The 71651-nt window shown below is 47.6% G+C and overlaps 3 protein-coding genes and 1 pseudogene across 4 annotated transcripts; 2 read left to right on the top strand and 2 right to left on the bottom strand.

Moving 5' to 3' along the window:
* Positions 1-22487: 22487 nt before the first annotated feature.
* On the top strand, positions 22488-34953 carry LOC136515469 (uncharacterized; annotated as a pseudogene).
* Positions 34954-37097: 2144 nt separating this feature from the next.
* Positions 37098-39013, bottom strand: LOC136518868 (uncharacterized). The gene has a single exon (XM_066512554.1). It carries the CDS (start codon positions 38892-38894, stop codon positions 37254-37256), a length of 1641 nt encoding a protein of 546 aa, XP_066368651.1. The 5' UTR covers positions 38895-39013; the 3' UTR covers positions 37098-37253.
* A 5814-nt stretch (positions 39014-44827) lies between these two features.
* On the bottom strand, positions 44828-48729 carry LOC136515468 (uncharacterized). The gene is made up of 5 exons (XM_066509048.1): positions 48385-48729; positions 46749-47402; positions 46373-46481; positions 45475-46106; positions 44828-45277 (listed from the first exon to the last, which is right to left on the bottom strand). Exons 1-5 carry the CDS (start codon positions 48727-48729, stop codon positions 44828-44830), a joined length of 2190 nt encoding a protein of 729 aa, XP_066365145.1.
* A 2371-nt stretch (positions 48730-51100) lies between these two features.
* Positions 51101-58225, top strand: LOC136517421 (uncharacterized). 2 transcript variants are annotated; one of them, XM_066510976.1, is made up of 11 exons: positions 51101-51268; positions 53316-53475; positions 53676-53857; positions 54143-55006; positions 55122-55178; positions 55768-56113; positions 56211-56410; positions 56743-56819; positions 56912-57013; positions 57145-57331; positions 57422-58225. In XM_066510976.1, the coding sequence occupies exons 1-11, from the start codon at positions 51134-51136 to the stop codon at positions 57509-57511; spliced, it is 2400 nt and encodes a 799-aa protein (XP_066367073.1). In that variant the 5' UTR covers positions 51101-51133; the 3' UTR covers positions 57512-58225. The 2 variants fall into 2 exon arrangements, with proteins under 2 accessions (XP_066367073.1, XP_066367074.1); XM_066510977.1 differs by having other exon boundaries at positions 51151-51268; positions 53311-53475; positions 57422-58224.
* The last annotated feature ends 13426 nt before the right edge of the window (positions 58226-71651 follow it).

The following is a 71651-nucleotide window of genomic DNA, read 5'->3' as shown; positions in this document are numbered from 1 at the left end:
CCCTACATCGTCGCGGAAATACTTCACCCAGGCGCCTACCGGTTGAAAACCTTCAAAGGCGAGGTCTTCACCAACGCCTGGAACATTGAGCAGCTACGTCGTTTCTATCCTTAAAATAAGCTTACACTTTTCTTTATCAGTTTCTGTCTTAACAGAACCCCGATCCTTGGTGACTTCCGGCCCCTGCAAATCGCGAAGGGTCAGACCTCACTCGGGGGCTGGCATGTGATCGTAGCATATGTCATACAAGTATTACGCTTGTAAAAAATCCCTGTGTTATACTTGCAAACATTCTCTAAGTTTTCCATTCGCCTCGTAAACGAGTCTCGAGAGCTAAGATCTTGGGAACCAATTCTGAACACAACTGGTAGGACTGCGAGACACCCACGCCCCAGCGGCTGCAACCTCTTTGCTCACTAGTTCAATTAGAATTAGTTCGCCCACGCTCCTAGTTTTCTATGACTTAGACCATGAGAAGAGTTGGAAAGCGTTAAAATGACTTGCCATAAGCAGAGGATGTAATTTTGTTCATTTTTTGCACAAATTCACCACTTACAAAGCGATGTCATTACAAAAAGGAACAATATACTCTGAGGACTGTTTACTCGGGGGCTTCCCCACAACGTTATTTCATTACAGTCTCGGCTCAGCTCTACCACAAGTGCTGCTGTGGTCGCCGCACCACGCTCTCCATCGGTGACGTCCAGGGCGTGTACACGGGCCAGTTGGTCTACTACGGTCACCGTCCCACGCTCTCCATCGGTGACATCTTCGCTGGATCCTCGAAGGCGCCACCATCTACGACGCCTCCGCCGGAGCGTCCGGGGACTACGCCATCGTCGTCAGCCGCAACCCCGGTAGCAACGCCACCGTCATGGCGTCTGGGGACTACGCCATCATCCCCAGCCATAACCCTGACAACGGCGTATGGGCAGGAAACGCCTCCCGCCAAGGGAGGAGCGCAGCGAACGACGGCGCGGTCAACGACATACAACGCCCACCGACGCCTTTTTTCCTTCAGCAGCAGCGACTCCTCACCAAGGGCCACGCGCACCATCTCATCTACGTTGGATAACCTCCGGCTCGACATCACGCACCAGACTCACGAGCAAGGTTGTAAGTTCTCTATCTCCCTCTGGCATTACTCTTCCTCACTTAGGAACCGCCGCGACGCACGGACACGATCGGCGGAAAGGAAGAAGAAGGAGAGATAGCGGCTCGGAGGCAGAAGGGGAGGTGGGATGAGAATTCCTCTCCCCCTCCCTATTTAAAGAGGAGGCGCTGTGACTAAGGAAAGGTGAAAGGTCGAACGAAAAACCCTCTCCCTTCCCCTTTTTTTAATACGCAATCAATGCTGATTGATATCTGAGGAGACGCGCCAGAAGTGACGGGATGAACCCTGGTCTACGAGGCGTCCCTCTTTGGTCAAACTGAACACTGCCTGGGTATGGCCCGCCACTGACCCGCTCCGGACGCGGCGATTAAGGCACCCACATAGGCAGACAACTTTTCGCCTCCCCATGCAGGACCACGGACGACCCGACGACGGGACCTTTCAGACCTCCTGGGTCGGTCGTTCGGCCTAGAAGACACGACGAACAAACGACCAAAGAAAGACGTCAGGGCCCGAACCCATCTGGTAGGAGCTTTTCCGCCACTCATACCACCAAGGTAACGTCACTGCCTTTATTTTCAATTAAATCTTGCATTCATATGCCACCAGAGGGCTCTGCCGACCCCATCAGCAAATGATGGACCCGGATTCCGCACGAACGTACCCGTTAGCGAGCTCGTTGAGCGCGGTACTCAAGCCGTCGAGGCAAGTGTCGTTCACTCAGCCCCTCCGATTGCGAAAACCGAGGACGGGGTAACACGCAATTAACGGCCAACCCCTATTAGACCCTAACAGGGCTCGGGGGCTCGGGCCAAACAATGCAGGGACACAGGTTCAAGGGCCCCACCTTGCCGAGCCCATAGAGTCCCCAGTTGGGATTTTCTGTTGGAAGACAAGGCGGGGATTATTGCGATGACATCCATTGTCACCAAAACCATGATTCCGGTCTCCAGTAACACCCGACCCCACCAGGTGCGGGGGTCGGACCTTACTCGGGGGCTGTTAAGGTACGGCTACCTCATCAATCTCCTCGCATTATAAATCAGCGGCATAATTCAGGGGAACATATTGGTAAGACCGTAAAAAATCAAATCGCAAAAAATCAAACAAAACGAAATTAAGACGCAAAAGCACGAAAGGCGTCCAGACTCGAAAAGTACCGACACTTGTCCACATATTACATATAAGCTGTTCTCAAAATTATTCGATTGATTACCCCCGCGGAGGGAGAACCATTTCTTTCAGACTGTCTGCCAGGTTCTTCGCAAGGGGAGCGACCATCTTCTCCATTTCCTCCAGCTCTTCATCCTCATAGGTGGACGGAAAGCCTTCGCTCATCACCTTCAGGTTTATTTCCTTCTCATAATGGGCATGGACGACGGTGAAGGCCTGGGTAATCCCGGCGTGAAAGGCACTCTCCTCAAGTTGGCCCACCCGAGCCGTGATACCTCCGACACGAGCTGCGAGCGGGCCGGTCTCCACCGGCTCTGTCACATTCAGGGCGTTAAGGACCACCCCGACCGTAGCTTGTAGAAGATCGTGCTCATCGCTCTCAGCCTGAAGGGCCCTTCGCGTATAGGCAGCCTCTTTCTCTAGCTTGGTGGCGACGTTCTCAGCACTCAACCTTCCTTCCACCGCGTCACCAAGCTCCGCCCGGAGAGAGCGGACCACCTCGACGTCCTCGTCCACCTTCTGCTGGAGGGCTGTGGCCCTACTCTCGGCCTTCCGCCGGAGGTCCCGCTCCATCTCCAGCTCCTTCAGGACTTCGCTGGCCTTCTCATTGGCCACGGCATTCCTCTGCAACAGCTTGTCTCGCTCTTTTTGGAGCCTGGCAATCTCCTCTCCATCCAGCTTAGACCTCGCCGATAGGTCCTCGAACATCCCATGCGCCTCCTCCGCATCCTGACGCGCCTGGGCCTCTCGCTCCTGGACGATAGCAAGCTAGGTGGCCATGTTTGCTCGTAGCCGGGCCTCCTCGGAGAGGCGATCCCGCTCCGCCTTCTGCTCACGGAGGAATTGGGATTTTTTTCCGGCTACGAGCAACAAGAATCTGAAGAAGAAGAAGACTGATATCAGAAATGCGAGAACACACAAACACATGAAGAAAGAAGAAAGAAAGTCCAGAAAATACCTGAGAGGTAGGGATAACGATCTCACGGAGGGCTCCTCTGGCCTGGTCCAGGGCGTTCAGCATGGTCGAGATCCCGATGTCAAGACCTTCTTGCTCCATACTCTCGGAATGATCATCGAGCGAGAAAAGAGCCGACGTCGGGTCCTGAGCAGCCATCCACTGGAGCGGCGGCTCCCCCCATGCAGGGGAGCGGCTTCCTCCCGACAAAGGGGCCGGTGGCGGCTCCCTCCTGACCCTATGCGGCACCACCGCCGCACTCAAGGACCCTCCGGCTGGACCCTCCTCCGTCTAGACCGCTTCGGGCGCCACGGGCGGATCCACATGGGCACCTGGCGGCGCGGATTGCACCACGCCCTCGGGTGCCACCACGACCGCGCCCCGCTGATCCTGGCTCGGCGCAGTCACGATCACCTTCACCGGCGGTATGCGGTCCTCGGCCGGCTCTTCCACGCCCGCCACGGAAGAAGCCGCTCGCTCAGTAGCCTCCACGGGCGTGGGAGCCACCATGGACGTCGTCGGTTCGGCCAACGCGGCCCCAACGTCGGCACCACCCCTGCCCGAAACAGGGGTGACTCCAGGCGACGCCGTCTGTCCCGCTTGAAGGGCGAGACTCTTCTTGGGCGCCAGCCCTAGGGGGTGACCCATCCGCAAGAACCTACACAAAGGTAATAACCGTTAAGTCAAAATAAAAATGGAAAAAAGATGAAAACAGAGGAGTCAAGAGCTTACGTTGACGTCCTCGGCCGGCGGAAGCGTTTTGGGGACGGATCCCCAGATCCCTGCCCTAACTCGTCCGGACGGGACCGTTTCATGCCTGCCCCCTACTCCGGGGCAGGGGGGTTCGTCTCACGGGGCGCAGCACCGCAGCTGCTCCCCTCCATCACCTCACAAGGCGTGGCACCAAAGCCGGGCGCGGCTCCAGTACCACCCCCCTCCACGATTGCCTTAGGGTCGGCGGCAGCAAGCCCGGCGTCCCCCATCCACTGATCCTTGGCCGGCACGCCGTGCGAAGCGGCGGACTCGCCGGCCTCCACTGACCTCATTGATTCACTTCCCTCTGCGTGAAAAGCGAAGGGCCCCTACACGGGTGGGTGGCCACTTGTCAGCGTTTCCTCATCCTCCAGGACGCCCCAATCCACGTCGACGGCTACCTCGTCGTCGTCGTCGTCATCATCATCATCATCATCGTCATCCTCACTGCTCACGTCCTCTCCCCGATCCCGTGCCTCCTGCTTCAGTCGTTTCGCCTTCTTCATCTCCTCCTTTGCTTTCTTGTCCCGCTCGGCCGCGAGTCGATTCGCCGCCGCCACAGCCTTGTCCTTCGGCAGTGGAGCCGGACTATCCTTGAAGACTAGCCCCCTCGGCTAGCCCCAACATCACAAAAGCAAGTATTAAAAAAGGGAGATTCAGGAGAAAGAAAAGAGTGCAGGAGAAGAGGGCTTACGAATTCAAAGAACCCAGGCTTCGGCCGCATTGGAGGATGCCCGAGCACCGGATACACGATGTCGAGGACCATGCTGGCAGAATCCTTCATCGGCTCCATCGCCTCCTTGACACGCTGCGCCACTTCCGAATAAGGGAGCGCCTCGTCAACGAGCACCGTCCCCTTGAACGATATCCCTGGCATCATCCGATGCAGGGGAAGCACATGCGCCATCAGTGGCGCCACCCTCCTCGCGTGGTAGGCACCAATAATCCCCGACCCCTTTACACCCCGACCCTTCAGGGCATGGAGGGCGGAGAGAAGGTCGAAGATGTGCTTCTTGTCTTTAGTCTGGACGCCCCAGCCCCACGACGCCGGAGCATCCACAATAAGACGTCTGGTGTACTTCGGTAGGGTGGCACTCACATCATCCCTAACATAAAACCACTGCGAATGGCATCCCTTGTTGGATGTAGCCAGACGCATGTACGGGTAACCCTTCGACCGGGTATGGCGCAGATGAATGCTGGCACACCCCATCGGCGCATTCACTTCTGTCCCCCCAATCTTCCTCTTCGATAGACTAACGCTAAAGAAATACCGCCACAGATCAAAATGGGGATCGATCCCCAGGAAACCCTCGCACAGGGCAACAAATGCTGCCATATGCTGTATCCCATTGGGAGTTAGATGCTACAGCTCTACCTCATAGTAATCTAATAGCCCCCGAAGGAATCTATGCACGGGTACCCCAAATCCCCGCTCATGGAAGAGGGCAAAAGAGACGACATACCCTTCAGGCGGCACCGGCTCACCCTCGTCGCCAGGAAGCAACCACTCCTGGATGGCGGACAGTGGGCGAAGAAGGCCACGGCGGACGAGGCCCTCCAGACGCTGGGAGGTGATGCTTGATCTGCCCCACAACTCCATTGAAGCAGTAGGGGGGAAGGGCAGGCGCGAGCTTAACGGCGGCTGGAGCACGAACGCAGGCCGGTCGATGGTAGCGATGCGGGCGTGAGAGGCTGGAAAGATTGGTGGCGGGTGTTTCAGAACGCAAAGGAAGGGGAGCGAAATACGGGATCCTGGGGGCGAATCCCGTGGTTTTATAGGGGGCGACGGACGCGAGAAGGGCAACCGTCCGCCTCGATCTCCGGGCCTGCCATGCGCGCCACCATGTCACATCGCGGGACACGCGCCCGCAGTCCCTATCCTCTCACCCCAAAAATCTCAGCGGACGGTTCACCTTCCCCAAGTGAATCCGGACTCTCTACCCACCGGGGAAGCGCCAGCCACAAAGGCCTGTTCTTTTCTCTTTGGACCACCTAGGGCCCAGACACTCGCCGACCGGCCCAACTAAAAAGGAATCCACGAACGATCCGCCATCAAGGGCAGAAGCACCAGTTATGATAGCTCCGAATCAATCCCCAGCGAACGGGACGACACGACCCACTCGGAAAAACACCCGGTTGATGAAAAACTAAGTCCTTCAGCCTTACCCACGAAGGGGCCGATACAACCCCCCAGGCGACTCTACTCGAGTCACCCGGGGGCTCGAGGGCTACACCCATCGGGTGCGCTCGCGCGCACCCTCTGGCAAATTAGCTTCGGCAAAATCAAAAACACCCTCCAGGCGGTTCTACCTGAATCACCTAGAGTCTCAGGGGCTACTGTCGGGGACCTAATACCGGGGTACCCCAGAAGGTGGAACCGATAACCACCGAACGTGAAAAACTTCTGGACACATAAGGGCGCCATGTCATCCCTTGTTTGAGTGACAAGAGTTCGGCCTGATCGATATCTATCCCTCATAATGATGGGTATAGGACGAGACAAGACGTTCGGGTCAACCATGGCTCCAACGACCATACCCTGCGCCCTGGCAGGAAAAGGACTGCCAGGGAGCAACAGGACTGATGCTTTAGACCCTTCCGGGCGCCGCTGAGCCCAAAAGGTATTACAGGTGCGTGCATCTCACTCTGTAGAGTTGTAGGCGCCGCCTTCAGCTCTGGGACACGGAACCCAACGAAGATATATGACAACCGCTACGCTCCAAGAACGGATTTGCTATCTCCACGAACGATGGATACTCCGTCACCGCGCTGTGGACCCGAGGGAGCGGGGCCCTCTTCCCGACCCCTCAGGTCCTCCCAGTCAAAGGGCCTTGGCCACGGCGCTACACCGGACCCCGACCCCGAATTCTCCCAACAAGAATCATGGGAACCAGAAGGCGTGTGGAGCAAGGCTGGGGGGAGGCTCCTAAGTCAAAACCACTGTACTACAGCCCATACCCTAGGGGCAGCATGCTGTGACTAATCTGACATCCTACAGAGATATCAACAACATCGTAAGCACTTATCTTCCTTCACACTCATCAGAATGGGGGACCTGACCAGGTAGACATGAGCCACAAGGCTAAGTAGAGTACGCATCCTGGAGCCCTCACCCTTGTAAAGCCAGCCCCTTCATCTATAAAAGGGGATGCTGAAGGGTCAAGATGGCGACTAGAGGGGGGGTGAATAGTCTTTTCTAAAACTTAATTGCGTTGGCTAACCAATACAAATGCGGAATTAAGACTATCGGTCTAGCCAAGACTATACCCCACTATATATGTTCACTAGCACCTTGCAAAGATAACAATTAAGCAATAAAGGTGCCGGGCTAGCTAGAGCTCTCCTAAACAATTCTAGGAGCAAGGTTACATAAACATATGCCACTAGTACTTTAAGTGACAAGGGAGCTCCTACACATGCTAGTAAGCAAAAGCACAAAGCTAACTAAGCTCACTAGCAATGCTCAATAACAAGGCAACCAATGCCTAATTAGAGAGCGCAAATACTTAGCTACACAAACTAAGCAATGTGACTAACAAGGTTACTAAAACCAAATTAGCCACGCAAGGGAGCTACTTCTATGCTACACAAGCAAGAAGGTAATTAGCAAGCTACACAAGCTATCTAATTACAAGAGCAACTACACAAGCTTAATATGTATAAAAGTAATTGCAAGCTTGTGTAATGGGGATGCAAACCAACGGGAAGAACAAGGTTGACACGATGATTTTTCTCCCGAGGTTCACGTGTTTGCCAACACGCTAATCCCCGTTGTGTCGACCGCTCACTTGGTGGTTCGGCGGCTAATTAGCATCACCCGCTAAGCCCGCACGTCGGGCACCGCAAGAACCTACCCCTTGAGTGAGGGTAGCTCAATGACACGCTTTACTAGAGTTGCTCTTCGCGACTCCCGCGGGGCGAGCACAATGCCCCTCACAAGCACTTCTCCGGAGCGCTGCACAAGCTTCTTGCGCGCTTCGACGGAGACCACCACCAAGCCATCTAGGAGGTGGCAACCTCCAAGAGTAACAAGCACCACCGGCTTGCAACTCGATCACCTAGTGCCACTCGATGCAACCTCATGATGCAATCGCACTAGAATCGCTCACTCACACAATCGAATGATCACTATCAAGTATATGTGTGATGGAGGGCTCCTAAGCACTCTCAAGCATGGACACAAAGTCCTCCAAGGTGCTTCGCACCAGCCATGGCCGAAGGCCACTTCTATTTATAGCCCCAAGGGCTAAACTAGCCGTTACCCCTTCACTGGGCAACGGTTGGGCCGACCGGACGCTCCGGTCGTGTTGACCGGACGCTGGACCTCAGCGTCCGGTCGCTCGCAGACGACCACGTGTCCCGGTTCCAACGGTCACTTGACTTGACCGGACGCAGTAGCACTCAACTGACCGGACGTTGGACCCTCAGCGTCCGGTCGTTTCCAGTAAGCTCCCGAGCATGACCGGACACGTCCGGTCGAACGCGATCGGACGCAGCCAGCGTCCGGTCACTCTCCAGCTACTGCGTCATCGTACGTCAGCGCGACCGGACGCAGCCAGCCAGCGTCCAGTGCATTCAGATCCAGCGTCCGGTCAGTTGACCGACGCCGGCATCTTCGCGACCAACTCGTTTTCACTTCTAACTTCTTCACCCTTACACCAATGTGCTAACCACCAAGAATTTGCATCCGGCGCAATAGAAAATAGACATTTCATTTTCCCAAAAGCGCCGAATCCCGCCTCGCAAGCTCGGCGGGAGGGAGAGAGGGACCCAAACCTATCTCACCCCTGCAAATACCACCTCCTTTGTAAATGTGCCAACACCATCAAGTGTACACCACCATGTGTATGTGTGTTAGCATTTTCACAATCATTTTCCAAAGGATGTTAGCCACTCAACTTGCCACGCCACTCGATCCTAGCGACAATGCAAAGTTAGATCACTCGAGTGGCACTAGATGACCGATATGCAAACAAGTTTGCCCCTCTTGATAGTACGGCCATCTATCCTAAACCCGGTCATAAACTTCTCTACACACCTATGACCGGTGAAATGAAATGCCCTAGGTTATACCTTTGCCTTGCGCATTCCATTCCATCTCCTCCAATGTCGATGCAACACATGCACCAACACGATCAATAATGATATGATCCACTTCATATCATCACATGATCATATTGGTTCATCGATCTTGACTCTACTTGCTCTTCACCGTTGCCATCGTCCATCGGCGCCAAGTCTTGCTCAAGCTTCACCGCCACGTGGTCCATCACTCCAAAGCCTTCGACTTGCCCTTCACGCTTGCAACCGGTCCATCAAGCCAAGTCTTGTCTTGATCTTCTCCACCTTGATCACATGACTCAATGTCATGTCTCATGTGCAATAAGCTCCTTCATCATCACATGTGTGAGCTTTGCAACATCTCCAAGCCATTTTCACCTTCATGGCATATGTTGCTCACACACATGTACCTGTGGACTAATCACCTGTGTATCTCTCATAAACACAATTAGTCCACCTAAGTTGTCACTCAATTACCAAAACCAAACAAGGACCTTTCAGATGCGCATCCTCCATCAAAGGGACGGAAAAAATAGGACCGAACAATAGAACGCACTCATACACACGAGCAGCTACGAAGCTCTCGACCACCTTTCAATCCTTCGATCAGAGACTTGGGACCAGTCCCTCTCTCGGCAGTTTGTATCCCTTACTACAGACCGTTCACGGTGCTAATAACACAAGCAGCAACAAACTGGACGTAGGGACGTTCCGCCCGAACCAGTATAAATCATGTGTCCTTTAGCGCACCATCCGAGCCTAACGCGCATTACTATAAATTTACTTGCCGGTGCTTGTACGAAACACCGACAAAAATAATAGATTAAATCTAGCCTCGAATTTTAAAAGTTGAAAACCTACTTAACAATAGTATGAACACGTAGATTATGAAATTACAAACCAAACACAAGTTGAACGGATCAAATCAGAGTTAAAACGGAGATTTTATGGCTAAAACAATATTAGTGGCAAAACTGTAAATAAGTGAAAACGTATTTTGGATCTAAACCGAAGAAACTACGCTTTCCAAAGAAGAAAACATAATCTGTGATTGCACTTTGGACCACGGGTTAAGACTCAAATAATTGTAAGGGGATTTTTGCAAAAGAGCCAACGAAGGGGTGCGTTCTAATCTGGACTCTTGATTTCGAATCAGACGACTGTGATTGGTTGGGGGAGATGACGTCGCTGGCGGTGACACAGACGGCGGCGGCGCCATGGCTGGCATGGAGAAACTCGGTGGTGAAACTTGAAAACGGCCTTAGGGGCCACGGTTTTCGATGGAGAAGACACAAGAGGAGAGAGGAGGTTCAGGCGAGCTCACCTAGCTGCTTCCCGCGGAGGAGTGCGGGTCCGTGGCAGCGTGGAGAGGACGGAGGCAGCGTGCGGCTAGGCGGGGCGATGGCGGACGGCGGCGCAGAGCTAGCTCTAGGCGAGGTGGTGCGAGATGGGGCGCGGGGTAGGCGGCACGGCGGGTTGCGGCTCATCTTATATGGGGCCGGGCAGCGTAGCACGCACGGTAGGGAAGGAGTCAGGAGCGGCGCGGACACAGATTCCCGGCCGGTGATGTCCGGCCCGAACACGACGAGGGGAAGGAGATGCCCCTGACGAGCGGGCCCGGTGTGTCAGTGGGGTAGGAGGCACGACGCAACGTAGCGTGCGGGGTTGGGCCGGCGCGTGGAGGAACAGAGGTAGGCCGAGGAAGAGGAAACGGCCCACGCGGCGCTAGGCTACGGAAACGGAAGCACTTGGGCTGGCTTGGCCGAGAGTGAAGACGGGAGGAAAGGCAAGCGGGTCTGGGCCGCGCGAAGGAAAAGAAGCAGGCCGCAGGGAGAGGGAAGCAGGCGTGGGCCGAATGGAAGGGAAAAGGGGAGGATAATGAAAAACACTTTTTCAAATGTTCTTTACTATATTATTATTTTTCATTTTCAAACCGAATTCAAATACGAATCAGATCAAATCTGAACAGGCTTTCAAAAACACTTTTCATCTTAATTAAAAATGAGAAATTTTGGTAAGTTCTCAAAAATAAATTTTACCCCTTTTTAAATTCTTTTATTTTCTAATTCTCTTTTCTTTCTTTTCTTTTACTTCAAAGCCATTTTTTATTTCATTTGCAAAAGCAATTTAAACCATTTGAAATTTTCAATCAAAACCACTCAACCAAATAAATCAAATGCAAGGGCATGTATGCTCAAACATGTTGCTAGCTTATGATGAATTTTAATTTAATGAAATTTTTTATTTTCCTATATTTCATGTGCACAAAAATTCACAAATAAACCATTTTAAACCTATTTTCAAAAGAGGCAAATTTTAGGGTGTTACAAAAGCTCAAAGGTTAGCTAAGGATTTTGAATTTTCTTCTCTCAAAATTTGGTTTTCGCTATTTTCTTGAGAGTGGAGAATCAAAGGTGCTCGTGGGAATTCAACTCAAGGCAGAGCATAGACATGTTCCCAGGACCTCATGGCACCCAATAAGCAATAGAAATCAACACAGAAACCTCTGCTCAACTATTCTCAAGAATTTCACAAAAAATGAGGATGAGAAGAGGGTTTTGGGGTCCCAAACATCATCCACTTCAGATAAGATACTAACCTAAGAGGTAATCAATCCTCTCTAGCCTAATCTCTCTAAAACATGAAGCCCTTGGCTAATACTAAGTAAAATACCAAGGATGAAAAAATGGTTGTCTTGGACAGCTACTACTCTTACTTATAGAGCTATTACACAATTCCAAGAGTGCCCCTAGATTTAGACTTTAACCACTTAGCTATCAGGGTCGAAATGGTCCAATTAGTTTTCCATGCATCGGACAACCACGAACCCTTCATGAAGTAGCTTTGCCTCGACACAAGCTCTCTTATGACGCTATGTGCCCAAACCTGGAAACCACTTCGCCTACGGTTTTGAGGCCAAAACTGCCAAACCCTCTAGGCAGCATAGTCACTACGCAAAGCCTCCGATGTCGATGCGTGTCCTCCATGTCCTTAGCCTAGTGGTCCACCAAGAGCTCGCAACGCCTTTCCTTGCCTTGGTCCATCTTCGGCTTAGACTCTGCTCATGTTGTCTTTATCACTGCTCGATGACATGTCCAATCATCCACAGTCCATCCTCCACCTCCGTGTCCACCCTTCACCACTCCCAGTCCATTGTGAATAGGCTCCCGCTTGATTTTCTCCATTGTCATCGACCGTCTTGATCACGCTCAACACCTGCATATACACAAGCCAAGAGACACGTTGCACACATAACTCATACCATGGTTAGTCACACACACTTAAGCAAAGCTCTAATCACCTCCTTGACATTCACTCATCACTCACACGTACCAACCATGTATTCGCAATTGTGTGCTGAGGTGCTACTAGCTCTTAAAAATGTAAGAAAGTTACATGCGCGCTGACCTATTTTTATTTCTTTTCCTCATGTAACCAATGCCTCCTTCTAAACATAAGCCATGCACGTCTGGCTCTTTCACTACAACTCCTTTCGGAAATCCCAAAAGCACATATTTGATACGACTTATGCACTATGGACGCACCAAAACCCAAGTATAATGGTGATTCAAGAAGGGTTCTATCAGAAAAAATTATAGGGCTAAATGAGCTGTTGGGTCGTCCTAAACTTGATTGTTTTGTAAGTCGGCCTCTACATGGAGTGTTATTAATTTGACAGATGATTTAGCTAGGCGAATGCATGTGTGGCTAGCAGGATGTGATGTGTGACCCTCGCCATTCTCCTAGCAAGAACTCATCTGGAATAATTGTTCCTGAAATTGCAGACATACCGTTACTACCTGTCTTACTATTGGATGAACAACAATGCGACTAGTGATGCTCTTGGGATCAAGGAGGTACGTATTTGCTTTCGGTTTGCACACAATTAAATATTTGGTTCTTGTCAGAAAACTGCTTCTGCTAAGCACAAATCTACAGTCAAGTATTATATATAGAGTAAATTGCACCGCATGTCCTTAAACTATTGATCGATTCACAGATAGGTCCTCTAACTAAAAAAGATACCGCCTGGGTCCTGGATCTATATTTCGCAATCACTAACAGTCCAAAACGTGCCACCCGAGCCCTAGCAGCTGATGTGGACAAGCCACCCTAGATGAAGGGCTTGGCTATTTTGCGGAAACCGCCCCCGCCGAACCAGCACGCTCTACTCATCTCCTTCCCATCGTCTCTCTCCCCTATTTCTCTCTGCTCAAGGGCTGAGCTGCCGCCCGCCTCCCCAAAGCTCGCCGCCACCCGCCTCCCCAAGTTCGCCTTCACCTCAGAGGTGCACCGAGTCCCACCTCCGCCAGCGGCCATGTGAGCGTCTACCGGCCTGCTTGGCGAGGGGAGCTCGGTTACCAGTGCCTGCCTCTAAAATGCGGGCAGCGCACTGGGCTGCCGCTTGTGCCGTGCCCCAAATGTGGCGAGAAGATCTTGGAGCTCGTCTCTGCGCCCGAATCTAAGGTCCCTGGGGCCATCTTCTTCAAATGCCGCCTTCATGAAAGAGATGTGAGTTCATAGTTCACTTGCTTGATTTAGGGTTTGCTGTAGTTGTCATGTAATTTGGTGACCAAATCCCAATTGCAGGTGCCAGGAAATTGCCCGTGGTACTTGTTTGCCGACAAGTATAGGAGACTGCTCATTCGAAGGGGACTGAAACTGTGATTTCTGATGAACTTGGAGGCTTGCAGGGAGCAGAACATGATGTGGAGGCACTGGAGACTAGGATTGCTGGCTTGGATGCAAAGTTGAAGAAGCCGGTAGACCTAGGGAAAATTGGAGTTGTTTGTTCTATTGTTGTTACAGTGTTTTTTGTTGTTGGTGTCATTAGCATGTTGCTGAAGTAGGATTAGGAATTGTAATGTAAAACAGTTTCAGTTAATGCAGTACTTATTTCATGATGATGGGTTTCAGTGAATTGCAATGTGTTTCATTGATGCAAATCAGTCACCTTCATCTATGATGCAATTTTTGATTCATTCAATATAATTGACAAATATGTGACACAATTGACAGGATTTTTGTACAACAATTGACAACAATGTGGTTGAGTCACTACAACCACATTCCCTATCTGTTGCCATGTTATGTTTGCCAGATGGTGCATTTCTCTTCTTCCCTTTGCTGAGTACCATGCCCTTGGCTGCACCCTCATCAACCACCCCATCATCAACATTGTCATAAAATAGGTCATCGTCATCATCATCAACTTCATAGTCACTGTCTACAAATTCCCCATCTATACTGCCATCCTTGTCACTGCCTTCACTGCCTACATCATCATCTCTTTCAGGTACCACCTTCCTGGGACTTAACACTTTGGGTAGTGTACCAACTGGATTCAACACAATGTCTTCCTAGGCATTGTCATCAAGTGAATTGTACTGATCAAAGTACAGCACAAAGTTTTTAACCTTATATGCAACTTGCTTCATGATGAGTGTTTCTCTATCTGAGTCTACAATTCACAAACCAGTAGCCAAATCCATCCCAGGAAACAACCAGTGAACGTTGACATTCTCAAGTCCATAATCTAGCATCAACTTGACCTCATCAATTCTAGAAAAACGCCAGTACTGCACTTTGATATGGTCAAACCAAACCACCTTGCCATCTAGATAAACCCGATTTTTACCAGCCCCACAGAAAAATTCCCCATGATGTATCATCAGGTCCTAAACATTCAACAAAAACATAAAGTTCAGTGCTTTGCCCTAACAACCGTATCTGTACATCAAATCCATGTACTACAACACCAGAATCAACTATCACAAACTACATTGAACATAGGATAGGGCTTCGCGGCACTTACCATAATCAAGTGCTGGTTCCCCCTACAGTCGCCGCCGACTGGCCATGGTGCCGCGCTACGCCACACTGCACCAGATGTGGCGGGGCAAAACCCCCGGCGGACCTCACCCCCCCCCCCCCTCAATGCGGCGGCGCGGGGACATGGCGGATCTCTGAGGTGGCAGCGAGCTTTGGGGAGGCGGGCGGCGGCTCAGTGCTTGAGTAGAGAGATGAAATGAATCGTGGACGCCTAAGAAGGGGGGTGAATTAGGCGACTTATAAAATCTAACTCCAAAACTATGGCCTCTTTTTCTTCCTCTAGCAAAACCTATGCAAAAGATAATCTATCTAGATGTGCAACTATAGTTTTGCTAGTGTGTTGCTATCTCTACTGCAAATGATAATAATAAGATCAATGTAACTGCAGAAGCTTAAAGAGCAAGGTAGAGATATGCAAACTCCCATCGATGACTCTGGTATTTTTACCGAGGTATCGAGAAGCGCGCAAGCTTCCCCCTAGTCCTCGTTGAAGCCCCTCGCAAGGAATCCCTCGCAAGGGCCAAGCTCCCGGTCAGGTAACTCCATGGATAGCCTCGGGCCTTCCCCACGCGCAAGTGGGTCTCTGATGTGCCTTCCGGCAAGCCTCTCCCGGATGCTCCCCGCCGTCTTCACTATCAAGCTTTTGGCCGAAACGCCACGGGCCTTGTTCCCTTCGGTACACGGTGGCGGCCGCACCACAAACGCGGTTGGTGCGATCTCGCAAGACTTCAAGCCCCTCCGATGTACAACTCTTGTGCTCGCAAGCACGGGGTGGCAAGAGGTATGCAAACCTCACTAAACACTAGGCATACACCTAGAGCAAGCACATAAGCGGTGGTCTAATCAACCTAAGCACTTCGCAAAGCACTTATGCTAATCACCTAATAAAACACTAAGCACTATGCAAGTGGAGATCACTAAAATGGTGTATCAACACCCTTGGTATGTTTCTTCAGCTCCACTATTCTCAAATGGCCGGTTGGGGGTTGTATTTATAAGCCCCACTAAGAAAGTAGCCGTTGGGGTCGAATTTCCGCAAATCTGCTACTGACCGAACGCTGAATTGTCCTGACCAGACGCGTCCGGTCGTCCCGACCGTTGCAGCCGCGAACTGCCGATCGGACGCTGCCAGCGTCCGGTCGTAGTTTCGCGCGCCTGGAACCTCTCTGTACTCGATCGGACGCTGCGTTTCTGCGTCCAATTGGTTGCCGCCAGCGTCCGGTCCTCGTGTCCGGTCGCCTGTCCACCGAGCCACCAGTCCAGCATCCGGTCACGCTTCCAGCGTCCGGTCCAACGTCTGGTCGCCTCTATGAGCTCGTTTCTTTGCGATCTTACGTACGGCTTGGTTCCTATCTTCATGCTTGGACTTTGCTTGATATCTTGGGTCTTCACTTGTGCTTCTAAAGTCTTGCTTGAGGTGTTGATCATCGGATCATCACGTCACCTTCGTCCAAGTCACGTCTTGCACCCTATTGGACTACAAAACAAACACTTGCAAATTCATTAGTCCAATTTGGTTGTGTTGGTCATCAAACACCAAAATCCAAAGTAAATGGGCCAAGGGTCCATTTTCCTTACAATCTCCCCCTTTTTGGTGATTGATGACAACACGACCAAAGCAAGCAAATAATAAAAATTTTGAATTTAAAAACTATCTACTTGCTAGGATGCAATGCAAGGGGCAAGGTTATATGATTCTAAGAGATACTACTTGAAAGACTATGATACCAATTGAAGACCTAACTTGCCCTTGCAAATGTCCCCATGTGGCATTATGGATTAAAGTCTTGCTTCCTATAAATTCTTCTCATTACTTAGACTAATCCATAATCCACTATCCTCCCTTTCTCAGACCATTACCATTTGTAGACATTAACTTAATGCTTGCCTTTGGTCCTCTAAATTCTCCCCCTTTGGCATTAAACACCGAAAAGGAAGACATTAGTAGCACAAGGGAGGGTCAAATTCCATGATCCTTTGTGTATAGAGTGAAATGGATCATAAAATTTGACTCTCACATTATATAGACTAAGCTCCCCCTAAAAGTATGCATACATATGGTAGAAAGCAAAGCATATGCATAATTAGCAATTTATTGCACAAGAGAGTTTAATCTATATAATGCATGGAGAAAGCATATAAAAAGAAATGTAATCAACATGATGATGCCAATTGAAGAATGATGCTTAACTCTGGGGACACCAATTTCCTTACAATGAGACTACTACACAAGTGATAGGTTTGAAAAATTGATACCATTTGAAAAAGTGTTAGTCTCAAAGCATCCAAGTTGTAGAAATACTCCCCCTAAATATGTGCACATAAATGTAGAATACTTTGTAGAAATCATGCACATTGATTTTAGAATAAAAAATACCACTTAAAAGATGACATCTCATGAATGTGAGAATCATTTTCAAAGAGATATCCAGGAGAGATTATCTACAATTTGGACTTTGGCACATATTAGATGAACAAAAGTAAGACAAGCTATGTGTCGTGCTTCTAAGCAATTTTAAACCATGTAGGTTTGCTCTAAGGGTTGATAATGTAACCAAGCAAGCCTACCATATGATGTACCTATTGAATGCATGACAAAAGATTTAAGCAAGTAAATGCAAACATAGGTATTAAAGATAACTAGATGCTTTAAGAGTATATCAATTGAAGGACAAAATCAATTGAAATGAATACTAATTGAAAGTAATGACGTCTAGTTACCTAACATGGGAAAGGGAATTTGGGTCCATAGTATTCACTAACCTACTTGGCAATGACTTTGTCCATCCAGATGCACCCCATGAAATGCACCCATACTTTGCCAAGTCTCCAAATTCCCAAAAAGTCTGATGGACTTCTCACTTCCCTTTCGGGATCCAAACCTTCTTGGTGCTCTTCATGTTTGAAATGATTTCCTTTGGCACCCAAAAGCGTTTGACCCCATTGTTGCCTTGCTTGTTCACCTTGATGGCCACCACCTTGTCATTTTTCTTCTTCTTCAAGAGATAAGGTGTGGAGGCCTTCTTGTCCACCTTGTTGGTGTAGGTGTTGGAGAGCTTGCTTGTTTGCTTTTTCTCCTTCTTCTTTGCTCCTCCCCCATTCTTCACCTTGCACTCATAGGACTTGTGACCTTCCTTGTGGCACACGTAACAAACCACAGTTTGTCCTTCATCAAGCTTCTTCACTCCCTTGATGGTGTTATCTTGATGAAGTTGGGTTTGCTTCGCTTTGCCTTTCACTTGAGTCAAGTCCTTGGTGAGGCGAACTACTTCTTGCTTGAGTTGCTCATTCTCCTTTGCAACCTCTTGTGTGCATGTGTCTACAACAACTTTGTCAACACAAACTTGGTTGCACAAAGGTGAGTGTAAACATAAATCATTGCAAGAAGTAGAGGCATCCTTTTTAATTATGTCATTTCTTTTAGATGCCTTGGTGGGGGTATTTTTGATGGCCTCAAGATTAGCAACTTTATTTATTAGCTCATCACAATGTTTGCCCATGATTTCCATTTTAGCAAGCAAACTTTGATAATCATTTTGTGAGCTAGCTAACTTTTCTTTTAATTTTTCATTTTTCTTTTCAAGTTGCTTATCTTTGATTGTGCATGCATTTATTGTTGCACTAGCCTCAAGTTGCTCAATTTTAGTAGATAGTTCAACATTGAGATTTGCAAAGTTTTTATATTATTCAAGCAAATTTTTGTATGCTTCTTGTGAACTGCCTAGCTCTTCTTTTAAATTTGTGAGCTTCTTTTGTTGACTAGTGCGAACTTTAGCGTATTTAAGATTTTGTTGCACAATTGTATTATAAGAAGGCAAATCATCATCACCATCGCTCTCACTAGAGGATGAGCTTTCATTACCTCGTGCCATAAGGCACACACGAGAAGAGCTTGATGATGAGTGCTTACGCCCTCGCCTCTTGTGATGATCTTCTTCACTTGAAGAATCATCACATGACCTTATTGATGTGAGGGCTTTGTTCTTGCACGCCTTCTTCTTTGCCTTGGGTGTGGGCTTGTTTGGACAAACTTCCACAAAGTGCCCCAACTCGCCGCATCCATAGCATCCCCTCTTTCTTTGCTCGTTTCTTTGATTAGTGAAAATGAGGTCTTGAATTTGGATGGGCACACCCTTGACATTGAGCCTTACGATCATCTTCTCCACCTTTTTGATAAGTTTGATTGATTCTTCATCAAGGTCGGAGGTGGAGGAGGAAGATTGATCATCATCACTTGATTCTTGTTCATCATCATCATCCTCATCTTCTTCTTCTTCACTTGAGGAGCTTGAGCTTGAGCTTGACTCAACTTTCTTGCCCTTCATCTTTTTCTTCTCGCTACAAGCGAGAGCTTTGCCTTTGCTTGATGAAGATGCTTCTCCTTGACCCATCTTACGTGACATTTCAAATGCCACTAGCTTGCCAATGACAATGCCCGAGGTCATGTTGCTCAAGTTCTCCATGTTGTGAAGAATGGTGATGATACTTGCATATTTCTTTTGTGGTAGAACGGAGATGATCTTCCTCACGATGTCCGCATCATCTAGCTTTAATAATCCTATTGAATGGAGCTCATTGATAATTAGATTCAATCGAGAATACATATCACGAACAAGCTCATCATCATTCATAGCAAAGGAATCATAATTTTGCTTAGCTAGACAATGTTTTTGCTCACAGACATTACTTGTGCCGTCATGGAGCTCTTGGAGTTTTAACCAAATTTCATGAGCGGTATTTAAAGTAAACACTTGGTTAAAAACATCCATGCTAAAAGATTCAAACAAGCAATTCTTAGCTCTAGCATTAAAATGCATTTCTTTTTCGTCACTCTTTGTGGGCTTTTTGGGATTCTTAATGGGTTTCATCCCGTCATGAGTGACTCTCCATACACCTAAATCAACCGCCTCAAGGTGGCAAGCCATTCTAGCTTTATAGTATGGGAAGTTAGTGCCATCAAAGTGCAGAGGCCTAGCGGTATCCATCCCAACCACTCTAAAATAGCGTCAGCTCAATGGCGGTTAAGCCAAAGGTCCAAAATGAGTCAACCGGCTCTGATACCAATTGAAATGAATCGTGGACGCCTAAGAGGGGGGTGAATTAGGCGACTTATAAAATCTAACTCCAAAACTATGGCCTCTTTTTCTTTCTCTAGCAAAACCTATGCAAAAGATAATCTATCTAGATGTGCATCTACAGTTTTACTAGTGTGTTGCTATCTCTACTGCAAATGATAATAATAAGATCAATGTAACTGCGGAAGCTTAAAGAGAAAGGTAGAGATATGCAAACTCCCATCGACGACTCCGGTATTTTTACTGAGGTATCGAGAAGCGCGCAAGCTTCCCCCTAGTCCTCGTTGGAGCCCCTCGCAAGGAATCCCTCGCAAGGGCCAAGCTCCCGGTCAGATAACTCCGTGGATAGCCTCGGGCCTTCCCCACACGCAAGTGGGTCTCCGATGTGTCTTCCGGCAAGCCTCTCCCGGATGTTCCCCGCCATCTTCACTATCAAGCTCCGGCCGAAACGCCGTGGGCCTTGTTCCCTTCGGTACACGATGGCGGCCGCACCACAAACACGGTTGGTGCGATCTCGTAAGACTTCAAGCCCCTCCGATGTACAACTCTTGTGCTCGCAAGCACGGGGTGGCAAGAGGTATGCAAACCTCACTAAACACTAGGCATACACCTAGAGCAAGTGCATAAGCGGTGGTCTAATCAACCTAAGCACTTCGCAAAGCACTGTTGATGCAAAAGTGGATCTGCAAACACAAAGGGCTAATACCCAAATCGGTATCCAAGGCGTGCCAGTCGATTTGACCTGTTAATCGACAAGGATGAAGATACGAGCACTTTGGTCCTAACAACAGCGATACGCCCGGAAGTCACGGCCAAGAGGTACTCATGCGGAACTCGAGGATCGCCGAAGGTCGCACTGAAGCGATGCAGCTCGCTGAATCAATGAGAACTCATAAAAAGAAAATAATGCAAAATTGACGAGGTCGCCGAAAAGTAAGTAGATGCAAATAGGAGTAAAAATTGGTTTTGATATTGATTGATATATATTTTTACATTGCCCCTCACTCCATATTTATACCCTGATCTAAAGAGACTCAACCAAACACAACTAGGACACCAAGCCCATATCTAAGGAAACACGTGACTCTTACATGAATCATACTCTAACAAATATAGAAAAGGAAATCAACTCCTATCTATTTCCCTGTCCGCCTTAATTACGATGGAAATCTCACTGTCCTTCTTCCCATCGGCATACCCCCTGTTTCATCGGCAATAGTCTTCAAGTCTTCCCTCATCAGCATACTCCTTGTTTCATCGGCAGCAGTCCTCAAATCCTCCCTTCATCGGCATCACCAACTATCGGCAACCATCTTTACAAGCTGGCTTTCATCGGCTATCAAAGTATACAGTAACTTTCCCCTTGCCGATTAGTCCACTCCGAACATTTTAACACGTGTAAAAAACGGTGTCAACACATGCCCCCCAATTTCAGAGTATAAAACCATTAATGCTCCGAAATTTACTCCAGATTACCGTAACTTATTCTCCAAGCCAAAACCTGATCTGTTATCAAATCCAATCAAATCTAATCCTGATTCACGCACTTCAGTAAATATCGCACAATCGCCAACCACTCTTGCCTTGATTATGGTTAAGATACTGAAACAATAACCCATCGGCAAGATCTTAACATGATAATGCTGTCATTTTCAGAATTAAAATATCATGTACCGATATCTCTTCCAAGTCATGATTACTTGCCATCAACCCATCTGTACAATCCCCTGATCATCGTGCAAACAGTTACCATATCCATCTGAACCACTTCGACCTACATGCGCGCGGCATAGAGATAAGTCCAAAATACCCCTACTCCAAGCGGCTTATAAATAGATTCCTCCGGAACACTTGTCTTCTACCCTCAGACTCCATTCTTTGACATTTTCTCTCTCCGGCGGCGACTCCGACGAACCACTGCACGACCTCAACCAACAAGAACCCTTCTCCAGCGTTACCTCAAGTCTCCAGCTCGTGCCCTCATCTTCCTCAAGATAATGGCAATTAACTTCGACGTCCCTGCGGTTCGCTTCACTTCCATTACCTTTTACTTTGATTCCCCTAGTTTTTGCAAGTCTATACAGTTGGTGATTTTTCCTTTCTTTTGTTCTCCGGATCCTTTAAACTTTAGGAACTGCGCAACAAACTAGTTATTCCAACCGATCAGCCGTATGTCCAATGCCTAGGACCAATGGGCAACCCAGATCCAACCGATCTGATTAATGCAGAAGTTAACAGAATCCCCTTTAGAGCCCAAAATTTCTCTCTGAATTTATGGAAAGACACATTCCGATCTTGGCCCAAAACCACCAAAGGGTGGAAAGATTGGTACTTGAGGGTTAATAGATTGATGCAAGTATACTGGGCAGAACGGAAATTAGACCAATGCATTAGGCTATCTATTGCCGATATGCAGAAGAATGAATCGATGATGATTGCAGCTGCTTACTTCTGGTCAGACACAACAAACACTTTTATGTTTGGACATGGCCCAGCTACTCCTACACTTGCCGATGTCCACATGCTCACTGGCTTGGATATTTCAACTGCCGATGAAGGCTCCATTTATGGTAGAAAATCTGAATATAGGGTGAATACCCGCAACATCGGTGGTTGGACGGGATACATTCAAGAATACCAGAAGACCGGGATACTTAACCAGAGGGAATATGCCACATTCTTGAATATGTGGTTAGAAAAATTTATTTTCTGTGGTCGATCAGTAGGACCAACCAACGCCTTCCTCCCCGCAGCTGAACTTTTGGCTAATGGCGTAAGGTTTCCTCTTGGCCGATACCTTCTGAGCTCCGCTTATCATCTTCTTCATCAAGTGTCTCAGAAACTTCTGCTTGGCGAACCCATCGGCAACCTAGGAGGCCTGTGGTGGTTTATCAACATGTGGCTGAATGCCCATATGCACAAACGCTTGCAATAGGACTTTTTTGCCCAACAATTCCCACGAGAAATTGCTGAAGACCATGTGCTTGGGGATGATGAATCGACAACACGCTCACCCCTTAATTTTGGTAAAGCCATAATTGTCCTTCCTGGAACAGAGGCCAATGAAGACCAGATCGGCAGATTCTTCCAAAACTTCTACAATGGTCTTTCTCGTGATCATAGGGCCTGGGTACCTTATATTGACGAGGACAACAGATTTCCCCTTCTTTTCAACTTTGCCGATGACACCCTGAATCAGGATAAGGAACTCATGATAGCCATCATTACTCCCAGGGCAATTCTAGTGAATATATTTGGTAGCAGAAAAAACACCAACGTTTCATAAGAATTTTACAACCCATCGGCAGTATCCCGTCAATTGGCTTTTGGGCAACTGCCAATCAAACTTTGCTTTGCCGATGTGATCAAACCCAGGGAAACAATCACCTATGGAACAGATTGGAACAAGGTGGTACAACTCTCCCCCGATGCCGATATCACAGATGTTGATATATCCACCTGGACGCCAGTATCCTTCATCACCGAGTCATACAAGCAATGGTGGCGAGAGTGGAAGGAACAACTGTTTGCAACTTCTGCTCACACATATCGGCACATGATCGACCCTAAATATGCCATCCCTGACGATGCAGTAAGTTTCTTTTAACTCCTTTTTGCTTTTTCCCTACATATATCAGTAACTGACTCTCTCATGACAGGTTAACAACCCAGCACCATCGGTGAGCAAAAGTGGGAAACCCTTCGATCTTCAGCCTATTTCCCTGATATCACCGATCGGCTACAATGCCCCCACCTTAACTGCTTTGACCCACCAGAAGATCCATACCAAGACCATCACCCCTAAGTCCAGATTGGCTACAGCTAGGGCCACTCCATCGGCTGCTGCCACAACCTTGGTCAAGGCATTCAAGGTAACAACCTTGTTTATTTCTACTTATACCGATTACAAACTGTATTAACATTAATCACCAGGGGGTAAGAGCTGCCACTGGATCATCATCGGCAATTCCTCCGATATCAAGCACCACTTCTTTTGACAAACCTTCAGAGGTATTCTCTTGACTTCTCATTTCATCCGTTAAATATCATACCTTACACTTGTTTTGCAGCAACAATCGGGTACATCGGCAAGCGTACCAGACGTCCAAGCTTCACAACCAACAAGTGCCGATGCCCCCCAGCCAATTGTTGCCGATGTCCAAGCAAAGCGCAAAGCTTTAACAGATGCCGAGGCACAGCCAAAACGACAAAGGTCTATGCCGATCCCTACATCTGCCCTAATGTCATCGGTCATCATACCTCAAGAGCCAACCACTGATGAAGTCACAGAGGACATCCCATCGGCAAGCTCAGCCGATCCCTCACACGATACACTCTAGGTTGTTTCTTCTAGCCAAGCACAGGAAATTGCCTTGAAACAGGTAAACCGATTAACCTAGCTGATTTACAATATTCATACTTATCCTTAACCGACCCCCTTTTCTTTTTCTCAGGAACAAGACTCCCCAAACAGCCTATTCTCCTTCGCTATTGACATCTCTGACGATGATGGAGAGGAAACAAGTTCTTCCCTTGTACTGGGAACAATATCGGCAGAAACTAAGTCCAGGTTGGAAGCTCTCCTGAACTTGCTGCAGCAGGATACCGCCCAACTTGTAGATGATTCGGACCCCGCAAAGGCAATTTTCAAAACAATCCGTGGCTAGGTCCCTGCCGATGTTGAAGAAGTACTCTTCCCAGTAGCCCATTTAGAGAGTCACCAACTACAATATCAACGGGCTGCCCAACGTATTGCCGATAGAGCAGCTCAGGCTCAACTATAGGAAGAGATGCTACAACTGAAACAAATTGCCGATGAGAAGCACAAGGGCATCGGCAACTTGCAGACTTTGGGTGCTGAACTCAAGCAGAAAATATTGGATTTATCAGCAAGGAAGATGGCTCTATTGGCTGAATTGAAAGAAATCGAGGCAGCTTTAACTCATGCTCAACAAGAAGAAAGCCAGCTACCTAATGCCATCAAAACCCTTCAACAAGAAAGAGATATCCAGGCTCGCAAAGCTTTGGCCATGAAGAAAAAACTCAAGCCCGTGGAGGGTACTGCCGATGACGATATCAAAGAAATGGAGGAAGCCGAGCAGATTCGCCTGTGTGCGATATTAGCTATCCAATCCTTGTTGAACTTGTAATCTTGTTTATTGTATCGGTACTTTATGAGACATTGACATCCTTGCATAATTCTAGCCGATAGGACTGTTATCGGCACTTTATGAGACATTGACATCCTTGCATAATTCTAGCCGATAGGACTGTTATCGGCACTTATACTTTTATGCATCCATCCAGATACTAGGGTAATATTTCTTTAAATATTTTCCATTTAATGCTCTAGGAAACACAACCCCTTCGAGGGTTTCTAGAATATATGCGTTACCAGGAACAAACTGATTTATCCGATATGGACCTTCCCAATTAGGAGACCATTTTCCAAACTTTGAACTTTTAGTCCCAATCGGTAAAACCAGTTTCCAGACCAGATCTCCATCGGCAAACTCCTTTATCTTCACCTTCTTGTCATACCATCAGCTACTCTTTTCTTATTTTCTTCGATGCTAACTAAAGCCCTTAACCGATGACCCGCCACATCTTCCAACTCATCCTTCATAAGAGTATTATAATCATCGGCTGTCAGCTGATCTTGAGAATGTATTCGCCTAGAGCCAACTTTAATTTCCCAAGGCAATACTGCATCATGTCCATATACTAACTGATAAGGTGTTACTTTGGTTGCACCATGACATGCCATCCGATATGACCACAAGGCTTCATTTAATACTGTATGCCACATCCTAGGATTTTCTTCAATTTTGCGCTTAATGAGTTTGATGATCCCTTTGTTAGAAGTCTCAGCTTGACCATTAGCTTGAGCATAATATGGAGAAGAATTTAAAACTTTAATTCCCATACCTACAGCAAACTCATCAAATTCTCCTGACGTAAACATAGTGCCCTGATCGGTAGTGATAGTCTGAGGAATACCAAATCGGTAAACAATATGCTCTTTCACAAAATCAATCATATTAACCGATGTCACCTTTTTCAAAGGAATTGCCTCAACCCATTTTGTGCAATAATCAATAGCAACCAGAATAAATTTATGTCCCTTACTCGATAGCGGATAAATCTGACCAATGAGATCAATAGCCCATCCCCAGAACGGCCACGGTTTGATTATAGGGTTCATAGCCGATGCAGGCGCTCTTTGAATATTACCAAACTTTTGACATCCCTGACATCCTTTAAAATATTTAAAACAATCTTCAAGAATAGTCAGCCAATAGTATCCATTCCTTCTGATCATCCACTTCATCTTGAAAGCCGATTGATGCGCACCACACACTCCTTCATGAATTTCACCCATCAAAGTTTTCGATTCATCACTACCAACACATCTGAGTAAAACTCCATCTATAGTTCGATAATATAATTCATCATCGAGGAGCACATACTTGGTAGCTTGGAACCTTATACGTCTTTCAACCTTTTTATATGGATCCTTTAAATAATCGACAATCTCCTTTCTCCAATCATCAGTATTAACTGCCGATGTTAGCACTTCCTGAATAAGTTGATACCCTGAAGCATGCTGAGCTAGTCGATTAGCTTCCCCATTATGCAATCGAGGGATATGTTCAAGACGAAAATCCCTAAATCCTTTCAACAATTGCACACATTTTTCATAATATGAAATCAAAGCTTCACTTCGGCATTCATAAAGTCCAGCCAATTGATTTATAACTAGCATAGAATCACCAAAGATTTCAACAGCATCGGCACGTATCTCCTTCAGTAATTCTAACCCTTTTACCAAGGCTTGGTATTCAGCCTGATTATTCATCGATGTAGCAACAATCGGCAATGAAAACTCATACTTCCTTCCTTGAGGTGAAATCAACACAATGCCGATACCTGCTCCTTCACCACATGTGGACCCATCGAAGAAAAGTGTCCAGGGAGAAACTTCCAAAGAGTCCACTGAATCATAATGCTGAGTGACCAAATCAGCCATCACTTGCCCTTTAACTGCCTTAGTTGATTCGTAACGTAGTTCAAATTCTGATAATGCTAAAATCCACTTGCCGATTCTACCACTTAATATCGGCATCGACAGCATATACTTGACTACATCGTCTTTGCATACGACCGTACATTCGGCAGATAACAAATAATGCCTTAATTTGACACACGAAAAGTATAAACATAGACATAATTTTTCGATGGCCAAATACCTCGTCTCAGCATCCACTAGTCTTCTGCTCAAATAATAAATAACACGTTCTTTCCCTTCAAATTCTTGAATAAGAGCTGAACCGATAACTGTATCATCAGTTGATAAATATAACCTGAAAGGCTTCCCGTGTTGAGGTGGAACTAGCACTGGAGGATTTGTTAAATATTTCTTAATTTCATCGAGGGCTAACTGCTGCTCAGCTCCCCATACAAATTCCTGATCGGCTTTCAATTTAAGTAATGGACTGAAAGCCTTGATCTTACCCGACCGATTAGATATGAATCTTCTAATGAAATTAATCTTACCGATCAACGATTGTAATTCAGTCTTATTGGCAGGAGCAACCACCTTGTTAATTGCATCAATAGACTTCCTACTGATTTTGATGCCCCGCTGATGCACCATAAAACCCAAGAACTGACCTGCCGATACGCCAAATGCACATTTATTAGGATTCATCTTCAATCCATGCTTCCTTGTACACTCCAGTATCTTTCGCAGATCGGCTAGATGTTTTCTGATATCTCCAGACTTAATCACCACATCATCAATGTAGATCTCCACTAATGTGCCGATGTATTCATGAAAAATAAAGTTCATAGCTCTCTGATAAGTAGCACCGGCATTTTTCAAGCCAAACATCATGACTACCCACTCAAACAACCCTACATGACCTGGACATCTGAAAGCAGTCTTGGGAATATCTTCTTCAGCCATGAATATTTGATTGTAGCCTGCATTACCATCCATAAAGCTGATAATCTGATGTCTGGCTGCAGCATCAATCAATAAATCAGCAATCAGCATTGGATAACCATCCATCGGTGTGGCTTTGTTGAGATTCCTAAAATCAATACAAACACGAAGTTTTCCATTTTTCTTATAAACAGGAACCACATTAGAGATCCATTCTGCATATCGACACTGCCGAATAAACTTTGCCTCAATTAATTTAGTTATTTTGGCCTTAATATCAGGAAGTATATTAGGGTTGCATCGGCGCGCTGGCTGCTGATGTGGCCGAAATCCAGATTTGATAGGTAACCGATGTTCAACTACCGATCGGTCTAATCCAGGCATCTCAGTATAATCCCAAGCAAAACAATCTTTATACTCCTTTAACACATCAATTATTTGCTGCTTACACTTGGAATCTAACTTAGCACTAATAAAAGTAGGTCTTAGCCTATCGCCATTACCGATATCTACTTCTACTAAATCATCTGCCGATGTGAACCCTTGACCTAATTTTCCATCATCGGCAAACCTATCCATTAAAATTCTTCTTCAGAACCGACTGCTTGGATTGGTGGAATTTCATAATCAGTAACTCTAAGGAACTCTTTTTCCCAAACTTCTCCTGATATGCATTTAGTTCGCTCATAAGTATCTGATTCTGCCGATGCGATGATATAAGAAGAATCACCAGGGACAACCTCAATCTTATCCCCAATCCACTGTACGAGGCATTGATGCATTGTAGAAGGAACACAACAATTAGCATGAATCCAATCCCTCCCTAGAAGCAGATTATATGCACCCTTGCCATTAATAACAAAGAACGTCGTTGGTAAGGTTTTGCTGCCGATGGTCAATTCAACGCATACTGCCCCTTTAGCCGGCGACACATTGCCTTCAAAATCTTTCAGCATCATATCGGTTTTGGTCAAGTCTTGATCTCTCTTACCAAGTTTCCGATACATCACATAAGGCATAATATTAATCGCAGCCCCTCCATCAATAAGTACCTTAGACACAGGCTGCCCATCAACTCTGCCCTTCACAAACAAAGCCTTAAGATACTGTCTCTCGTCATCGGTAGGTTTCTCAAAAACAGCCATCATTGGATCTAGTGTCAACTGAGCTACTTGATCAGAGAGAACAACTTCTTCCTTATTATCAGATAGTGCTAAAAATTCCATCGGCAACATGAATACCATATTAACATCTGCCGATGGACCCTTATTTTTTGTGTTTTACCTGCCACTGCTGATGATCGGACTTCTCATTGGAGGAATTTTCCTCTTGGTATAAATCCTCCTGACGCTCACGTTGCATCCTCCTTCTCTGTGTTTTTGTTAGACCCTCCGGGCACCATCGAGGAAACTTGGTTTTCCAAATCGGCTGATAATAGGTCCTAGTCGATTCCACACGGCGTATATTAGGGTCCCTGTAGAATATTTCCTCAAGCTCCTCTTGATTCCTCGGAAAACATCCAGCGCGTTTACCAAGCCTTTCATGTACACTAAGTCTACCCCCCAGCCGATCATGTACTGATGCTCTGCTTCTAATCGGCTCATTGATAAATAAACCTCGATTACCAGGTTGAAATCTTCTTTCTGACCGATTGACCCCATAATAACCATTGCACTCAGGGCAATTTTCAACAGTTGGCAATTTAATACCTTCCTCCCAGCAATGGATAAAAAACGGGCACCTCCAATGATCTTTATGCCGATGCCACTCTTCCCGACGCCTTTCTTCTTGCTGTTGTCGATATCGATCATTACGCTGACACCAACCCTCTTGCTGCCTTCGATGAGTAATCACAATGCCAGGTCGAGGAGGTTTTTTGGAACTACTGCTTTCTCCCAGCAACCCCTTACTTCTTGCATCATCGATAGTTATCCGATGTTGGGGATCCACTGATGCGTTTTTCTCAGCAGCCTCGGACATCAATACCTTGGTCTTCCCTTTGGCCTTCAACGTATTTGCTGGAAAGGGGTGTTGATCAATTTTCATCGGCCTTTGGGTATTAGAAGTACCAAACTTAATTCTCCCAGATTCAATAGCCGATTGTAACTGTTGCCTGAACACCTTGCACTCATTTGTACTGTGTGAAGTTGCATTGTGCCATTTGCAGTACAAGATCTTCTTCAACTCTTCTGCTGATGGGATCATATGATTAGGTGACAGCTTAATTTGGCCCTCTTGAAGCAGAAGATCAAATATTTTGTCAGCCTTGGTGATATCCAAGGTAAACTTTTCTGGCTCTTTTTGACCAAAGGGACAAGATATCGGCTTTTTATTCTTAACCCACTCAGCTAAGCCGATAACTGGTTCTTCATCAGAATCAGAATCTCCTACTTCTTCAACAAATGATACCTTTTTACTCCAATTCTTTTTAGGTTCAAAAATCCTAGTATCTTGATCGGAGATCCTTTGCACAAGATGACTGAGGCTTTCAAATTCTTGAGAAGCATATCTGTCTTTAAGATGTGGCAATAACCCTTGGAAAGCCAGATCGGTAAGCTGCCGATCATCTAGCACCAGACTGTAGCACTTATTTTTTACATCACGTAATCTTTGCACAAAGCTCTCTACCGATTCATCATTGCGCTGTCTCAATCTTACTAAATCGGTAAGCTTCTTCTCATGGATTCCAGCAAAGAAATACTTATGAAATTGTTTTTCTAGATCAGTCTAGGTAATAATAGAATTTGGTGGTAATGAAATAAACCACGTAAATGCCGATCTAGACAAAGATGATGAAAATAATCGAACTCTTAATTCATCTCTGCTAGCTGCCTCTCCACATTGAATAATGAAGCGATTGACGTGTTCCATTGTTGATGTATCATCCTACCCGGAGAATTTAGTGAAATCTGGTACCTTGTACCGATTTGGGAGAGGAATTAAATCATATGTAGGAGGATATGGAGTCCGATAAGAATAAGTATTGACCTTGGGCTTTATCCCAAACTGATCCTTCATAATTTCTGCTATCCTATCAGCCCAAAAAGCATCAGCTTCCTACTGACGAATTGGCTGAATTTCTACAGGAGGTACCTGCTGATATCCTTCCACATATCTTTGTGGCCCACGATCTCCAGCAATCGGCATATTTGCCATTACTTGTGGTCCATTAACCTGTTGGAAAGGACTCATCGGCTGAGCTGCCGATGCTTGATTCTGAACACCAGCTTGCATATAACCTTGTTGAATCCCTGCAATCTGTTGATTTTGCTGAACTATGTGTTGAACAGGTAACTGTCCTGACCAACCATTATTATAACCCATCGGTACAAAACTCACCGATGGCTGATAATTTGCTGACATTGTTGGATAATTATAACCAGCTTGAGGCATAAACTGAACCCCAGTTTGACTCATAACAGGGGCTTTCTGCTGTATCGGCAGTAAGCTTGCCGATGGATTTGAACTGGGCGTTTGAACCAAAGGCATTTGGAAACCCCCTGGAGTTGGTTGTACAGTAGTTGTTGTGGCATATTGAGGCACTTGGGCCATCGGCGAAACAGCCGATGGTATAGGAGCTTTACCTACTGCGTCAAACACTTGAGGTAATCTAGGATTGAAAGCAGATGACTCCAGAGGCATACCATATCCCCACCAATTAGTAGGAATCTGGCTATTCCGAGACACAGGGCCTGACATAGCTGATGCCGATAGATCCGTACTAAGCTGAATTCGTCCTCCTGGTAGTACCGGATCTGATCGTATCGATGTAGATTGAATATTAGGTAAGCCTGCTGATACTGGAGAAGAAGTAACTTCTGTACCCACAACGGCCGAGGGAGCCGATGGAGTATTGACAGATGCCGGCTCTGGTTGGTGATAGGCAGGCCCAACATAATGCGGTGACGCTTGTCCTTCTTTGAGAGTTCGAACCATAGCATTATGAACAGTATTGAACAACACATTGGAATGATTAATCAAAGCATGATTCACTGCAGAATTAACCATCTCTTGAAGTTTACCAGGATTGGAGTCAAAGGTAACCTGCCGAGGCAACGGCAAATCTTGCTTCTGGATAACTTGTCCACTCTTGTTCAGGCTAAACGATTTCAGACAAAGCTGCATGTATTCTTCTACGGCCTTTTCCATAGCCTGCCTCTGTTCTTCCTTAAGATCTTCTTCTGATACCGCAATAATGTTCCCCACATCGATCTCGGAATTGAACATATTGATCGGATTGATTGGTCCCACCAGGCGTGCCAAAAGATGTGTTGATGCAAAAGTGGATCTGCAAACACAAAGGGCTAATACCCGAATCGGTATCCAAGGCGTGCCAGTCGATTTGACCTATTAATCGACAAGGATGAAGATACGAGCACTTTGGTCCTGACAACAGCGATACGCCCGGAAGTCACGGCCAAGAGGTACTCACGCGGAACTCGAGGATCGCCGAAGGTCGCACTGAAGCGATGCAGCTCGCCGAATCAATGAGAACTCATAAAAAGAAAATAATGCAAAATTGACGAGGTCGCCGAAAAGTAAGTAGATGCAAATAGGAGTAAAAATTGGTTTTGATATTGATTGATATATATTTTTACATTGCCCCTCACTCCATATTTATACCCTGATCTAAAGAGACACAACCAAACACAACTAGGACACCAAGCCCATATCTAAGAAAACACGTGACTCTTACATGAATCATACTCTAACAAATATAGAAAAGGAAATCAACTCCTATCTATTTCCCTGTCCGCCTTAATTACGATGGAAATCTCACTGTCCTTCTTCCCATCGGCATACCCCCTGTTTCATCGGCAATAGTCTTCAAGTCTTCCCTCATCAGCATACTCCTTGTTTCATCGGCAGCAGTCCTCAAATCCTCCCTTCATCGGCATCACCAGCTATCGGCAACCATCTTTACAAGCTGGCTTTCATCGGCTATCAAAGTATACAGTAACTTTCCCCTTGCCGATTAGTCCACTCCGAACATTTTAACACGTGTAAAAAAATGGTGTCAACAAGCACTTATGCTAATCACCTAATAAAACACTAAGCACGATGCAAGTGGAGATCACTAAAATAGTGTATCAACACCCTTGGTATGTTTCCTCAGCTCCACTATTCTCAAATGGCCGGTTGGGGTTGTATTTATAAGCCCCACTGAGAAAGTAGCCGTCGGGGTCAAATTCCCGCAAATCTGCTACTGACCGGACGCTGAATCGTCCTGACCGGACGCGTCCGGTCGTCCCGACCGTTGCAGCTGCGAACTGCCGATCGGACGCTGCCAGCGTCCGGTCGCAGTTTCGCGCGCCTGGAACCTCTCTGTACTCGATCGGACGCTGCGTTTCTGCGTTCGATCGGTTGCCGCCAGCGTTCGGTCCTCGTGTCCGGTCGCCTGTCTGCCGAGCCACCGGTCCAGCGTCCGGTCGCGCTTCCAGCGTCCGGTCCAGCGTCCGGTCGCCTCTACGAGCTCGTTTCTTCGCGATCTTGCGTACGGCTTGGTTCCTATCTTCATGCTTGGACTTTGCTTGATATCTTGGGTCTTCACTTGTGCTTCTAAAGTCTTGCTTGAGGTGTTGATCATCGGATCATCACGTCGCCTTCGTCCAAGTCACGTCTTGCACCCTATTGGACTATAAAACAAACACTTGCAAATTCATTAGTCCAATTTGCTTGTATTGGTCATCAAACACCAAAATCCAAAGTAAATGGGCCAAGGGTCTATTTTCCTTACAAGAGAGACAGGGGAGAGAGACGACGGGAGAGTGAATGAGGAGAGTGGCCAGGTTCCGCAGGGGGGTTTCAGCAAAATGGCCATGCCCTTCATGCAGGGTGGCTTGTCCACGTCAGCTGCTGGGCTCACGTGGCACGTTTTGGACCGTCGGTGACTGCGAAATATAGATCTAGGACCCAAATGGTATGTTTTTTAGTTAGAGGACCCATATGAGAATCGACCAATAGTTTAAGGACCTATGGTGTAATTTACTCTATACTCCTAAGATGTGAAACTAGAGACCTGTGGTTAATGCATGATTCTCTAGACCGCATAATGGGCCATTTTTTCTACTAATCGCTAATATACGATGCAAATATGGATCGTCAAAAAGGGACAATTGGCGAATGGATAAGGTGCACCAAAGGGCTTCCTTATGCAAAAGACCTCCCAAAGCAGCATCGAGTACCGATTAACACTTGTTTCTAGCTGATTCTGAACCTTCTTCCATTGCAATCTTTGTGGGTACAGTGGAGACCATGACCTTATGATAGCATTCCTCAGCACGCAAGCGTCGATAAGATCAATGAATTTCCCCAAAGTTGAAGACTGGACAGCATGGCACTTCAATGGCCAGGCTACTGGGTTAAGGCCCTGTTTAGTCAAGGACTAAAGTTTTAGTCTACTTTAGTCCATATACTAAAAGTGGACTAAAATAATGTTTGGTTCCTTAAACTAAAAGACTAAAAGTGGACTCATTAAATGATATGGAAGAAAGCCCGGTGGGAGAGAGAGAGAGGCCAATAAATGAGGGGTTTAGATGTCCCCAACACCTTTTAGTTCATTTTAGTCCAGTTTTGTAGACTAAAAGACTAAAGAATTTTAATCCACTTTTAGTCCAAGTGTTTGACTATTTATTCCAACTAAAGTGTAAATTTTAGCCCCAAATATTTTAGTCTATGAGAACCAAACACCCCGTCATCTAACTCCCTTCTTTTTCCCTACACTGACGTATGACGTGTATAAGGGATTTAGGTCACCAGCTGAATATACAAATGTTTGCCAAATAAAAATTGTATTACAATCCAATCGTCTGGAATTCGCTCTCTGACAGGGGCATCACTTGCATTCTTTTTCTTTAATTCTCCTGTTCAGGTTTACGATAACATACGCCAACAATATGTCGATAGCTCACGCACGTTCATGTGTTAGATCAGGTAATAACCTAATGCTTTGTTGCTTGCGCAGGGTGCCGGCCATATTACTGCAGAATGCCAACCTGAAAAAAAGTTTGGCGATGCCTCAAAGGTTGCTGGACGGTGAGCTTCTCTGAGACATCTGCTTTGCTCTCATCTACCAAGTGTCAAATCCCAAAGATGGTCAGTGCTACTTAATCTCAACAATGGCCAGCATTGTTTTTTTCTGGCGAGTCCCCTGTACTGAACTTCACCCAAATGAAAATGGGTGTGTTTTATTCTTCTCAGGCTCGTTTTCTTATTATAATGATATGCATGTCTCCTGCGCTTTCAAGAGAGAGAAAAAAATCATTCTGTATGTTTACCTCACCTCTCTACTTCAACCAAATAAGACTGAATTCACAATTTGGACGACTGCAGTCAGAATCTCAGGAATGGTCAGGCTCGTGAATAAAGATGGCAACGGGGACCCGATCCCCGATTCCCCGCGGGGAATTCCCCTATTAGGGGACGGGGATGGAGTCAAATATGCCCCCACGAGGATCTAAACGGGGAGAAAACGTCCCCCATCGGGTTTGGCGGGGACGGGTCTGGGGGAGCATTCCCCGTCCCCGATACCCGCATCCCCGCCCCGTTTATATACAGGCTTTGCTCTCTTTCCTGATGGCCCAACCAGCCCACGAAGGCCCAATGTCTTCTGAGTATATATAACAGCAATAACCCTAGTTCTACACCTTTGTGATGATTAATATCCTGCTTCTTGCTATTTAGTTATTTTTGGATTGTGATTCGTGGTGTACTCTAATATTGTGTCGATGAACTCATGTGAATGATGATGAATTAACATGAATGGTGATGAACAAATGCGGGGACGGGGATCCCCGACGGGGATTTTTCCCCTCGCGGGGGCGGGGATGGGGGAGAAATCGTCCCCGTGAGCTTTGGCGGGGACGGGGACAGGGATTTTTTCTCCCCGCGGGGACGGGGATGGGGAGGCAACCTCCGACGGGGAATTCCCCGTTGCCATCTTTACTCGTGAAGACTACTCATCTTTCTCCACTTTGTGTTACCACCCTCCAAATATCTGCATTATAAAACCTAGACACATGATAAAAGGATATATTGCAGTTAACTATCATAGAGATTCAGGACAGAAGAACCCTACTGGATGAAACAGTGAATTCAATGGAGCTTCAACTCTACTGCTTTATACATACAAGTACGACATTCTCATCACAATCATGAATAGTAATAAACAACTTCCAAGATCACCACACTGCTACTGGTGTCTACACCACAAACCTACAGTTTGTGACGCTTCAGCATTGTCGTCTTCATTATGATATCATGGTGTCATCAAACCATCCAACATTAGGCTGTCCAAAATATTTCCAGATTATCATGTAGACAATATGGCAGGCTTAAGCAACTTGTGGATAATAGTCAAATAAGCAATCTATTAGTTATTAAAAAGTAACAAGGTTTCATTCAGTTGGGCAGGATTACTAAAAGAAAACTAGGCCCCGTTCGGCTTACCTTATAATCCGCACTATTCAGCTTGTTTTTCAGCCGGAACAGTGTTTTTCTCTCACAACAATTCAGCCAGAACAGTGTTTTCAGCCAAGTTTCAGCAAGCCGAACGGGGCCAAGTAACAGATTTATCTTAATTTCTCTTTAAGCGATTGACGAAACTGTGCAAAAAAAGAAACAAAAAACTCAAGCACCCTTATTGAATCATTCAGAGAATCAGAGGTGGCAAAACAGTGGATAATATCCGGAAAGAATCGGCCAAATTCTTGCACACAAATGGTCTTGTTAATTAGATATTCAACGTAGCGAAGGGTCAGACAAAAGCTAATATTGCAGGTGAACTGAGCACCATGACTTTTATGAAATCAAAGCACACAGGACCATAAAATTTGTCAGCAACAGAAAGGCATAGTTCAAGTATGTGGTATAAAAGAAAAAGAAAAACTAAGGATGTACAGAAAAAAAAAATTCCCTGAAGAACTATGGCCCTGTTTGACACAGCTTATTTACTAAATAATAAAAATAAACTTTTCACCGGCTTCTCATAAAAGAAAATTCTGCACAATTACAAGTTGCACCAAACAAGGCCACAGTACAGCTCTCTTTACATATATAAGAATCAAAATTGCCACCTACCCCTTGCCACTCGCAAACAAGTTGTTTGCTAGAAGAAAATTTCTAATTCTAATCAGCATTCACCATAGGACAAAAACTTGAAAGATTTAGCGACAAGATTTCAACATTTCTCACAAGAATATTTCATTGCAGTATAGCAAAGTTCATGCTTAACAAATATATTATGGGCATTTGCAAAACTGCATTTGATTCTTAAAAAAAATATGAACAGAAGTGATAATAGGACAATGTTTTGGTTATAGCTGAATGTACCATGGAATCTCAAGGAGCAGGACTCTTTTTGAGTGTTTTAACATGCTCACAAAACCGCCGATGTTTCTCTTGCACTTCAGCTATCGCCTTTTCAGCAGCCTGTTTGTTCTTTGCTAGAAGGTATTTCTCGATCTGAACAAACCACTCCCCCAATGTCATATTCTCCAAGCTGTGTCTTCCTGTGCGCTCCCCCACATGGCCTTTCTCTCCACTGGCACCAATAGCTTCCCTCTTGTCATTCTCTTCAACTTCTCCAACACCATCCAGCTTTGACTCTGGCGACACTTTTTCCCTCAATTCCTGATCAACTTCAGTTTCACCTCCCTTGCTCAAATTCTTCACCTCCTCTTCTTCCACACCACCATTGTCAGCAGGAGCATGCTGAGCATCGACCCTCCCCTCTATTGCCCTCTCTGTAAATGTCGCATCCTCCTCCACATCAACCATCTTCTCATCCTCCATGGATGCCTTTGAGGTTCCATCCAACTTGTCGTCCTCAGTTGCCACCATGTCCTCTTCAGAACCATCATTCACGGCTAACACCCTCAATGGGCTCCCCCCTCGCTCTCTGCCATCAGCCATATCCCTTTCCTCTTGCTCATTTTCATCGTTCTCAACAATTGCATCCTCAGCTTTCCTTGTACTTGCCCTTGTAACCCTTCCTCGGCCTCTTCTGCTCCTCTTTGCTCGTCCTCTCCCAGCCGCCAGCACCACCTCTGATGCATTTGAAGTTTTGTCTGTGGTCTCTACCATATTCTCTTCTTCATCACCTCTGCCCTCGGCAGCTGTCCCTTCCCGATCTCTGGCCACAGCAACCTCACCCTCCTCTTCCTCCTCCTCGGGAGTAAGACTCGTGCCATTCCTTGCACTTGCCCGTGTAGCCCGTCCTCGCCCCCTTCCAGTCCTCACCACTTTCTCCTCATCGATTTGGCACCGCACCGCCTCACCTCTCCTTGCAGCAGCTCTCGCTGACCTCGTATTTTGCGGGTGTGGCGGAAGGACGACCGCCGCTGCAGCCTTCCTCGACCTGCCACGGTGCGGTATTGCCGCTTCCTCTTCCTCTTCCTTTTGCTCTTCCATCTCCACCCCAGCGGGCTCAACGGCCTTCTTCCGCCCGCCTCGGCGAATCGGCAGTGCAGCTTCCTCCTCCACTTCATTCCCGGCTTCGGGGGCTTCCGCCGCACCGGCCTTCTTCCGTCCTGCCCTGCGCGAAACCGCAGGGCCCTGTTCCTCCTCCGCCGCCGCCGCCGCCACGGCCGCTGCGTTGCGCGCGGAACGCCTAGTCGCGGCGGGGCCCGGTCCCGGGCCCGCATCGATCGATATGGAGACGGCGATCACGGTGCTCTCCCCGATCTTGATGAGGTCCCCATCGGAGAGCGGCGCGGGGACGGTGGGCACGAGAGGCGTACCATTGAAAAGGGTGCCATTGGAGGAGCCTAGGTCTGTGACGGCCCACCGGGCCGCAGGCGGCGGGAGGAACTCGACGGAGAGATGCCTCTGCGACGCGCCCGCGTCGCGCACGGAGAGGTCGTTGCCCTTCGCAACGCGGCCGACACGGAGTGCCGCGGCGCCGGCGCGGCGCTGCAGGGTCCTCCCTTCGCAAGGGCCCTTCTTCACCAGGAGCGTGAGCACAGACGGCGGATCCACCATCGCTAATTCGCGGGGCTCGGGTCGGAGGTCGGTGAAGGGGGAAATGAAAAGGATTTCAACTTTTTGGGCGGAGATAGATGGAAGGGAGCCGACCGCCGCTGCGGAGTTGGGGCCGTGGTTCGGGGTTTTCGAATTTTGGGAATCTGACGGGCGAAGAAACCCTTGCAGATAGGGGAGCAAATTCGAAATTTGTCCGTGTATATGGTAAGTGAGCTCGGCTCAAATCCCTACTTCTCTATCTCTACGACTAAAAAAATCCATAAGAGAATTGTTGATCGGTCGTGCAATAAAAAATCATGTCCTACATTCTGCCTCTCCCCTGGGATCCCTGCCTCCCGCCTGCCCGCCCGCACCTGCATGCACACAATAACTGTAAAAGGCTGATCCGTCGAATCTGGGCACCTGGCTCTCGTCCGTAAAAGAAGACGGCATGAGAGGGAGTTATGATGCCATGTATGCTACATGCAACCGTAAAGAAAGGAATTTTTTTTCTGTACCGGACACACGAGCAGCTCTAGCGATCGCTTCACAACCCTAAATTACGGTATTTTTTATCCGACTAGGGACTAGGTTCGTGCTCATTGCTACGGGAAAACTAAACTTTTGTATTAAAAACACACTGATCGCATGATAAAGGAATTTTTTTTCTGTACCCGACACACGAGCAGCTCTAGCGATCGCTTCACAACCGTAAATTACGGTATTTTTTATTTGACTAGGTTCGTGCTCGTTGCTACGGAAAAACTAAACTTTTGTACTAAAAATATACCGATCTCATGATAAGATAACAGTACCGTTAAAGTGATATTTTACAGTATTATTACCTTATCATGTGATCTGTGCGTTTTTAGTACAAAAGTTTATTTGTCCCATAGTAACGTACGGGTACAAACCTAGTGTAGGGGTGAAAAAAATAAAAATGGATATTCGTTCGCTCAAATTTGGAGTAAAGTTGATTCACCTCCTGAACTAGTCACTAATTTTGAAAGACCCTCTCAAACTATAAAACTGAACAACATAGCTACCCCAAACTTTCGAAAAACTGAACAACATAGCTACCCCAAACTTTCGAAACCGGTCCCCTTGACCATTTCAAAGTGGTTTCTTAGGTGGTTTTGCTCCTATAACTACAAACTTTACATCAAAGTTATAGAGCTCAACATGATCTATAACTTTGTACTTGATAAATTTTAGAGTCTCGAATATTCATTTTAAGTTTCCAGATTTTAAAATTCAAATATTTAAAATTTTTAAATGACCCTGGGTGTTGACATAGTCTATACTAAAGTTGTACTTCTCAATAAAATCAATAACTTTGTACTTGATAACTTTTTTATCTGAGATCATTCGACACCCCAAATATTCGTTTTAAGTTTTGTAATTTTGAAATTTGATTTTTTTTCAAACGACCTCTGATGTTGATGTAATCTACACCAAAGTTGTAGCTCTCAACATGTTCTACAACTTTATAGTTGATAATATTTTTATCCGGAGTCGTTTAGATATTCATTTTAAATTCTTACACTTGAAACCCAATTTCTTTGATTTTTTTCTAAGGGTTAAATCGAATGGTGTCATTACATTTCTGTGAGTTTGGAGAAATGTCATTACTATTCATGCTATTGGAAGTGTTCCATTACAATTTCATGAATCTCTGAAATATACCATTGCATACCCTTTCGATTCATTTATCTGAATTTTTGGACCAAACTGCCCTCGGTCTTCCTCCTTCCTCCCTCTTCCATTTTGTACGAGCTGACCACCGTGGCTGCGTCGGCACCTGAGCCCAGCCCAAACACGCAGTACCTGTCAATGTCGCCTTAGCCGCTGCAAATCCATGGAAGCTTGGCCTGCCCAAACATGCTTACGACTCCTTGCTCCACTTGTTCCGGCTCCCTCCGGCGGTGGCCAAGGACCGGCTCGCCGACGTCTTCCATGACGTGGCCATAGGAGAGTGCTCGACGAAGCCGAAAGCACACCATGATGTGCCCACAGGTGCTCTGGCAGTCTGGCTGTACCACTGCAGCTCACGCTCCTGCCTCGCGACCAGCACGGCCATGGATACAGCTACTTCTTTCTCTGGAGACTCCGTGCTGCGCGCTGCAGGGACGAGCTGGAGCGCGCCGTCCAGCGGCAGGGCGACGTGCCAGCATGTCGCAGATGCGTGGTGAACCGGTGAGCAGTGGGAGGCGTGGGGCTGGCGTGCCGGCGAGGCTGCAGTGGTGGGCCGGCGAGCACGGTGCTGCGAGGCCACATGAGCGAGGTGCGGCGCTGCATGCCGCCGGCCATGCATAGGCGGTGTCCAGCTCGTACAACAGAGGAGCAAGGAGGAAGAGCAGGGCAATTTGATCTAAAAATTTAGATAAATGAGTTGAAGGGGGTAAGTAGTGGTATATTTCAATGACTTGTGAAATTGTAATGGTACGTTTCCAATACAACGAATAGTAATGGGATATTTCCAAAGCCTGACATTTATAATGGGATGTATCAAATTAACCCTTTTTCGAAAGACAAACAATTTGGGCCTCTAAACGATATCAAATAAAAAAGTTGTCAGCTACAAAATTATAGATCATGTTAAAATCTACAGCTTTGGTGTAGACTACATCAACATAGTAGATCGTTTGAAAAACAAAAAATTGAATTTCAAAATTATAGAATTTAAAAATAAATATTTAGGGCTCTAAATGATCTCAGATAAAAAAATAAACTACAAAGTTTACCGAGAATTACAACTTTGGTATAAACTATATCAATATCCGAGGTCATTTGTGAAAATCAAAATTTTGAATTTTAAACCTGGTAACTTAAAATGAAGATTTGAGCCTCTAAAATTTATTAAATAGAGAAGGTGATGATGACGAAGGCGAAGCCAAAGTGAAGTTGTCTGTTCTGATGTGTTGGGTTGGCGTCCTTTTGATAGACTGCGACTTTTGTTCAGTTAGTTGCTTGGTTTTGTCAGCTATAAGGAGCCAGCTTAAACTTTGTGTTGTGGCACTTCCGGGCATATCTTTTGCTTTCCGAATTCTATAAATTGTTGTATTTCCATTGCTATGGTAATGGAAATGAGGATGCCCTCGTTTATAAAAACAAAGTTGTAGATCGTGTCGAGCTCTGCAACTTTGATATAAAGTTTGTATCCATACGACTTCATATAAAAAAGTTAGCCTTTTTATATATAAGAGAAAGAAAGACCAAACAATAGGTGGTCCCCACTGCCACATCAGCAATACCACCTAAGAAATCACTTTGAAATGATCAAGGGGTTACTTCATCTAGTTTTGAAAGCTAATGGGCTATGTTGTCCGATATTGTACTTCGAAGGGGTCTTTCAAAATCAGCGAAAAGTTTGGGGGGTTTGGAATTGACTTTACTCAATTTATAATATGAATATCCGTATTCAAATTCATTTCTAACGTGGATACTAAATGGTTGTATCCGATTTCGTTTCCCAGTATTTTTCTCTAACCAATTTCAGATCCGTATTCGACAAAAATATACAATATTTGACATTTATTCATATCCGCAAAGAACAATCTATTTAAAAGTGACTAATTATTAAACTTAAACGCATTAAAACTACTTAATAGGATATTTATAGATGACTTTTAATATTAGTTTAATACTATTAATGATACATAATGATTTAAATTATTTTAATATTTTTCTAATTCAGTGTAAACCTAATATATTTATTGTTGTAAATTATTTTAATACTTCCATTAAATTATTTCCATATGTAAATTATTTTATATAATTTATAATTGCATGGTAAATATTATATAAATAATGATTGATTACTTATATATTTAAATACTATATTTATTGGTAACTTTATTAATTTGTTGAGCTATTTTTGTCTATGTTATATATCCACATGTTTTAATATGTATTAGTATAATAATTTTGTAATTAAAAAAATTGGTAAAGCAAAATGGCTATTTTTTGCCTACCAATCTTATTTGAATTTCTTCACTTGATCCATCATTCTATTAAATATTATCCACTATAATTTAGTTCATTTTGATATTGGAGATAATTAGAAGTGTACTTTAATTTTATTTCACTTTGGTTATCGTTAAATTAAATAATACGTACTTTGAGTTGAATTGAATTGAGTAAATATCCGAATAGAAATCCAAATCCAAGACATCCGTCTTATAAGTATTCAAAAATATCCATAATCTATTCGAATTCGAATCTATATCTATACCTAATACTAAAGAGGTAAAATTTTAGACAATAATAATTTTCCGTCCAACTTTAATACTAAAGTGACTCGGTCTCGGTCATCATCTCTTTAGGGAAATTGAACTCTACAGACCGATAAGTTTGGAATCTGTTGGGCTTCTCAACCTCGTAGTCGTAGATGCGATTTACAAGCATAGAGAGTCCTGGAAGGCTGGGCCGCTACCCGTTGGCCGCCTGCCGAGCCCAACCCGCCGGCGGCCTGCTACCTGGGGTTTGGACTTTGGACGGCCCGCCCCCTGTGGCATGCTGCTCGTCCTCGCTGCATCCGGTGCTGGCTGCCGTCGCCGCCTCAATTTTTAGCGAGTCCGGAGAAGGAACTTTTTTTTAGAAACGTCCGGAGAAGGAAATGGGAACGACACTGTTAACATCGCCGGTGCGGACGCAAGGAAATGATACAGGAAGAACAGGATTGCAGAAGTAAATCTACTAGGAATGATTAAAAACAGAATTAGGGTTTTTACATATTTCTCTCTCCCTCTCTTTCTCACATCTCTCTTGCTACTTATAATGTGACCCTAGTTGACCCAAGATGGGCCAATCACCCTGGCACCCGGCTTCGTCAGTCTCTTGAGAGCCGGCATGACCCCAGGCCGGTGCACGTGGAAACTGCTGTCGAAGAGTGACCAGCGGCTCCCAGGTAGCCAACTCCGGTGGAGTGTGAGACCACTGTATGAGACCTTGCTCCATGGGATGATCACCGAAAGACCAGCGACGTTGTAGAATACGCAGTGGCACTTGGAAGGTCTGCAAGTCAGAAGGTAAGGCCGACGATACCTGTTGAACTCCAGGTGACAGTTTTAGCTGGGACACATGAAACACCGGGTGTATCGAGGAAGATGGTGGTAACTCCAATTTGTAGGCAACTGGGCCGATCTTCTCGATAATGTTGAAAGGACCAAAGAAACGAAATGACAGTTTATGATTTGATCGGCGCAACAGAGAAGATTGAACATACGGCTGGAGCTTCAAGAACACTTTGTCACCGACTGAGAACACCCGCTCTAAACGACCCTTGTCAGCTTGACACTTCATGCGTTCCTGAGCGCGCAGCAAGTGCTGCTGGACAAGCTCCTGCATATGCCTGTGACCCGCCAGCCAAGATTCCAAATCTGGAACAGGAGGAACCGAGTCCACATCCAGACCCATGTGTCGTGGAGGAAAGCCATAGAGGACCTCAAAGGGTGACTTGCCCAATGCTGAATGTAATGATGTATTATACCAGTACTCCGCAAGGGATAGCCAACGATGCCATTGGGAAGGGCATGAATGAGCGAAACAACGGAGGAAGGTTTCGAGGCATTGATTTACCCGTTCGGTTTGGCCGTCCGTCTATGGGTGGTACGAGGAGCTGAGGCGGAGAGAAGTACCAGCTGCCTTAAACAGAGCCTGCCAAAACTGACTAGTGAAAATCTTATCATGATCCGAAATGATAGAAGTTGGCAGACCATGCAGACGGTAGATATGATCTAGGAACAGCTGAGCCACTGTCTTGGCCGTGAAGGGGTGCTTTAATGCGATAAAATGAGCAAACTTGGAAAACTTATCGACAACAACTAAGATTGCATTGGCAGCTCCGGATGGTGGAAGGCCCTCGACAAAATCCATTAAATGATCTCCCAGGAGGTTTGAGGTACTGGCAGAGGCTGCAGCAGTCTTGGGTATCGGGCTCGGTCGGGTTTAGACTACAAGCAAATGGGACACAACTGCACCATGTTCCAGACATCAGCTTTCATGCCATGCCAGAAGAAAGGACGCTTCAGTCGGGAGTAAGTAACTGGTGCTCCAGAATGTCCCCCCATTGGGCTAGCATGAAAGGCTGTCAAGACTTGCTGTTGAAGAGGTTTACTGGATCCCAGCCAAATACGTCCCTTGTAGCGAATTACGCCTTGAACCAGAGAGTAGGAAGGCACAGACTCCGGGTTGAGAGACAATTGAGACAACAGCTTGTTAGCCTCCAAATCCTCTTGATAGCTGAGCACCACTGCCTCTAACCACTGATGAGTAATAGAAGATATAGCCATAAGTTGCTCGAGATGGCGACGCTGAGACAAGGCATCAACAGCTCCATTCTTAGTGCCTTTCTTGTAGAGGATCTTGTACTGGAGACCCATGAGACGAGCAAACACTTTTTGCTGCCATGCAGTATGAAGGCGTTGGTCATTGAGGTGTATTAAACTTTGATGATCGGTGTGAATATAAAACTCAGCCTAGAGCAGGTAATGGCGCCAATGATCCACTACCAACAAGATTGCCAAGTATTCCTTCTCGTAGACAGTGAGGCCTTGATTCCTCTTGCTAAGTGGTTTGCTAATAAAGGCGAGTGGATGACTGGCTGTAGCATAGCACCAATTCCTAAACCTGAAGCATCAGTCTCGATGTGGAAAGGCTTATTAAAATCGAGAAGAGCCAAGACTAGTGCTGAACATAGAGCCGCTTTGAGCAGTTCAAAAGCTTCAGCATGAGCTGGAGTCCACACAAAGAGTTTATCCTTCTTGAGTAACTCAATTAAGGGTTTAGCAAGAATACCGAAATGCTTGACAAATTTGCGATAGTAACCGGCCAACCCGAGGAAGCCACGGAGCTCTCTGATGTTGGATGGTACTAGCCAGTCTACCACAGCCTGCACCTTTGCTGGATCAGTTGATAGGCCAGCAGCACTAATCATGTGACCGAGGTATGATATGGATTGTCTGGCAAAACCGCATTTGGATTTCTTTAACCTCCACTGATCACGGCGAAGCCAATCAAAGACTTGTTGCAGATGCTTGACATGAGACTCCAAGGAAGGGCTGAACACTAGTATATCATCAAAGAAGACAATAACGAACTTGCGCAATCTAGGAGCAAGGGTGGCATTCATGGCACCTTGGAAGGTACCTGGTGCGCCGGTGAGCCCAAACGCCATCACCCTGAACTCATACTGGCCGAGGTGTGTTTGGAATGCTGTTTTGAACTCCTCGCCTTCACGCAACAGAATTTAATGGAAGCCAGCCCATAGACCAGAGTAAAAAACCAGCGAGCATGTGCTAACTCATCCATGAGTTGGTCGAAGACCGGTACAGGAAACTTGGACTTTAAGGTCAAGGCGTTGAGGTGACAGAAATCCACATAGAAGTGGTAGCCGCCATCTTTTTTATGCACCAGGAGCACTAGAGAAGAGAATGAGCTATGGCTGTGGTGAATCAACCCTTATGACAACATGTCTTGCACTTGTTTCTCAATCTCACCCTTGAGCTTGGGTGGGTACCGATAAGGGCGGACATGGACTGGAGTTGCTCCAGGTATAAAGGGTATCTCATGATCACAAGCCCTGGACGGTGGCAAGGAAGTAGGTGGCTGAAACAGATCAGGGTAAGCATCCAACAGTGAATGTAGCTCAACTGGCAACGTCTACAAATCCGGTTCGGCTTGGTCAGCAGCAGCGACTGAAGCAATGTGAAGTAACAGTTGCTAAGGAAAAGAAGTTGGAATCCCTTGCAACACAGTTAACTGTCCTTGATATGTAATCGCCATCCACTTGTCCTGCCAATGAATCTGCATGGGACTGTATGCGGCTAACCAATCTATGCCAATCATGACATCAAAGGTGCCCAGTGGTAGCACCTTGAAGTCAGACTGAAAGGAACAACCCCCAACTGACCAAGGAACTTGAAGCAGGACTGTAGAGGTGGTAAGCTGAGATCCACCAGCAACCAATACAGAAGTAGACACTAGAACTGAAACCACACCAGTCAAGCAAGGAACCAAGGCTTGATTCACAAAAGATGATGAACTGCCTGAATCGACCAAAATCTGCACTGGAATGGACTGCAACAAGCCGGCGAAGCAGATGGAGTGGGAAGTTGGCACCCCAGACAATGCAGATTTGGAGAGGGCTAAGCAACACTGTTCTGGATGTGGAAACTCCTCAATAGAATTAGCCAACGAATCTTCGAAAGAAATGGACTCCCAGAGGGCATCGACTGCATGTAGGACCTTAGGGGCACAAACATGATCCTTACTCCACTTGGCGTTGCACTTGAAACACAGACCCAGAGCCCGCCGATACGCCTTGACTGCTGCCATGGTTTGATTGGAGGCCGAAGCAGTCGCCCTAGTCTGAGCAGCAGCAACTGGAACCATCGGCTTGTCAGCCCGCGGTGGAGGCGGGGGCAGCGGCAGTGGAGATGCTGCGGCTACTGGAAGGCGGGGACAAAAAGCAGCTGTCCAATCACCTCCACGCGGGGCGCGTGGAGTAGGAGCTGTGCCCACCTCTTCCTGCAGTAAGGCAAGACGAACAACATCATCGAAATTGTGGGGACGCTAAACTAGAATTACTGCTCGAATGTCGAAACGAAGGCCATCAATGAAACATTGAGTGAAGAAAAGAGGATTGGCATTAGGAGAATAGGAAATGAGTTGATCAACTAACTGGGAAAAAGCAGTGACATAAGCTGCAACAGAGGTCTATTGGCGGATACTGAACATTTGACGAAGGAGGTGCTCATGCTGATCACGATCGAAATGTGCGTGAAGCAATTGGCAGAAGGAGTCCCAAGTGGCTGAGGGAAGTTGTGGGGCGATAGACTAGTACCAAATGGCGTCTGGTCCTTCCATATAATGTTCAACCAGACCAATCCAGATAGAGGGATCGACAGCATACGTGAGGAAATACTTCTCACAAAGGGAACGCCAACGTTTCGGGTTAGCCCCATCGAACGTTGGAAAAGGCAGTTTAGGAAGCTAGCCAGTGAGCTGATTGGGGCGATTGGGCTTGGGGTAGGGAGGGTAAACGATTGGTATAGGAGGGGAATTGTGGAGATGGAGGGGTTTGTGATGAAAATTGGGATGGGGAGGCGGAGGGGGGGTGGAACAGATGTGTAGGAGGATGGTGAACTGGATCCGATGGCGGACGTGGAGGAATGACGATAGGGGGCGGACGAAAATCAGGTACAACAAGACGAGATTGATGTTCAGGAAGCATACCATTGGGCGGGACATGGGTCCAAGTCGTGACGACTCCGGACCCAGCATCCCATGGACTGATGTCGACGCAGTGCCCACTGGGCGGTGTGGCGTGCAGATCAGTTGCTGGAGCCAACGCAGTCGCCGCCGGTGGTGAATGAAGCGTGACCGGCCGGTGAGACGAATCGTCGAACACCTGGCGGTCGAGGGATTTCACCAGCTTCTGGACGTCCTTCTAGATGTCATCCAGGACGCCATCCACGCCTGGGCGCCACGCTTGGAGATCCGCCGAGACCTTCGCGAGCGCGGCCACTCGCGGATCGAACTCTAGCTTGACGGTGACGTCATTGCTGGGCTCCAGAGGGGTGGGGCGGTGGCCGTCGGCGAAGGAGGCTTCGAGGGAGGCGAGGCGCTGTTCGACGGACGCAGACACCGGATCCGTAAGCCAGGACTCGATGCCCGCCAAATGCCGCTCGAGCCCAGTAGCTTGGGTGGAAATGGAAGACTCCAGAGTAGCAAAGCAGGAGTCGACGGAGCCGGTGTGGTCGGCGAAGGCGCGATTGCGGTCATCAAGACGGCGGTTGAATTCGTCGAAGCGGGCGTTGAACGCGTCGAGGATGTGCTTCAAGGATGGCTCCATGGCGCCACGAGCGCGATTTAGCCGGGTGTAGTGGTGGTGTGGGGTTGGGGCGGCGGAGGAGGAGGTGGCGGGGAAGGCGCGGCCAGGATTGGTAACGAGACGTCTGATACTAGGTGTTAACACCGCCGGTGTGGACGCAAGGAAATGATACAGGAAGACCAGGATTGCGGAAGTAAATCTAATAGGAATGATTAAAAACAGAATTAGGGTTTTTACATATTTCTCTCTCCCCCTCTTTCTCACATCCCTCTTGCTACTTATACTGTGACCCTAGTTGACCCAAGATGGGCCAATCACCCTAGCACTCGGCTTCGTCAGTCTCTTGGGCCGAACTGGTGATGGCCTGGTTCCAGCAGCTGCTCCTTCGGAAGCCACTGGGCCTGCGCTGTTGACAGACACTTCTGTCGAAGTGTCGAACAGATAAAAAGACCGAGTACTGGGCTTTTCTGGGCCAATAGAGTTATCCACTTCTGGCCCAAGTTGCGCCCCAGGACCCAGGTGGTCATCTTCTACCTCCAGCATAGATCCGGATGTAAAAGATCTGATATTCATACCCATATTCGTATTCGTATTTGATTATAATATAGATGCTAAATGGATGTATTTGTACCCATTTTCTATGATTCTTCTTTATTCGGTTTCAGATCTGTGTTTGAAAAATATGAACGCCGAAATAATTTACTACTCATAAACCTTAGCTACTAAAACTTTACTGCCAGCTACCGTACTGTTTTTTACCTGAGCTGAGCTTCAGCGAAACCTTAGCGCGGCTGTGGTGGGGGCAGCGGGCGGCCACGGCCGCGGAGCTTCAGCAAAATCCTAGCACAGCCGTGGCGGGACAGCAGGGTCTAGAAAGAAGATGAACAATGCAAAAAAAAAAAAAAAAACAAGTGTTCCTCCCAAAAACACTCGAACCTCATGCAGACAGTCTCTTTTTGCTCGCCTGGGTCTAGTGTTATTGCCTCGTGCAGGCATGTATAGGTTGGCAACCAAACAGAGAAAATATTTGGTGCAAACTATCCTCTTAGTGTAATCATGAAAATCCTTCCAAAAATTCTACTTAGAGGTTTCCAAAAATTATGAAACGATGCATATCCATAGTTGATCCATAGATGTATGTTGTAGCAAAAGTTGGGAGGCAAACTTATTGTGTAAAAATCCAAACAAAAATGACAAAATCCAGGTGCAAGTGCATTAGAAGACAAAATTTCTAGTAATTTGTCTTCTAGGTTAAATACACATGAAATTTGTCATTTCCATATGAATTTTTCTAGATTGATTTTATTTCCCAACTTTTGCTACAACGTACATCTATGGATGAACTATAGATATGCATCGTTTCATAATTTATGAAAACCTGTAAGTAGTGTTTTTGAAAGGGTTTTCACGATTGCACTAAGAGGGTGGTTTGCCCCAAATATTTTCCCAAACGGGGAATGTCAGGTAGTATCCAGGCGACCTGCCATCCAGGCAAAAGGAGAGCTAGTTTGAACAAAAAAAACATATTTTCTTTGTCCCTTTAAGTGTGCTATAATATATTGAGATGGTCAAACTTTTTTAAATTTAGCTAGATTTATATAAAATATAAGTGACAGTTATAGTAATAAATTTGATAATCTAAAAAATAATAAAAAATTAAAGCAACTTATAATTTGAAACGGAGGTCCAACTTTTTTAAATTTAGCTAGATTCTTGTCTAGTCAGGCAAGTGCAAAGAAGATATGGGCCGTGTTCGGCTGGCTGGCTGGCTGATTGCCGGCTGGTCAGCCAACTCACAAAATTACTATTCATGTTCTGCCAGAACAGTATTTTTCTCTCACAACAATCAGCCGAAACAGTATTTTTCAGTCCTGCCGAACAGGCCGATGATTGATTGATATCGTGGGCCTAAGAAACTAATATGGTGATAAAGTATGCCTTTTAGTATAAATGTGACTTTAACAGTTTTGATTTAATAATACAAGGATAAATATTTTTAATAAGAAATAAAAAGTCATAATCTAGATTTTAGAATAAACTATACTGATGAACAGTAAAAGATTATTTCCATGCCTTTGGCGAATACTAACGTGGATGTAATTTTTTTTTCGTCGTTTATGGGTAGTAAAAAAAACAGCACAGTAGCTTTTTTTTAAGAAACAAAAGAACAGTACAGTAGCTGGGCCCGTAAAGTTTCAATACAGTAACAGTTAGCACAGAATCAACACAAATCATCGTTGCATGTTCACTGATCAGGCAAACTCCACATGCATCCAGGCGATCTTTTTTCTGCTCGCCTGGGCAAAGAAAAAAAAAAGAATATACTAGCCTCGTTCCAGCTCGGCAGCGGTCGCTGCGGGAGTGACCCCACCCGATCGCCACCTCTATAGAACTCTCAGCCCCTTCCCCCACACGATTCGGGCTGATGCTGCTGCACAGGCTGCTGGGTCCGAAGAACCACGTTGCGGCACACACACAACTGAGAGAAGCAGCGCGGATGAGGAAGCCAGTGCCGGAAGGGGACGCTTCTCCCCAGCCACTCCGGGATCGAAGCAATCAGGTGAGAGACTCCACCTCCTACTCCTAGTGGTCGAAGCCCACTCGCTCCTCGATCGATCGAACGCGCGGTTCGCTGGGATCAACCGCGGGCGCTTTTACCGCTCCTGTACGGGTTGCGGTGGGGTTTTCCCATTCCAATTTGGGGGTGAATTTCTGGGTTTTCATCGTGGTTTTTTCTGGTTCGTTGAGGGGTTTCCGGTTTGTCGATGCACGCCTGTTTGGTGGGGGCCGGGAATGGTGATCGATGCGGTTGGGTGGGGTACTGGTCGACTCCCGTCCCGACTGGGTAATTGTCGTTTGGATGGCACGGGAGGGGGGTTTAGCGTCAGCGATCGCTACGGATTAGGGTTTAGGCGATGCTAAAATTTTGGGTATTTTGGGGTGCGGATTGCAGAATCACTAGATTGCTTCATCTCTGAGGGGTTTCCTCTTACTCGAGCGGGCACCGTTTCGGCAGGATTTTGTTCTGGCGTCTAAGCGCCAGGTGTTCAATTTTGCAGTTTCAGTTGGGGACTGTACGCTTGCATCAGTTTTTACCTTCTGCTCGTCTCGTCTCTTCACAACCTTGTGGTTTGCGGTGGGCGCAACAACTTGTTGCTGCAAACTCTTGCGGATCCACATTATACATATGTGCCCCGTGGGGCGTGGGCTGTGCAGCACTTGTGCGGTTTAATTGTTCTGTTCATCACAATACACAAGGTGTTAGTGTTTGAGCAGGTGTCAAGATGTTTACTGTTTTGCACAAAATAGTGTTTGAGCATGTGTCAAGATTTTTACTGTTTTGCACAAAATATCTCTAGGAGTGAGGGGTTTGAGCAGGTGATAAGATTTGTATATTTATTTATTTTTGCTGAACATAGAGTTTAAGCAGGTCGAAGACTTCAGGTTTTGTGTGTTGACGGTCGCAAGGATTGCTAGTTTGATGCTAAAATCGGGATACCACAATTCATTGTCCTTGTGTGGTGAATTTTTGGTTTGTTGCTTGCGTGCCAATAGCTGAATTTTGCAATTTCGGTTGGCAATTGTACCTGCAATCACTTTTTGTCTGATTCTTCTTACTTACTTTCACAATTTTATGGCTTGTGGGTTGTGGTGGGTAGAGGTTTTTGTTGCTACAAGAGCTTGTCGAATGTTGATGCTAGATGCTGTGAGGTTCGGAACAGTAGTGAATTTGTATTTAATTGTTTTTTGATCAGATACTGTTGGTTTTACATGGTCCTTGTGTGATGATTACTTCTCTATGACAGTTTTTCTGCACAATAACTTCTGTCCTTGAAATAGTGGTGACATGTATTTCTTTTCAGTGCTGTTTTTGAGACTGTGTGATGGTTAATCCATTGGATTCATATTTTCTTGTGCGTCACATTGGTTGTACTCATATTTGGTGTCCCACATGGTTCCTGAAGCTTATATTATAATTTTGTTACTCTTATCAGGATGAAATTGGATCTTCGTTGTGGCTTAAGAAGGGTGGTTATTAGGTGCTGGGGTAGGCATTTGGACTTGTTGACTAAAACTGAGGGATAATTAGATGGTTGTATTTTAAGCGTTTCTGGGAGTCTAATTTGGGTCGAAGCTTTTATCTGAGTACTTGTTTAACTGATTGTTATGGCAATGACATCGTTTATTGTTTCAGTTTGATTTTTCAGTACACTGTTGTATGTTACTCTGCATAACCTTCATGAATTTGTTACATTGGAATGTTTAACTCGTGTAGTGATTTTGCTTGGTAACATGTCAGGACTATCTATGCTCCCCTCCAAAGATTTACAATTGCCACATCCTTTTCTCTGATTTTTGTTCTTTGTAAGAAGAGTGGATTGAATTGTTCAACTTGGATGTTTCAAGTTGTTCCCAATTTGAAAATCATATTACAAATGTTTGGGACCTTTTACTTCCGGTCACTGTTGTAGATGTATGCATTGTCCCCATATTATGACTTAATACCCAGTGTTATCCCTTTGATTTCACTGTATATGCTATATCTTTGATTTCACTATATACCTAACTTATGTGCCTTGCATATTCTCAAAATTTGTGAAGCACAGGTGCTGGAAGGTGGGACCCATAATCTTGCAATGCAGACGAATCATCAGAATAGCAAATATGGGGAACTTACCCGTAATATCCGAGAAAACCAGCTTGGAGGGGTGATCTTTGGTTGCAAGCATGATACAATTGAAGAATGCTTCAGAAAACAGCTATTCGGTCCGTTAAGTGCACCTTTCACCTCTTGCTACTATGCCCTACTGATTTTGTTAAGATAATATGATATTATAGATTTTGTATGCTGATGGAAAATAAAATGCCTTGTTTCTGAATATTGACTCAATTAATTTAACTTTTTGTGGAAGTTTCTATCTTGATAAGATTATGATTCCTTATTGACTTGTTTAGTTGTTTTATAGGTCTGCCTTCATTCCACTATTCATATGTTAGAAATGTCAAACCTGGCATGCCTTTATTTCTATTCAATTATAGTGATAGAAAGCTCCATGGAATTTTCGAAGCTGCAAGTCCTGGCGAGATGTATATTGACCCATATGCTTGGAGTAATGATGGTTCTTTAAGGACAGCTTTTCCTGCGCAGGTATCAATTTATTAAATATCTGTACTCCCTCCATTCTTTTTTGTTTTGTCGTCCTAGCATCCATGATGTCAGACTTTATAAACGTGTACCATTATATAAATATATGTTAAAATCAATCAAGACTGACTCTATAAAAAATATGATAAATAAAAGTATACCCTTATTATATATTGATAGTCCACCTGGAAGACCATAAAAATGTCAAAAAAAATATATAATAGCATGGAGTAGTTGGCACTGCTTTTTGTCCCATTTTGTTTACATCAGATTGTTTGTGTTTTTAAGGTTCATATTTGCACAAAGACTCAGTATCCACCTCTGCTGGAGAGCCAATTCAAAACATTGCTTGGTGACAACTATTACAACCATCACCACTTCTATTTTGAGCTTGACCATGCACAGACAAGAGCTTTGATTTCTTTGTTCAAATTACTTGCTCCTGCTAATCAAGTTCCAGCTGTTTCAAGCAAAAGGAATATTGCAGTATCATCACCACCAACTAGAATGAAGCTATCAGCTGTTCCTGACCCAAAGAAAGTCACAGCAAATTCTAAGGACACCAATCCATTTAGTGTTCTATCAAATACAGCAGCTCCATTTAACTGGGCTGATGATGTGGAAAGTGCTAGTAACACTGATGAGAAGAAATCTGATGATTCAGTTTCTGATTATGACAATTTGGGTGACAATCTTCTTCAAGACCAATTTAGTCCTCATTCAAATCCAGATGTGGTCAGTCAAACTTCCTCAGGCAAAACTCTTGGCCAAGGACTGGAGCTTACTGAATGCAATCATCCAGTTGTCAATCCTGTGAATGGTGAAAGAATCATAGCTGATGAATCAATGCTTTTGAATTCACACAATGAGCATAATGGTGCTGTGGAAGTTGATGAAATAGAGATTGAAGCTCACAATAACCCAGGTGGTGGTGTTGGGCTACAGCCAGAAAGACAGACTGTCCTAGAAAAACTGAAAGAATTATCTTCCCTACGACAGCAAGCGGCCATATCTTCCCAGGATTGTACTGATTCTGGTTCAGATCAATGCGTACCTGATGAAAACCAGACCAACCCAAATCTTTCCTGTGGCCCGTTTGATGCTACAATAGAAGATAAAACCTCATTTGATGAGTGCCATGGAAATGCTGAGGTGACTATTGTTCCTTTTGTTAGCCTTCTTTTATTTCAGTATTCAGTTTTGTTTCATAAAAGTGCCTTGCACAATTCATGTAATCCTCTCATATTATCATTACATCCATTTATAGGTGCTGCAAATCATCACTCATTTACAGATGAGGACTGAAGCATTGGAGAAGAAGCTGGTAACTTATTTCTTCTTGAATAATAGAGATAAATAGTTTATTGATGTCCTCATTTGTTGTAAGGGATGAATTGCTGACCCTAAGGGTCTCATTTTGGAAAACTATTACAATTTGTTGAACTAAAAAGGGGCGGTGGAGACCCTTAGAGTCGCCAATTTGCACCCTTATTTGTTTGTTTGTTTGAAAGTAAAAAAACAAATGAACTCTTTTTCCATACAAACATCTATCCTGCCACTTTGTTGACTTGAGTGATAGAGTGATATGTCTGTAACACTCAAATTTCTAATCGTAGTGATAGTTGACATGGTTGGTTCACTATCACATACCTTTTAGTGGAAAACTATGTTTTCTTGTATGAACTAGTTAGATCATTTTACAAAAAATATTCTAGCAATGCATGGCCTAACTTGTTTGGGGGAACCCACGCAGACTAAATTGGATAGCTCTAGGTTTTCTTTCATATCTGCATGCTATAGTGTACGCCCTAGAGGTACCCATACTACAAGATCTTTTAGGGGCATTATTTTTTTATTATTTATGCACACGGTGTCTCCATAGGATATTCTGATTATTTTCTGTTGTTTTCCAGATTGGGTCAGACAAAGAAATACTTTCGTTGAGGGAAGTAGTTAAAGACTCAGGAAGAAAAGTTCAGCAACTGGAATACCTTGTAGATGAGTTACAATTCAAATTTGACTCTTCGCTGTCTCATCTTGGAAGCATGTGCAATACTCTAGCCAAGCCATCAATATTCCTGATTGGTGGTTATAATGGTGTGACCTGGTTATCATCTCTTGATTCTTTTACTCCTGAGAAAGATGCAGTCCTGGGTCTCACACCAATGAGTTCTCCCCGCTCATATGCATCTGCTGCTGTATTAGATGGTCACATATTTGCTTTTGGCGGTGGTGATGGCATGTCATGGTATAACACAGGTATACCATATCATCTGTAAGATGATTTTGTGACTTCTTGTGCATGAGCTTTCATCTTTAATTGCATGTATTTACTTATCTCTGTTTTTTTGGGTAGTGGAATGCTATAGCTCGAGAAATAATGAGTGGACGGAATGCCCCTCCTTGAACCGGAAGAAAGGAAGTCTTGCTGGGATCTGTCTTAATGAGAAAATATACGCTATTGGTGGAGGAGATGGAAATGAAACTTATTCAGAAGTTGAGATGTTTGATCCGTACCTTGGGAAATGGATATGTAGCCCATCTATGCTGCTCTCTGTATGTTCTCAGCCTCAGTTGCATGCATAATTACCCAATTTGGTATTGTTTAACCTATTGCAATGTATTACCTGAATTTATGCTTCTAGTCTGGAATATTTGGATTCTTATAAGTTCAGCAACCTTCAGAATTATGTCCTAACAGTAACAAGAGATATATTCATTTTAAGATGTGTAACATTGGTGCCTATTATGACAGTTCATTGCATAAATGTTTAGATACCCTGCCTAGACTTTTGATGATATGTTCTAGTAGGATGGCTGGATGGGATACTGTATTACTGAAACAAATCTTTGAACCAACATCTTATTTGGGCTGCGTTATATTTCAGCGGTTTGCTCTTGCTGCGTCTGAACTAAATGGAGTCATCTATACATCTGGTGGCTATGATGGAGACATGTACTTGGAGTAAGATCTGTCACGATTTCCCTTCATGTTGTTACAACATATTCCAACAAAATTACTTCAGAGACTAACAGTGACAAACATACTATATACAGATCAGCAGAAAGGTATGATCCAAGGGAGGGCTTCTGGGTCCGGCTTCCAAGTATGAGTACTAGGAGAGGATGTCACACCTTAACTGTCCTTGGAGACACCCTGTCAGTAATTTTCTCTGATACTTCAGACTTGCGCAGATAACTAAGAGCATCTTTTCTGAGCAGATAGCTAAGAGCATCTTGTTCTTAAATCTTGGAAAGAAACTTAGTTGCAGTGCTGACTTATTTTCCAGATATGCCATGGGAGGGTATGATGGGGACAAAATGGTTTCTAGCGTCGAGATCTATGACCCTCGTCTTAATGCCTGGAGGATGGGTGATCCAATGAACACCCCAAGAGGATATGCTGCTGCCGTTTATCTTGATGAGAGCTTATTCCTAATTGGTGGCATGCAGTCCAGTGTGCAGATCTTGGATACTGTAAGTGATCGCGCTATACATACCTCTTACCGTTCAATTCTATGCTATGTTCTGTTCTGTTCTGAAGATAAGTCCTCTCATTTGCTCTAGGTGGAAGTTTACAATGCAAGTTCTGGCTGGTCAGTCCTTGGTTTTAGTTCTATTGGGAAGAGGTCCTTCGCCTCTGCCGTTGTCATGTAATTGCTAGTCAGGAGTTTAGGGTTCACATCACCAAATTTTGTAACATCGCTGCCATTACAAAGAATGGTTAGTATAAATCGGGGTAAACAACCCTTCTGAAGCATTCTGGTTACCAACAGCGAGATACGACAACATGGCGGTTTGAACTTCTAAAATCCGTTCGCCGACTAGAAAGCACATTCACCTCATTGTGTGGATGAACATTTTTGTCGGATAGGAATGCCCAAACTGATGGATTATAATGCAAAAGAATCTTTTGTATCACGTTATTGCTTCTGTTTTTCTCCTTAAGTAGGCTTATGTACATGGCAGTGCTAAAAACTTTGAAGATGGTGGTTGAGCAGACTGTTAGCTTTGTTCAGCTCTTCTGTTGTCAACTGGGTTGCAGACTGTTAAGAGGATGTCGCAGAGTCGGCACATGTTTCTTTTAAATGCAACGGATCTCGTGTGAAGCGGCTAGTGGATCCGTAATAAATTTGTGATTCATGATGCCAAGAAATTTAGGATTTGTCATTCTATTCACTCACATCGGTATGTCTGCCTGCCACCGATTGTAAATGTGGGAGCATGGTTTGCCTCTCGCAAATTCTAAATGATGTGGATGGCCTTTTGTTTCCTTCGCATCACTTCAAGTTGGTAGTTTGAGTCCTTTGGACTGCCCGTACATTTAATATTTCTTTACGGAAATCGATCTGTATCAGTTGATTCCATACTTTAAAATAGCGACCAAACATTTTCAACTCCTTTGCGTTACCCTGCTGGGTGTAGCGATACTAAAATTTTCAGTGCCGATGAATGAACTTGTATTGCAGTGGCGACGGGATGTAGCTACAAACTAAGGCCCCCTTTGGAATGATAGATTTTTTTTTATTCTTGCGTTTTTTTTCTATGAAAAATAAATTGATTCTTGCGAAATTTGTATACAATTCCTGCCTGCCTTCCAAAAGAGACCCTAAGATTGCTAGGCTCATCAGATATAAAGTATATTATATTTCTGTGGATTGGTGTACTCATGAAAATACGAAATAACTATTATTCCATATCCATAATAAATAAATTGGTAATGCTCAGGGGCGGTCGTTCGTCGACGCCGCCTTCCTGGGCCTGCGCGGCCCACCAAGTCTGCCTCCTCCTTTTTACGTCTCCCATAGCCAATAGGCCGTCACGGCACGTCGTGCCTCATAGGCCCACGGGCCTGGCCTTGGGCCCAGGCACGGTTCTATGGGCTGATTTTCGTGCTGGGTCGGCCCGCGAAGTACGGCCAGAATCACGGGTCGTGCCAGCCCACGGCCTGTTACCCTTTGCATTCATAATTTCACAAACAGATAATAGTTCACAGTATTATAATTCATACATTCACGGTTCACATCAATACATCATCACAGTTTCTTACATTCACAAAATCAAAGTCCAAAACTTGTCCGATACAGTCACATTTTCATACATTCACATAATTAAAGTCGAAATGTCCGATACATTCACAAATCACAGTTTCATACATTCACTGATTCACAGAATCAAAGTCCAAAGCCGACAGACAACATAAATAACCAAAATGAACTGTTTAGTGCAATGCTGCCTCATTAAAAACCTTTCTAGATAAAATTCACCCTTGTGAGAAATCCTAGAAAGAAAAAAAGAGTGCAGCCAACTCTTAATTAACTATTGTTCAAATGATAGACAGGTCTTTCACAATCACTGAGTCACACACACCCTTTCACAGTCACAGATCACACACACACTCAGGAGGCAAGTCTCAACCTCAGTACCTCACTAAGTACCAGGAGCACCACCAGCAGGTCCATCTTCATCAAGTTACAAGTTCTCGAATGAGTCTTCAAGTTCTTGGTTGTCAACAGCATGTTGTTCCCTTTTCTCTCCTAACTCCCAATCCTTTAAGCAGGTCAGCATCTCCACAGTCTTTGGTGACAAGCGCCACCGCCATTCCTCAATTATCCTACCTGTCAAACTGAAATAAGACTCTAAAGATACAGTAGATACAGGAACTGATAGGATAACTCTAGTCATTATAGACAGGATTGGAAATGTTAGCTTGTGGTCACGCCACCACAGAAGTAGGTCAAAATCATCCTCATAAAAAGTGACATTGTCACTATCTAAGTAAGCTGATAGCTCAGAAACAGCAGAAGTAGATGAAGATGAAGTGGCAGGGAGAGGGGAAGGACCAACAACATCTGATCAACGGCCAAAGATTCTTTCCCATGCCTGCTTTTTCTTACCCGTATGATGTGATGGTTGTGCAACCTTTTGAGACATAGTGTCGGTGTTTCGGACCGGGGGATCCTCAACCAACTAGTAAATTTATACTGTGTGTTCCCGATCCCGGATGGTGATGCAAAGAGACACAAGGCTTATACTGGTTCAGGCAATTGGTGCCCTACGTCCAATCTTAGAGGTTGATCTTGTATTCCTTGCACCGGAGTGCTTATAGTAGGGGGTTACAAGCTGGGTGAGAGAGGGAGCTAGTCTCAGGTCTCGGCATGGAGCGGTGCGGGCTGCTTGAGACGTTGCTCTCAGGCAGCGGGGAAGCGTGCGTGTTACAAAGTGTTGCTTGTGCATGTGCGTGTGTTCGTCCCCTAGAAACGGCCTAGGTCCTTTCCTTTTATAGTTAAAAGGGGGGACAAGGGTAGTACGTGTGCTAACTACACGGCATCGTGCGAACGGAGGCGGCGTGTTCGAGCCCTGTAGCTTGTTCCTGTGGCGGCGTGGTCGTCGGAGTGGTCCGTCCTTGAAGTACTAGGGCGACGTGATGGTCACATCCGACCTTGTGCGTCATGGGAGCTCTAGGGCTACCTCGAAGCGGGCGTGGCGGTCGGCGTGCGGGTCACTGTAGGTTGACTGCGCACGAAGTCGAGGCTCGGTTGGCGCCTAGGCCGAACCATCGTGGGGGGTCTCAGCAGAAGTGAATCTCAAGATAGCCGAGGCCCTGACGTAGAGTGCCGAGGCTCGGAGGGAGCGGTTGATCTTGTACGCTGATTCTGAGGCGATGATGACCCGGACTAGACTTCCCATGCCACGTTGTCTTTGGGGCGGGGGTTACGGGGCACAGTGTAGTGCAGACGCTGATCGTGGGCACAGCGCCAGAACACAGTGGCTGGTAATCCTCGCCGCGCCTTGTCCTAGCCGGTATGGCGTTGATGTGACTCCTTGTCCCGTCGGCCACTCCGTGGTGTCGAGCTGTCGTCCGGCTGAGATTGCGGGAGTGGTTGACGCATTAATGGGACATGACGCGCTGCTGGGGAGACTGGTCGAGGCGGGAGCGATGAGTTATTGCCAAGCCAGCCTCGAGCGATACGGAGAATTGCTGTCTCGTTCGAGGCTGTACGCACGGGGCCTCAGGCGAGACGGAGATTGGGCTCCTTGTCGAGGCCTCCCGTGAGAGGCCTCGTGCGAGGCGGAGATTTGTCAGGGCATCGAGACCTCCTGTGCGAGGCCTAAGGCGAGGCGGAGAGCCAGTGGGCTCGGACGGGGCCGGTGGTTAACCCACAGATTACCTTCTAGCTTTGTTGTTGATGGGGTTTAAGTGAATCTTTTGGTGTATGCTCAGGGTACCCCATTTTTATGGTACCCGACAGTAGCCCCTGAGCCTTAGGGGGAGTGCGAGCACTCTCCCTAAGGGTTTGTCGAGACTTGGCTTGCAGCCACTCCTGTAGGGATTGCATTTTGTTTTTTGAGGTTTCGATGGGTGCGCGCGAGTGCACCCGCCGGGTGTAGCCCCCGAGGCCCTGGAGGAGTGGATTTACTCCTCCAGGGGCTTTTTTGTATTGAGTGAGAAGTTTTTATCATATTTGCCGAGCCCACAAGTGCGAGTTCGGGTCGCGGGGTTTCGGCAAGGTCGCAGGAAGAGCCCCGAGCCTCTACACGGAGCAAGAGGGCGATCAGGGGTTCCTCTAACTTTTTGTGTGACCCTCATGCTTCCTTTTTGCTCGGAAGGAGGGGGGAATATGCCAGGCTACCCTCGGTGGGTGCGAGCGATGACATCTCCGGTGAGCTGTTATCGGGTAAGTCCGAGTGGAGGCCCATGCTCCGTTTGCTAGGGGTCGGCTAGTGGTCTAGAGACGCACTCCAAGAGTACCAGAGGGTTTCTCTAGTGGGTGCCGAGGCCGTTTGCTAGGCCCCGGTGGCTCAGTGCCTCCCTACGATGGGATCCCATTCGGAGACCTCCCTGTCGGTCTCGGACATGACTTTAGGACGTCCCGAGCGATCGTTTGCTTGGGCCTTGGCCATGCATGGGCTCGCCCATAGTCATCCCTGACTCTGTTGCCGTAGGGCAGCTGTCGAAACCCTAGGGGGCCTAGCCTTCGAACCCCTAGACTATAACGGGCTCGATGCCCTTTATTGTGTTTGTAACGAAACTTCTAGCGCGGGCTTGGGTCGCTTGTCTTTGTCTTGGGTGCAGGAGGAGCCCCCAAGCCTCCGCATAGAGCGAGAGGGCGGTCAGGGGTCCCCCTGACTTTTTTGTTCGACCCTCACACATCCTTTTTCGTTTGGACGAAGGGGTTATTTGCCGAGCCCATTTGGGTGCAAGCCTGGGTCGCTGGGTCTTGGCAAGGTTGCAGGAAGAGCCCCTAGCCTCTACATGGAGCGAGAGGGCCGTCGGGAGTTCCCCTAGCTTTTTGTATGCCCCTCGCGCGTGAGGGTTTGTTTGCCAAGCCCCCCTCGGGTGCGAGCTTGGGTCGCGGGGTCTCGACATATCTGTAGAAAGAGCTCCCTAGCCTCTGCACGGAGCGAGAGGGCCGTCAGGAGTTCCCCTGACTTTTTGAATCGACCCTCGCGCATCCTTTTTGTTCGGAAGGAGGGGTTGTTTTGCCGAGCCCCCTCATGCGCGAGCCTGGGTCGCTGGGTCTCGGCAAGATTGCAGGAAGAGCCCCCTAGCCTCTACACAGAGCAAGAGGGCCATCAAGGGTTCCCCTGGCTTTTCGTACGACCCTCGCGCTTCCTTTTCGTTCGGAAGGAGGGGTGGAATATGCCAAGCTACCCTCGATGGGCGCGAGCGGTGGCATTTCTGGTGAGCTGTTATCGGGTGAGTCCGAGTGGAGGCCCGTGCCCCATTCGCTAGGGGTCGGCTAGTGGTCCAGAGACGCACTCCAAGAGTACCAGAGGGTTTCTCTAGTGGGTGCCAAGGCCGTTTGTTGGGCCCTGGTGGCTCGGTGCCTCCCTACGGTGGGATCCCATTCGGAGACCTCCCTGCCGGTCTCGGACACGACTTAGGGCATCCCAAGCATTTCGCTTGCTTGGGCCTCGGCCTTGTGTGGGCTCACCCGCGGTCGTCCCTGACTCTGTTGCCCTGGGGCGGCTGTTGAAACCCTTAGGGACCCAGCCTCCGAACCCCTAGATCGTAATAGGCTCGGCACCCAGTTCCTTCATCTGGAAGGAATAGGATGGGGGGACATCTCCCCCATCGGCTCGATAATAGCTGGCGCGCCTTTTGAGGCGATTTTCTAGGGAGACGGAATGACACCTGCTGCTGCAGCGGTCGGGCGCGATGTGGTGTCAGCGGATGGGACGTAACTGTTCCCGTGATTAATGAGGAAAAGGTGGGCATGTGGGTGGTAAAATCAGATCAGAGTTAACCGCACCGGATTTGGGGGAAACTTCCCCGATTTCATCGCCCGTCCATTTCACCTTTTACCCTGCATAAATATGCAACGAGCCTCGACCCTCCCCACCTTACCTTGCCTGCGTTAGCTCTGCCTCCATTGAGCCATCGCTAGAGCAGCGGGCACCGGGAAGAAGAAGGGAGAAGGGCAAGCCAGAGAGGGAGAGAGAGACAGAGAGACAGACTCACCACCGCATCTGAACCCTCCACCGCACTCATGGCCAGCAACATCATTGTCATCGAGGTGGACCCTTGGGATCCATCTGACGTCACCGTGGAGATGCTTCGGTCACTCGTCGACGGCGGACTCCTTCGTCTGGTGACTGACCCTAACAGGCCAGAGTGGATGGCTCCGTCAGGCGAACTGGAGCCGAGGCCTCACGACGGTTACGTCGTGAGCTTCGTGTCCTTTCACGAGCGCGGCCTCGGTGTTCTGGCAGACCGGTTCATGCGAGCGCTCCCGTACTACTATGGTGTGGAGCTCCCAACTTCAACCCCAATTCCATCGCGTAGGCGGCCATCTTCATCGCTGTCTACGAGGGGTATTTGGGGATTGCTCCCTATTGGGAGTTGTGGCTCCATCTCTTCCGGGTAGGGCATACCACCAAGCCAACGGGCACGTCGGGCACAAGGAAGGCGGTGAGGGCCGGTGGCTACACTCTCCAAGTGTGCCAAGACCGCTAGCACCTCTACATCCCGGCCTAGCTCGCGTCATCCAATCGTCGATGGTACACGAGCTGGTTCCATCTCCGCAACAACGATGGTGGACTTCCCCCCCTACACTGGGTGGATTGTGGGGAGCTGCCCGGAGAGGTGGAAGTACAGCGTTCCGAGGGAGGATTAGCCCAAGCTGCCGGCGCTACTAGAGGGGCTGCAGAGGCTATGGGACTGTAGCCTTACCACGGCTATGGTCGTGGCCGCCTTCCACCGCTGGAGAGTGCTGCCGCTGATGGCTCGGTGGCGGCGCCTGTTCGAGATGAGGCCGGATGAGCCGATCGCGGGCATTCGGATGTCTGCCTCCGCCCTCTCCGACAAGGAAATTCTTCACCGGGTGAGGGAGATGGTGGATGCGAAGCTGAGGAGCAGTGGTTTGACCACCCTCGCGATGCGTCTATCACAGGGGTTCCTCTCGCTGGTAAGTCGCGCGCCGCTGCAGCCCTCGAGCCCTCTCCATTTCTCATTATTTCTCGTTCCCTCATGCGCGTTTGCCATTCCTATAGGGGATGAGGGACGTGTGAGCCTCTCCATCACCCATTCCCGAGGACGCGAGGCGGCGGGCGATCAATCCGGCGCACGCTGAGGCGCAGAAAAAGTGGAAGGACGCCAAGGTGGTGAAGCGCACGAAGCAGATCCTTGCGCGTGATAAACTAGATGAGCATCACCAGCAACAAAGGAAGGATGGCCTCCCATTGGAGGAGTCCTCGTTGCCGTCGCTATCGACGGATGCCTCGGACGGAGATGACGAGGGCGAGATGGGGCAGGGTCCCCTAGACCATCTCCCTAACATAGGGGAGATGGTGCCCGGGGCGTCGGCAAGCAGCCCGCCCTAGGGCTGAGGCCGACATGCCCGAGGCGCGGGCGCTGGGCAAGCGTGCCATCAGCCTGGTGGGCTCGATGGCAACAGCAGAGCAGGTGGTGGCGGGGGCGATGCAACCACCCCCTCAGAGGACCAAGGGGGGGTGCCAGGGTCCATCGAGGACTGGCCGACGCTGGCGGATATAGAGGCCTTTCCTCTGCCACCGCCACTGCCTTTGCAGATGAGGGTTGCCGTGCCGAAGTGGTTGCAGCCTCGCTTGAGGTAAGCGTATTTTTGGTAGAGCCATAGCATTTTTCTGTGTGTTCTTCGATCTCATGCTGACCCTACAAGTGTTCTATTCTTAGTCGGAAGCGACCTATGGAGGTGCCTACCTTGGTGCCCCTTAAGGCGCTCAAGGTGAACCCTGGTTCCACCGCCCATTAGGTGGTGGAGGCGCAAGCCGCCCTACAATGTGACATGGCGTCGGCAAGGGCTGAGCTGAAGGAGCTAGTCACCCAAGGAGGGGCTGCCGAGGCAGCCCTGACACGGATGGGGGAGGGAGCGCCTACGCCTCATGATGGTGAGGCCCATGAGTCGGATGGGGTCAAAGTACCCTCAGTTGCCGAGGCCACCGAGGTCGAGGTCCCCTTGGTCTCCGAGGCCAAGGCGGCGGAGGCCGGGGCGCCTAGGACCATCAAGGCCGATGCGGCAGGCGCCGGAGCCCCCACGACTACCGAGGCCACGATGGCAGAGGCCGGAGCCCCCGGGACCACTAAGGCCACGATGGCGGAGGCCGGAGCCCCCGGGACCACCGAGGCTGCGATGGTGGAGGCCGGAGCCCCCGGAACCACCAAGGCCAACGTGATCACAGTGAGGCCGTCGGCCCAGGAAGTGGAGATGAAGGCAGCGGAGGCCTCGGCAGCACCCTTGGTTCAAGGCCCACCGTCATTGCGGGAGAGCGCCCGGGAGGTGGAGGTCCTTTTGATCTCCTCCAACGATACTTCCTGGGCGTAGGAGATGGCCGACGCCGAGGTGGCTGGTGCCGTGGAATAGCCGGTTCCAACCCCGAGTGAGGGAAGCTTGGCCGTTGCACGGGTACAACCTGAGCCCCATGGGTGGGATCACCCTCGTATCCTGTGGCAGAGCCAGGATGACCCTAAGGCGGAGCCTCTATTTGCCCTCGAGGACGTGGCCAAGGGCGGGTGCTGGGACACGTTCGAGTAGTACCGCCAGCTGGCGGAGCGGTCACTACGGACGGCGCTGTCCGTGGTGGCCGACGATCTGCCCGGAGTTGCCCAGGTTTGTGCTTTCTTTTCTCACGTGGTGGTCTTTTTCTGAGTTTTCTTTATAGGGATTGACCCCTATTCTATTTCCCCCAGGAGCTCGAGACCTGGTCCCTTGGGAAGTCGGTCTTTCTCCAGCGGGAGAGGGATGTCTGGGACCAGCTTCAGCGGTAGAAAGGGTCTTCTTGCCGGCGCCAACAAGCTCCTATCGGCACAAAGCGCAGAGGTGGAGGACCTCCACCTTCATTGTGACAACATGAAGGTCAAGGCGGCCACGGCCCAAGAGCAGGTCGCCCCTCTAGCGGCGTGGGTCAAGGATTTGGAGGAGGAGCTCACCCATGTGGCCGGTGATCGGGATGCCTTCAGGTCTCGAGCCGAAGAAGCCACAGCCTTGGGCAAGGCTCTTGCTAGGCAGCTAGGAGCGGAGTAGAGTGCGCACCAGCTGACAAAAGGCACTTTGGATGAGGCCCTTACGGTGGTTGAGGCCTCCCGGACCGAGGCTGTGGTCTGGAGGGGAAAGGCTGAGGGTGAGTCCTATTCTCCTCGTTTTATTCGCTTTTCTTGTATTTGCCCCCTCATTCTCTGGTGTGATGCAGAGCTGGGGAGAGAGGCTTCCAGGGCGGCCGAGGCCACTCAGGTCGAGGCCTAGCGCCTGAAGGAGAAAGCCGAGGCTTCTCGGGCCGAGGCCCTACGCTGGAACTAGAAAGCCGAGGCCTCTCGGGTCGAGGCCCGACGCTGCGAGCAGAAGCTCAAGGGTGAGTCCTATAGGCTTCTGTCCCTATTTGGCTTATTTTCCTTTGCGCTCAACCCCATTCCATTTCCTATGGTGCAGAGTCAGAGGCGGAGGTTACCCAGGCAGCCGAGGCTTCCGTCACGGTGCAGGCAGTGCTCGAGACTAAGATTAGGGAGCACGAGGCGCTGAAGAGTGCCGCTTGTACCGCCTGCGAGGCCTTGGAGGTCGAGGGGGTTCAATCAGGCAGCTCCCTTGGGAGCCATCTGATTACATTGAGCGGTCAAGTGCGCGAGCGGCTCCGAGGAGCGCTGCATATGGGCGTCAAGCGCGTGCTAGCCGTCATCGCCTCGCACTACATAGGCATTGACCTCCAAGCCATCAGCGATGGCTACATTCTGCCCGATGATGACGAGGAGGCCGATGAGGCGGTTGTAAAGCTGATGGAGGCGGCGGAGGGCCCTGGTATGGCATTGGCCAAGCTGTTCGAAGAGGAGGTGGTCGCTCCTCCGCTGTCTACCGATGCTGGAGGCCCTAAGCCATGACCTGGGCCTAAAAGGCCATGTAAATAGAATAGGAATTAACTTTGTATCATAACACTTATGGCCGTCGAGGCCTTTCTTTTAAAGTACTCATGTTTCTTAATCGTTCGTCTAGTATTTCCGAGCCTCTACCCTCTTGTTGTCTCTGATCAGATTTCTTCGCAAAAAACTTCCTTAGAGCCTAAGCCGTCCCCTGGGCGAAAGGTGGTGAGGGAGCGCCATAGCCCAGAGGCTTAGGCCATCTCGTGATTCTACCGGCCTTCCGGCCCTGAGACGGGCTTTTGGTCCTTGGGTTTTTCACAACCGATTTGTCAGAGCGTGCTAGAGGGTTTGGCGTAGGAATTTTTTCAAAAAACAACTAAAAAATGGTGCGTGGGACTTAGGGGGAATCCCCCATCTAGCCCCTGAGGGAGGCTCGGTTCTGCGGAGGTAGAGCCGAGTCTCCCTTACAGTGTTATCGTATTGCCGAGACCCACGATGGGCTCGGGGGGTTTCTCGAAAAATTAGAACAACTAAAGAACACTTCTCAATTGTATTCTGAGAAACAATATATACAATGCTTGGAAATTTAAGGTTAAAAGCGACGTAGCTGTTCTATGTTCCAAACGTTGGTGAAGATTTTGCCCTTCTCGTTGGCTAGCTTGTAGGTCCTGGGCTTCAGCACTTGGGTGACGATGTACGACCCTTCCCATGGTGGGGTCAGCTTGTGGCGGCCCTTGTTGCTCTATGTTATCCTCAACACCAGGTCGCCTACCTTTAAGTCTTGGCTTCAGATGCGCTGGGCTTGAAAGCACCGTAGGGCTTGCTGGTATTTGGCTGAGTGCATCATTGCGATGTCTCAGGCTTCCTCCAGTTGGTCGAGGGCGTCTTCGTGGGTGGTGCGGTTGCTTTGCTCGTTGTAGGCCTGTAGCCTCGGGGAACCATATTCCAAGTCAGTGGGGAGGATGGCCTCAGCTCCATAGACCAAGAAGAAAGGTGTGAACCCCGTGGCTCAGCTTGGAGTGTTCCTTAGGCTCCAGATGACCGATGGGAGTTCGGCGAGCCATTTCTTGCCAAACTTCTTCAACCGGTTGTAAATTCTTGGCTTGAGGCCTTGTAGGATCATGCCATTGGCACGTTCTACTTGGCCGTTGGTCCTTGGGTGTCCTATGGCCGACCAGGCCACATGGATGTGGTGGTCGTCGCAGAACGTCAAGAATTTTTTGCCGGTGAACTGTGTCCCGTTGTTGGTGATGATGGTGTTAGGGACCCCGAACCTGTAGATAATGTCAGTGAAGAACAGCACTGCTTGCTTGGATTTGATTCGATTGATCGGACAAGCCTCGATCCATTTGGAGAACTTATTGATTGCTACCAGTAGATGGGTATAGCCCCCAGGGGCCTTTTGTAGAGGCCCGACCATGTCGAGCCCCCATACGGCAAATGGCCATGTAATGGGAATGCTTTGGAGAGCCTGGGCCGGGAGATGTGTCTATCACGCATAGTACTGGCATCCCTCGTAGGAGCGTACTAACTTGGTGGCGTCGACAACTGCTGTCGGCCAGTAGAACCCTTGGCAGAAGGCGTTTCCGACGAGCGTCCGAGGCACCGCATGGTGCCCGCAGGCCCCTGCGTGCAAGTCCCAAAGTAGGGCTTGACCTGCCTCGGTAGTGATGCATCATTGGAGGACACCGGAGGGACTTCACCTATATAATTCACCATTGCAGAGGATGTAAGTTTTGGCTTGTCGCGCAAGTCGTCGGGCTTCGGTCCTGTCGCTAGGAAGCTCTCCCCGAGCAAGCCAATCAAGGAACAGGATTCACCAGTCCATGTCTTGGTCGGTCTGGGGAGGCCCGGTGTTGACTTCCATGACCTTGGGCTCAGTCGAAAGAGTCTCGGCAGCGGAGGGGGCGTCGAGCCCCGTGGTGGTTTCGGCCAGTGGGCCCTCTTCCGCTATTGAGGCGTAATCAATGGAAGTCTTGTGGAGGTCCCTGGCAAAGACGTTTGGGGGGATCAGAGCCCATGCCGAGGCCATCTTTGCTAGTTCATCCGCGGCCTTGTTGTATTTCCACGCAATGTGGTTGAGCTCGAGACCATTGAACTTGTCTTCCAAGCGACGTACCAACTTGCAGTACGCCTCCATTTTGGGGTCGAGGCAGTTTGACTCCTTCATGACCTAATCGACGACGAGCTACGAGTTGCCCCGGATGTCGAGACGCCGTACTCCAAGTTCGATGGCGATCTACAAGCCGTTGACGAGGGCCTCATACTCGGCTACATTGTTGGAGGCGGCAAAATGGAGCCGAACCATGTAGCGCATGTGTACTCTGAGGGGCGAGATGAAGAGCAGACCCGCGCCTGCCCTAGTCTTCATCAGGGACCCATCGAAGTACATGGTCCAGCACTCCGTCTGAATTCGAGCTAGTGGCAGTTGGGTGTCAGTCCACTCTGCTACAAAATCGGCCAAGACCTAAGACTTTATTGCTTTCTGAGGCGCAAAGGTCAGGGCTTCCCCCATGAGCTCGACGGCCCACTTGGCTATCCTACCCGAAGCCTCCCGGTTATGGATTATCTCTCCCAAGGGAAAAGATGACACCACGGTCACTAGGTGAGACTCGAAGTAGTGACGCAGCTTGCGCCGGGCCAAGACTACAGCATAGATCAACTTCTAGATGTGGGGGTATCATGTTTTGGTCTTGGAGAGCACTTCGCTAATGAAGTAGATAGGTCGTTGGATGGGTAGGGCATGCCCCTCTTCCTGCCTCTCTACTAGTACAGCAGCACTGACCACTTGGGTCGTTGCGGCGACATAGAGTAAGAGGGCCTCGTCCCTGGCTGGCGATACCAGGATGGGAGGATTGGTGAGCAGTGCTTTGAGCTTGGCAAGGGCTTCTTCGGCCTCGGGGGTCCAAGAAAAGCATTTGGATTTTCTCAAGAGGCGGTACAGAGGCAAGCCTTTTTCGCCAAGGCGCGAGATGAAGCGGCTCAGGGCCGCAAGGCATCCCATGACCCTCTACACTCCCTTGAGGTCTCGGACTGGTCCCATGCTGGTCATGGCCGAGACCTTCTCCGGGTTGGCCTCGATGCCACGTTCTAAGACTATGAATCCCAAGAGCATGCGTCAGGGAACTCTGAACGCACACTTCTCAGGATTGAGCTTGATGCCCTTGCCTCTAAGGCATTTGAAGGCTATCTTCAGGTCGTTGATGAGATCCTTAGCCTTTCTGGACTTGACCACGATGTCGTCCACATAGGCCTCGACTGTTCACCCAATGTGGTCGCCAAAGACCTAGGTCATGCACCGCTGGTATGTGGCCCTTGTGTTTCCGAGGCCGAAAGGCATAGTCACGTAGCAGTACATGCCAAATGGGGTGATGAAAGAAGTCGCAAGCTAGTCGGACTCTTTCATCTTGATTTGATGGTAGCCAGAATACGCATCAAGGAAAGACAGGGTCTCGCACCCCGCAGTGGAGTCAACAATCTGATTGATTCGAGGTAATGGGAAGGGGACTTTTGGACAGGCTTTTTTCAAACCGGTGTAGTCTACACACATCCTCCATTTCCCATTTTTCTTCTTGACTAACATGGGGTTAGCCAACCACTCTAGATGGGACACTTCCTTGATGAACCCGGCCGCTAAGAGTTTTTGCACCTCCTCACTGATGGCCCTATGCTTTTCCTCGTCGAATCGGCGTAGGCGTTGCTTCACCGGTCTAGAGCCAGCCCAGATGTCCAAGGCGTGCTCGGCGACCTCCCTCGGTATGCCCGACATGTCCGAGGGACTCCATGCGAACATGTCGGCATTCGCACGGAGGAAGTCGACGAGCATGACCTCCTATTTGATGTCGAGGGTGGCGTTGATCCTCAGCGCCCGGTCATCGGCGCAGGTGGGGTCAACCGGGACGAGCTTGATAGCCTCCACAGGCTCGAACATCCCCACACGATGCTTGGAGTCAGGTGCCTCACCACCGAGTCGGTCGAGGTTGGCGATGAGGGTCTCAGTCTCCACGAGAGCCTCGGCGTACTCGATGCACTTGACGTCGTAGTCGTATGCATGTTTGTACATGGACTCAATCGTGATGACGCCGTTGGGACCTGACATCTTGAGCTTGAGGTAGGTGTAGTTGGGGACTGCCATGAACTTGGCATAGCACAGCTGCCCTAGGATGGCGTGGTAGGTTCCCCTGAATCCGACCACCTCGAAGGTAAGGACCTCCTTGCGGTAGTTGGAGGGGGTGCCGAAGCAAACGGGAAGGTCGATGCGTCCGAGGGGTCGCGTGCGTTTCCCTAGCATGATGCCATGGAAAGGTGCAGCGTCACCCCAGAGCCTCGACCAGTCGATCTCTAGGAGCTCTAGGGTGCTGGCGTAGAGGATGTTGAGGCCGCTGCCTCCATCCATCAACACCTTTGTGAGGCGGGTGTTGCCCACGATCGGGTCGATGACGAGCCGGTACTACCCGGGATTCGAGA

This window comes from Miscanthus floridulus, chromosome 17 (assembly GCF_019320115.1).
Source record: "Miscanthus floridulus cultivar M001 chromosome 17, ASM1932011v1, whole genome shotgun sequence".
Lineage (NCBI taxonomy): Eukaryota > Viridiplantae > Streptophyta > Magnoliopsida > Poales > Poaceae > Miscanthus > Miscanthus floridulus.
This window is presented reverse-complemented; position numbering and strand designations above follow the sequence as displayed.

What these genes read in the sequence shown, in the direction of transcription:
- LOC136518868 (XM_066512554.1), bottom strand. Translation starts at nt 38,894, where the DNA reads ATGGTGGATCCGCCGTCTGTGCTCACGCTCCTGGTGAAGAAGGGCCCT.
- LOC136515468 (XM_066509048.1), bottom strand. Translation starts at nt 48,729, where the DNA reads ATGGAGCCATCCTTGAAGCACATCCTCGACGCGTTCAACGCCCGCTTC. An exon ending in GAGTGGCCGCGCTCGCGAAG is followed by an intron (nt 47,403 to 48,384) that starts GTCTCGGCGGAT and finishes GCCTTACTGCAG; the next exon opens with GAAGAGGTGGGCACAGCTCC. An exon ending in GTACCCACCCAAGCTCAAGG is followed by an intron (nt 46,107 to 46,372) that starts GTGAGATTGAGA and finishes TGTTGCGTGAAG; the next exon opens with GCGAGGAGTTCAAAACAGCA.
- LOC136517421 (XM_066510976.1), top strand. Translation starts at nt 51,134, where the DNA reads ATGCTGCTGCACAGGCTGCTGGGTCCGAAGAACCACGTTGCGGCACAC. An exon ending in CATGTCATGGTATAACACAG is followed by an intron (nt 56,114 to 56,210) that starts GTATACCATATC and finishes TTTTTTGGGTAG; the next exon opens with TGGAATGCTATAGCTCGAGA. An exon ending in GATGGAGACATGTACTTGGA is followed by an intron (nt 56,820 to 56,911) that starts GTAAGATCTGTC and finishes TACTATATACAG; the next exon opens with ATCAGCAGAAAGGTATGATC.